Source organism: Phyllobates terribilis, unplaced genomic scaffold (genome assembly GCF_046119375.1).
Source record: "Phyllobates terribilis strain yellow unplaced genomic scaffold, ASM4611937v1 Scaffold_63__1_contigs__length_7903474, whole genome shotgun sequence".
Classification (NCBI taxonomy): domain Eukaryota; kingdom Metazoa; phylum Chordata; class Amphibia; order Anura; family Dendrobatidae; genus Phyllobates; species Phyllobates terribilis.
In genome coordinates this window covers 4329731-4399385 of record NW_027362823.1, presented here as the reverse complement: position 1 = coordinate 4399385, position 69655 = coordinate 4329731, and positions in this window count along the sequence as shown.

Here is a 69655-nt window from a genome sequence, read left to right as displayed (position 1 = left end):
AGCAGTTGTCTTTGGTGTATGGCATTGTCTGTTAAGCAGTTTTCTTTGGTGTATGGCATTGTCTGTTAAGCAGCTGTCTTTGGTGTATGGCATTGCCTTTTAAGCAGTTGTCTTTGGTGTTTGGCATTGTCTGTTATGCAGTTGTCTTTGGTGTATGGCATTGCCTGTTAAGCAGTTGTCTTTGGTGTATGGCATTGTCTGTTAAGCAGCTATCTTTGGAGTATGGCATTGTCTGTTAAGCAGTTGTCTTTGGTGTATGGCATTGCCTGTTAAGCAGTTGTCTTTGGTGTATGGCATTGCCTGTTAAGCAGTTGTCTTTGGTGTATGGCATTGTCTGTTAAGCAATTCTCTTTGGTGTAAGGAATTGCCTGTTAAGCAGTTGTCTTTGGTGTATGGCATTGTCTGTTAAGCAGTTGTCTTTGGCGTATGGCGTTGTCTGTTAAGCAGTTTTCTTTGGTGTATGGCATTGCCCGTTAAGCAGTTGTCTTTGGTGTATGGCTTTTGTCTGTTAAGCTGTTGTCTTTGGTGTATGGCATTGTCTGTTAAGCAGTTGTCTTTGGTGTATGGCATTGCCTGTTAAGCAGTTGTCTTTGGTGTATGGCATTGCCTTTTAAGCAGTTGTCTTTGGTGTATGGCATTGTCTGTTAAGCAGTTCTCTTTGGTGTAAGGAATTGCCTGTTAAGCAGTTGTCTTTGGTGTATGGCTTTGTCTGTTAAGTAGTTGTCTTTCTTGTATGGCATTGTCTGTTAAGCAGTTGTCTTTGGTGTATGGCATTGCCTGTTAAGCAGTTGTCTTTGGTGTATGGCAGGGTCTGTTAAGCAGTTGTCTTTGGTGTATGTCATTGCCCGTTAAGCAGTTGTCTTTGGTGTATGGCATTGTCTGTTAAGCAGTTGTGTTTGGTGTATGGCATTGTCTGTTAAGTAGTTGTCTTTGGTGTATGGCATTGCCTGTTAAGCAGTTGTCTTTGGTGTATGGCATTGTCTGTTAAGCAGTTGTCTTTGGTGTATGGCATTGCCTTTTAAGCAGTTGTCTTTGGTGTATGGCATTGTCTGTTAAAAAGTTGTCCTTGGTGTATGGCATTGTCTGTTATGCAGTTGTCTTTGGTGCATGGCATTGTCTGTTAAGCAGTTGTCTTTAGTGTATGGCATTGCCTGTTAAGCAGTTGTCTTTAGTGTATGGCATTGACTGTTAAGCAGTTGTCTTTGGTGTATGGCATTGCCTGTTAAGCAGTTGTCTTTGGTGTATGGCGTTGTCTGTTAAGCAGTTGTCTTTGGTGTATGGCATTGCCTGTTAAGCAGTTGTCTTTTGTGTATGGCATTGTCTGTTAAGCAGTTGTCCTTGGTGTGTGGCATTGCCTGTTAAGCAGTTGTCTTTGGTGTATGGCATTGCCTGTTAAGCAGTTGTCTTTGGTGTATGGCAGTGTCTGTTAAGCAGTTGTCCTTGGTGTATGGCATTGCCTGTTAAGCAGTTGTCTTTGGTGTATGGCATTGCCTTTTAAGCAGTTGTCTTTGGTGTATGGCATTGTCTGTTAAGCAGTTCTCTTTGGTGTAAGGAATTGCCTGTTAAGCAGTTGTCTTTGGTGTATGGCTTTGTCTGTTAAGTAGTTGTCTTTCTTGTATGGCATTGTCTGTTAAGCAGTTGTCTTTGGTGTATGGCATTGCCTGTTAAGCAGTTGTCTTTGGTGTATGGCAGGGTCTGTTAAGCAGTTGTCTTTGGTGTATGTCATTGCCCGTTAAGCAGTTGTCTTTGGTGTATGGCATTGTCTGTTAAGCAGTTGTGTTTGGTGTATGGCATTGTCTGTTAAGTAGTTGTCTTTGGTGTATGGCATTGCCTGTTAAGCAGTTGTCTTTGGTGTATGGCATTGTCTGTTAAGCAGTTGTCTTTGGTGTATGGCATTGCCTTTTAAGCAGTTGTCTTTGGTGTATGGCATTGTCTGTTAAAAAGTTGTCCTTGGTGTATGGCATTGTCTGTTATGCAGTTGTCTTTGGTGCATGGCATTGTCTGTTAAGCAGTTGTCTTTAGTGTATGGCATTGCCTGTTAAGCAGTTGTCTTTAGTGTATGGCATTGACTGTTAAGCAGTTGTCTTTGGTGTATGGCATTGCCTGTTAAGCAGTTGTCTTTGGTGTATGGCGTTGTCTGTTAAGCAGTTGTCTTTGGTGTATGGCATTGCCTGTTAAGCAGTTGTCTTTTGTGTATGGCATTGTCTGTTAAGCAGTTGTCCTTGGTGTGTGGCATTGCCTGTTAAGCAGTTGTCTTTGGTGTATGGCATTGCCTGTTAAGCAGTTGTCTTTGGTGTATGGCAGTGTCTGTTAAGCAGTTGTCCTTGGTGTGTGGCATTGCCTGTTAAGCAGTTGTCTTTGGTGTATGGCATTGTCTGTTAAGCAGTTGTCTTTGGTATATGGCATTGTCTGTTAAGCAGTTGTCTTTGGTGTATGGCATTGTCTGTTAAGCAGTTGTCTTTGGTGTATGGCATTGCCTGTTAAGCAGTTGTCTTTGGTGTATGGCATTGCCTGTTAAGCAGTTGTCTGTGGTGTATGGCATTGCCTGTTAAGCAGTTGTCTTTGGTGTATGGCTTTGTCTGTTAAGCAGTTTTCTTTGGTGTATGGAATTGTCTGCTAAGCAGTTGTCTTTGGTGTATGGCATTGCCTGTTAAGCAGACGTCTTTGGTGTATGGCATTGCCTGTTAAGCAATTGTCTTTGGTGTATGGCATTGTCTGTTAAGCAGTTGTCTTTGGTGTATGGCATTGCCTGTTAAGCAGTTGTCTTTGGTGTATGGCATTGCCTGTTAAGCAGTTGTCTTTGGTGTATGGCATTGCCTGTTAAGCAGTTGTCTTTAGTGTATGGCATTGCCTGTTAAGCAGTAGTCTTTGCTGTATGGTATTGTCTGTTAAGCAGTTGTCTTTGGCTTATGGCAGTGTCTGTTAAGCAGTTGTCTTTGGTGTTTGGCATTGTCTGTTAAGCAGTTTTCTTTGGTGTATGGCATTGCCTGTTAAGCAGTTGTCTTTGGTGTATGGCATTGTCTGTTAAGCAGTTGTCTTTAGTGTATGGAATTGTCTGTTAAGCAGTTGTCTTTGGTGTATGGCATTGTCTGTTAAGCAGTTGTCTTTGGTGTATGGCATTGCCTGTTAAGCAGTTATCTTTGGTGTAAGGCTTTGCCTGTTAAGAAGTTGTCTTTGGTGTATGGCATTGCCTGTTAAGCATTTGTCTTTGGTGTATGGCATTGCCTGTTAAGCAGTTGTCTTTGGTGTATGGCTTTGTCTGTTAAGCAGTTGTCTTTGGTGTATGGCTTTGTCATTTAAGCAGTTGTCTTTGGTGTATGGCATTGCCTGTTAAGCAGTTGTCTTTGGTGTATGCCATTGACTGTTAAGCAGTTGTCTTTGGTGTATGGCATTGCCTGATAAGCAGTTGTCTTTGGTGTATGGCATTTTCTGTTAAACAGTTGTCTTTGGTGTATGGCATTGTCTGTTAAGCAGTTGTCTTTGGTGTATGGCATTTTCTGTTAAACAGTTGTCTTTGGTGTATGGCAGTGTCTGTTAAGCAGTAGTCTTTGGTGTATGGCATTGCCTGTTAAGCAGTTGTCTTTGGTGTATGGCATTGCCTGTTAAGCAGTTGTCTTTGGTGTATGGCATTTTCTGTTAAGCAGTTGTCTTTGGTGTATGGCGTTGTCTGTTATGCAGTTGTCTTTGGTGTACGGCATTGTCTGTTAAGCAGTTGTCTTTGGTGTATGGCATTGCCTGTTAAGCAGTTGTCTTTTGTGTATGGCATTGTCTGTTAAGCAGTTGTCCTTGGTGTGTGGCATTGCCTGTTAAGCAGTTGTCTTTGGTGTATGGCATTGCCTGTTAAGCAGTTCTCTTTGGTGTATGGCATTGTCTGTTAAGCAGTTGTCTTTGGTGTATGGCATTGCCTGTTAAGCAGTTGTCTTTGGTGTATGGCATTGCCTGTTAAGCAGTTGTCTGTGGTGTATGGCATTGCCTGTTAAGCAGTTGTCTTTGGTGTATGGCTTTGTCTGTTAAGCAGTTTTCTTTGGTGTATGGAATTGTCTGCTAAGCAGTTGTCTTTGGTGTATGGCATTGCCTGTTAAGCAGATGTCTTTGGTGTATGGCATTGCCTGTTAAGCAGTTGTCTTTGGTGTATGGCATTGTCTGTTAAGCAGTTGTCTTTGGTGTATGGCATTGCCTGTTAAGCAGTTGTCTTTGGTGTATGGCATTGCCTGTTAAGCAGTTGTCTTTGGTGTATGGCATTGTCTGTTAAGCAGTTGTCTTTGGTGTATGGAATTGTCTGTTAAGCAGTTGTCTTTGGTGTATGGCATTGCCTGTTAAGCAGTTGTCTTTAGTGTATGGCATTGCCTGTTATGCAGTAGTCTTTGCTGTATGGTATTGTCTGTTAAGCAGTTGTCTTTGGCTTATGGCAGTGTCTGTTAAACAGTTGTCTTTGGTGTTTGGCATTGTCTGTTAAGCAGTTTTCTTTGGTGTATGTCATTGCCTGTTAAGCAGTTGTCTTTGGTGTATGGCATTGTCTGTTAAGCAGTTGTCTTTAGTGTATGGAATTGTCTGTTAAGCAGTTGTCTTTGGTGTATGGAATTGTCTGTTAATCAGTTGTCTTTGGTGTATGGCATTGCCTGTTAAGCAGTTGTCTTTAGTGTATGGCATTGTCTGTTATGCAGTAGTCTTTGCTGTATGGTATTGTCTGTTAAGCAGATGTCTTTGGCTTATGGCAGTGTCTGTTAAGCAGTTGTCTTTGGTGTTTGGCATTGTCTGTTAAGCAGTTGTCTTTGGTGTATGGCATTGCTTGTTAAGCAGTTGTCTTTGGTGTATGGCCTTGTCTGTTAAGCAGTTGTCTTTGGTGTATGACATTGCCTGTTAAGCAGTTGTCTTTGGTGTATGGCATTGCCTGTTAAGCAGTTGTCTTTGGTGTATAGCATTGTCTGTTAAGCAGTTGTCTTTGGTGTATGGCATTGTCTGTTAAGCAGTTGTCTTTGGTGTATGGCATTGCCTGTTAAGCAGTTGTCTTTGGTGTATGGCATTGTCTGTTAAGCAGTTGTCTTTGGTGTATGGAATTGTCTGTTAAGCAGTTGTCCTTGGTGTATGGAATTGTCTGTTAAGCAGTTGTCTTTGGTGTATGGCATTGTCTGTTAAGCAGTTGTCTTTGGTGTATGGCATTGTCTGTTAAGCAGTTGTCTTTGGTGTATGGAATTGTCTGTTAAGCAGTTGTCCTTGGAGTATGGAATTGTCTGTTAAGCAGTTGTCTTTGGTGTATGGCATTGTCTGTTAAGCAGTTGTCTTTGCTGTATGGCATTGTCTGTTAAGCAGCTGTCTTTGGTGTATGGAATTGTCTGTTAAGCAGTTGTCTTTGGTGTATGGAATTGTCTGTTAAGCAGTTGTCTTTGGTGTATGGCATTGTCTGTTAAGCAGTTGTCTTTGCTGTATGGCATTGTCTGTTAAGCAGTTGTCATTGGTGTATGGCATTGTCTGTTATGCAGTTGTCTTTGGTGTATGGCATTGTCTGTTAAGCAGTTGTCTTTGGTGTATGGCATTGTTTGTTAAGCAGTTGTCTTTGCTGTATGGCATTGTCTGTTAAGCAGTTATCTTTGGTGTATGGCATTGTCTGTTAAGCAGTTGTCTTTGGTGTATGGAATTGTCTGTTAAGCAGTTGTCTTTGGTGTATGGAATTGTCTGTTAAGCAGTTGTCTTTGGTGTATGGCATTGCCTGTTAAGCAGTTGTCTTTGGTGTATGGCATTGTCTGTTAAGCAGCTGTCTTTGGCTTATGGCACTGTCTGTTAAGCAGTTGTCTTTGGTGTTTGGCATTGTCTGTTAAGCAGTTGTCTTTAGTGTATGGAATTGTCAGTTAAGCAGTTGTCTTTGGTGTATGGCATTGCCTGTTAAGCAGTTGTCTTTAGTGTATGGCATTGTCTGTTATGCAATAGTCTTTGCTGTATGGTATTGTCTGTTAAGCAGATGTCTTTGGCTTATGGCAGTGTCTGTTAAGCAGTTGTCTTTGGTGTTTGGCATTGTCTGTTAAGCAGTTGTCTTTGGTGTATGGCATTGCTTGTTAAGCAGTTGTCTTTGGTGTATGGCCTTGTCTGTTAAGCAGTTGTCTTTGGTGTATGACATTGCCTGTTAAGCAGTTGTCTTTGGTGTATGGCATTGCCTGTTAAGCAGTTGTCTTTGGTGTATGGCATTGTCTGTTAAGCAGTTGTCTTTGGTGTATGGCATTGTCTGTTAAGCAGTTGTCTTTGGTGTATGGTATTGCCTGTTAAGCAGTTGTCTTTGGTGTATGGCATTGTCTGTTAAGCAGTTGTCTTTGTTGTATGGAATTGTCTGTTAAGCAGTTGACTTTGGTGTATGGCATTGCCTGTTAAGCAGTTGTCTTTGGTGTATGGCAGTGTCTGTTAAGCAGTTGTCTTTGGTGTATGGAATTGTCTGTTAAGCAGTTGTCTTTGGTGTATGGCATTGTCTGTTAAGCAGTTGTCTTTGCTGAATGGTATTGTCTGTTAAGCAGCTGTCTTTGGCTTATGGCACTGTCTGTTAAGCAGTTGTCTTTGGTGTTTGGCTTTGTCTGTTAAGCAGTTTTCTTTGGTGTATGGCATTGTCTGTTAAGCACTTGTCTTTGCTGTATGGTATTGTCTGTTAAGCAGCTGTCTTTGGTGTATGGCAGTGTCTGTTAAGCAGTTGTCTTTGATGTATGGCAGTGTCTGTTAAGCAGTTGTCCTTGGTGTATGGCATTGTCTGTTAAGCAGTTGTCTTTGGTGTATGGCGTTGTCTGTTAAGCAGTTTTCTTTGGTGTATGGCATTGCCTTTTAAGCAGTTGTATTTGGTGTATGGCAGTGTCTATTAGGCAGCTGTCTATGGTGTATGGCATTGCCTGTTAAGCAGTTGTCTTTGGTGTATGGCATTGTCTGTTAAGCAGTTGTCTTTGGTGTATCTCATTGTCTGTTATGCAGTTGTCTTTGGTGTATGGCATTGTCTGTTAAGCAGTTGTCTTTGGTGTATGGCATTGTCTGTTATGCAGTTGTGTTTAGTGTATGGCATTGCCTGTTAAGCAGTTGTCTTTGGTGTATGGCATTCTCTTTTAAGCAGTTGTCTTTTGTGTATTGCATTGTCTGTTAAGCAGTTTTCTTTGGTGTATGGCATTGCCTGTTAAGCAGTTGTCTTTTGTGTATTGCATTGTCTGTTAAGCAGTTTTCTTTGGTGTATGGCATTGTCTGTTAAGCAGTTTTCTTTGGGGTACGGCTTTGTCTGTTAAGCAGTTGTGTTTGCTGTATGGCATTGTCTGTTAAGCAGTTGTCTTTGGTGTATGGCATTTTCTGTTAAGCAGTTGTCTTTGGTGTATGGCATTGTCTGTTAAGCAGTTGTCTTTGGTGTATGGCATTGTCTGTTAAGCAGTTTTCTTTGGTGTATGGCATTGCCTGTTAAGCAGTTGCCTTTTGTGTATGGCATTCTCTGTTAAGCAGTTGTCTTTGGTGTATGGCAGTGTCTGTTAAGCAGTTTTCTTTGGTGTATGGCACTGCCTGTTAAGCAGTTGTCTTTGGTGTATGGCATTCTCTGTTAAGCAGTTGTCTTTGGTGTATGGCATTGTCTGTTAAGCAGTTGTCTTTGGTGTATGGCATTGTCTGTTAAGCAGTTTTCTTTGGTGTATGGCATTGTCTGTTAAGCAGTTGTCTTTGGTGTATGGCATTGCCTTTTAATCCGTTGTCTTTGGTGTATGGCAGTGTCTATTAGGCAGTTGTCTTTGGTGTATGGCATTGCCTGTTAAGCAGTTGTCTTTGGTGTATGGCATTGTCTGTTAAGCAGTTGTCTTTGGTGTATGGCATTGCCTGTTAAGCAGTTGTCTTTGGTGTATGGCGTTGTCTGTTAAGCAGTTGTCTTTGGTGTATGGCATTGCCTGTTAAGCAGTTGTCTTTGGTGTATGGCGTTGTCTGTTAAGCAGTTGTCTTTGGTGTATGCCATTGACTGTTAAGCAGTTGTCTTTGGTGTATGGCATTGCCTGATAAGCAGTTGTCTTTGGTGTATGACATTTTCTGTTAAACAGTTGTCTTTGGTGTATGGCATTGTCTGTTAAGCAGTAGTCTTTGGTGTATGGCATTTTCTGTTAAACAGTTGTCTTTGGTGTATGGCATTGTCTGTTAAGCAGTTGTCTTTGGTGTATGGCATTTTCTGTTAAACAGTTGTCTTTGGTGTATGGCATTGTCTGTTAAGCAGTAGTCTTTGGTGTATGGCATTGCCTGTTAAGCAGTTGTCTTTGGTGTATGGCATTGCCTGTTAAGCAGTTGTCTTTGGTGTATGGCATTGTCTGTTAAGCAGTTGTCTTTGGTGTATGGCAGTGTCTGTTAAGCAGTTGTCTTTGGTGTATGGCATTGTCTGTTAAGCAGTTGTCTTTGGTGTATGGCAGGGTCTGTTAAGCAGTTGTCTTTGGTGTATGGCATTGTCTGTTAAGCAGTTGTCTTTTTGTATGGCACTGTCTGTTAAGCAGTTGTCTTTGGTGTATGGCATTGTCTGTTAAGCAGTTGTCTTTGGTGTATGGCAGTGTCTGTTAAGCAGTTGTCTTTGGTGTATGGAATTGCCTGTTAAGCAGTTGTCTTTGGTGTATGGCATTGTCTGTTAAGCAGTTGTCTTTGGTGTATGACATTGTTAAGCAGTTGTCTTCGGTGTATTTCAGTGTCTGATAAGCAGTTGTCTTTGGTGTATGGCATTGTCTGTTAAGCAGTTTTCTTTGGTGTATGGCATTGTCTGTTAAGCAGCTGTCTTTGGTGTATGGCATTGCCTTTTAAGCAGTTGTCTTTGGTGTTTGGCATTGTCTGTTATGCAGTTGTCTTTAGTGTATGGCATTGCCTGTTAAGCAGTTGTCTTTGGTGTATGGCATTGTCTGTTAAGCAGCTATCTTTGGAGTATGGCATTGTCTGTTAAGCAGTTGTCTTTGGTGTATGGCATTGCCTGTTAAGCAGTTGTCTTTGGTGTATGGCATTGCCTGTTAAGCAGTTGTCTTTGGTGTATGGCATTGTCTGTTAAGCAATTCTCTTTGGTGTAAGGAATTGCCTGTTAAGCAGTTGTCTTTGGTGTATGGCATTGTCTGTTAAGCAGTTGTCTTTGGCGTATGGCGTTGTCTGTTAAGCAGTTTTCTTTGGTGTATGGCATTGCCCGTTAAGCAGTTGTCTTTGGTGTATGGCTTTTGTCTGTTAAGCTGTTGTCTTTGGTGTATGGCATTGTCTGTTAAGCAGTTGTCTTTGGTGTATGGCATTGCCTGTTAAGCAGTTGTCTTTGGTGTATGGCATTGCCTTTTAAGCAGTTGTCTTTGGTGTATGGCATTGTCTGTTAAGCAGTTCTCTTTGGTGTAAGGAATTGCCTGTTAAGCAGTTGTCTTTGGTGTATGGCTTTGTCTGTTAAGTAGTTGTCTTTCTTGTATGGCATTGTCTGTTAAGCAGTTGTCTTTGGTGTATGGCATTGCCTGTTAAGCAGTTGTCTTTGGTGTATGGCAGGGTCTGTTAAGCAGTTGTCTTTGGTGTATGTCATTGCCCGTTAAGCAGTTGTCTTTGGTGTATGGCATTGTCTGTTAAGCAGTTGTGTTTGGTGTATGGCATTGTCTGTTAAGTAGTTGTCTTTGGTGTATGGCATTGCCTGTTAAGCAGTTGTCTTTGGTGTATGGCATTGTCTGTTAAGCAGTTGTCTTTGGTGTATGGCATTGCCTTTTAAGCAGTTGTCTTTGGTGTATGGCATTGTCTGTTAAAAAGTTGTCCTTGGTGTATGGCATTGTCTGTTATGCAGTTGTCTTTGGTGCATGGCATTGTCTGTTAAGCAGTTGTCTTTAGTGTATGGCATTGCCTGTTAAGCAGTTGTCTTTAGTGTATGGCATTGACTGTTAAGCAGTTGTCTTTGGTGTATGGCATTGCCTGTTAAGCAGTTGTCTTTGGTGTATGGCGTTGTCTGTTAAGCAGTTGTCTTTGGTGTATGGCATTGCCTGTTAAGCAGTTGTCTTTGGTATATGGCTTTTTCTGTTAAGCAGTTGTCTTGGGTGTATAGCATTGCCTGTTAAGCCATTGTCTTTGGTGTATGGCATTGTCTGTTAAGCAGTTGTCTTTGGTGTAAGGCGTTGTCTGTTAAGCAGTTGTCTTTGGTGTATGGCATTGTCTGTTAAGCAGTTGTCTTTGGTGTATGGCATTGCCTGTTAAGCAGTTATCTTTGGTGTAAGGCATTGCCTGTTAAGAAGTTGTCTTTGGTGTATGGCATTGCCTGTTAAGCATTTGTCTTTGGTGTATGGCATTGCCTGTTAAGCAGTTTTCTTTGGTGTATGGCATTGTCTGTTAAGCAGTTGTCTTTGGTGTATGGCATTGCTTGTTAAGCAGTTGTCTTTGGTGTATGGCATTGTCTGTTAAACAGTTGTCTTTAGTGTATGGCATTGTCTGTTAAGCAGTTGTCTTTGGTGTATGGCATTGTCTGTTAAGCAGTTGTCTTTAGTGTATGGCATTGTCTGTTAAGCAGTAGTCTTTGGTGTATGGCATTTTCTGTTAAACAGTTGTCTTTGGTGTATGGCATTGTCTGTTAAGCAGTTGTCTTTGGTGTATGGCATTTTCTGTTAAACAGTTGTCTTTGGTGTATGGCATTGTCTGTTAAGCAGTAGTCTTTGGTGTATGGCATTGCCTGTTAAGCAGTTGTCTTTGGTGTATGGCATTGTCTGTTAAGCAGTTGTCTTTGGTGTATGGCATTGTCTGTTATCAGTTGTCTTTGGTGTATGGCATTGCTTGTTAAGCAGTTGTCTTTGGTGTATGGCATTGTCTGTTAAGCAGTTGTCTTTAGTTTATGGCATTGTCTGTTAAGCAGTTGTCTTTGGTGTATGGCATTGTCTGTTAAGCAGTAGTCTTTGGTGTATGGCATTTTCTGTTAAACAGTTGTCTTTGGTGTATGGCATTGTCTGTTAAGCAGTTGTCTTTGGTGTATGGCATTTTCTGTTAAGCAGTTGTCTTTGGTGTATGGCATTGCCTGTTAAGCAGTTGTCTTTGGTGTATGGCATTGTCTGTTAAGCAGTAGTCTTTGGTGTATGGCATTGCCTGTTAAGCAGTTGTCTTTGGTGTATGGCATTGTCTGTTAAGCAGTTGTCTTTCTTGTATGGCATTGTCTGTTAAGCAGTTGTCTTTGGTGTATGGCATTGCCTGTTAAGCAGTTGTCTTTGGTGTATGGCAGGGTCTGTTAAGCAGTTGTCTTTGGTGTATGTCATTGCCTGTTAAGCAGTTGTCTTTGGTGTATAGTATTGTCTGTTAAGCAGTTGTGTTTGGTGTATGGCATTGTCTGTTAAGTAGTTGTCTTTGGTGTATGGCATTGCCTGTTAAGCAGTTGTCTTTGGTGTATGGCATTGTCTGTTAAGCAGTTGTCTTTGGTGTATGGCATTGCCTTTTAAGCAGTTGTATTTGGTGTATGGCATTGTCTGTTAAAAAGTTGTCCTTCGTGTATGGCATTGTCTGTTATGCAGTTGTCTTTGGTGCATGGCATTGTCTGTTAAGCAGTTGTCTTTGGTGTATGGCATTGCCTGCTAAGCAGTTGTCTTTGGTGTATGGCATTGCCTGTTAAGCAGTTGTCTTTGGTGTATGGCAGGGTCTGTTAAGCAGTTGTCTTTGGTGTATGTCATTGCCTGTTAAGCAGTTGTCTTTGGTGTATGGTATTGTCTGTTAAGCAGTTGTGTTTGGTGTATGGCATTGTCTGTTAAGTAGTTGTCTTTGGTGTATGGCATTGCCTGTTAAGCAGTTGTCTTTGGTGTATGGCATTGTCTGTTAAGCAGTTGTCTTTGGTGTATGGCATTGCCTTTTAAGCAGTTGTCTTTGGTGTATGGCATTGTCTGTTAAAAAGTTGTCCTTCGTGTATGGCATTGTCTGTTATGCAGTTGTCTTTGGTGCATGGCATTGTCTGTTAAGCAGTTGTCTTTAGTGTATGGCATTGCCTGTTAAGCAGTTGTCTTTAGTGTATGGCATTGACTGTTAAGCATTTGTCTTTTGTGTATGGCATTGCCTGTTAAGCAGTTGTCTTTGGTGTATGGAATTGTCTGTTAAGCAGTTGTCTTTGGTGTATGGCATTGTCTGTTAAGCAGTTGTCTTTGCTGTATGGTATTGTCTGTTAAGCAGCTGTCTTTGGCTTATGGCACTGTCTGTTAAGCAGTTGTCTTTGGTGTTTGGCATTGTCTGTTAAGCAGTTTTCTTTGGTGTATGGCATTGCCTGTTAAGCAGTTGTCTTTGGTGTATGGCATTGTCTGTTAAGCAGTTGTCTTTAGTGTATGGAATTTTCAGTTAAGCAGTTGTCTTTGGTGTATGGCATTGCCTGTTAAGCAGTTGTCTGTAGTGTATGGCATTGTCTGTTATGCAATAGTCTTTGCTGTATGGTATTGTCTGTTAAGCAGATGTCTTTGGCTTATGGCAGTGTCTGTTAAGCAGTTGTCTTTGGTGTATGACATTGCCTGTTAAGCAGTTGTCTTTGGTGTATGGCATTGCCTGTTAAGCAGTTGTCTTTGGTGTATGGCATTGTCTGTTAAGCAGTTGTCTTTGGTGTATGGCATTGTCTGTTAAGCAGTTGTCTTTGGTGTATGGCATTGCCTGTTAAGCAGTTGTCTTTGGTGTATGGCATTGTCTGTTAAGCAGTTGTCTTTGTTGTATGGAATTGTCTGTTAAGCAGTTGTCTTTGGTGTATGGCATTGCCTGTTAATCAGTTGTCTTTGGTGTATGACATTGTCTGTTAAGCAGTTGTCTTTGGTGTATGGAATTGTCTGTTAAGCAGTTGTCTTTGGTGTATGGAATCGTCTGTTAAGTAGTTGTCTTTGGTGTATGGCATTGTCTGTTAAGCAGTTGTCTGTGGTGTATGGCATTGTCTGTTAAGCAGTTGTCTTTGGTGTATGGCATTGTCTGTTAAGCAGTTGTCTTTGGTGTATGGCATTGTCTGTTAAGCAGTTGTCTTTGCTGAATGGTATTGTCTGTTAAGCAGCTGTCTTTGGCTTATGGCACTGTCTGTTAAGCAGTTGTCTTTGGTGTTTGGCTTTGTCTGTTAAGCAGTTTTCTTTGGTGTATGGCATTGTCTGTTAAGCACTTGTCTTTGCTGTATGGTATTGTCTGTTAAGCAGCTGTCTTTGGTGTATGGCATTGTCTGTTAAGCAGTTGTCTTTGATGTATGGCAGTGTCTGTTAAGCAGTTGTCCTTGGTGTATGGCATTGTCTGTTAAGCAGTTGTCTTTGGTGTATGGCGTTGTCTGTTAAGCAGTTTTCTTTGGTGTATGGCATTGCCTTTTAAGCAGTTGTATTTGGTGTATGGCAGTGTCTATTAGGCAGCTGTCTATGGTGTATGGCATTGCCTGTTAAGCAGTTGTCTTTGGTGTATGGCATTGTCTGTTAAGCAGTTGTCTTTGGTGTATCTCATTGTCTGTTATGCAGTTGTCTTTGGTGTATGGCATTGTCTGTTAAGCAGTTGTCTTTGGTGTATGGCATTGTCTGTTATGCAGTTGTGTTTAGTGTATGGCATTGCCTGTTAAGCAGTTGTCTTTGGTGTATGGCATTCTCTTTTAAGCAGTTGTCTTTTGTGTATTGCATTGTCTGTTAAGCAGTTTTCTTTGGTGTATGGCATTGCCTGTTAAGCAGTTGTCTTTTGTGTATTGCATTGTCTGTTAAGCAGTTTTCTTTGGTGTATGGCATTGTCTGTTAAGCAGTTTTCTTTGGTGTACGGCTTTGTCTGTTAAGCAGTTGTGTTTGCTGTATGGCATTGTCTGTTAAGCAGTTGTCTTTGGTGTATGGCATTTTCTGTTAAGCAGTTGTCTTTGGTGTATGGCATTGTCTGTTAAGCAGTTGTCTTTGGTGTATGGCATTGTCTGTTAAGCAGTTTTCTTTGGTGTATGGCATTGCCTGTTAAGCAGTTGCCTTTGGTGTATGGCATTCTCTGTTAAGCAGTTGTCTTTGGTGTATGGCAGTGTCTGTTAAGCAGTTTTCTTTGGTGTATGGCACTGCCTGTTAAGCAGTTGTCTTTGGTGTATGGCATTCTCTGTTAAGCAGTTGTCTTTGGTGTATGGCATTGTCTGTTAAGCAGTTGTCTTTAGTGTATGGCAGTGTCTGTTAAGAAGTTGTCTTTGGTGTATGGCATTGTCTGTTAAGCAGTTTTCTTTGGTGTATGGCATTGTCTGTTAAGCAGTTGTCTTTGGTGTATGGCATTGCCTTTTAATCCGTTGTCTTTGGTGTATGGCAGTGTCTATTAGGCAGTTGTCTTTGGTGTATGGCATTGCCTGTTAAGCAGTTGTCTTTGGTGTATGGCATTGTCTGTTAAGCAGTTGTCTTTGGTGTATGGCATTGCCTGTTAAGCAGTTGTCTTTGGTGTATGGCGTTGTCTGTTAAGCAGTTGTCTTTGGTGTATGGCATTGCCTGTTAAGCAGTTGTCTTTGGTGTATGGCGTTGTCTGTTAAGCAGTTGTCTTTGGTATATGCCATTGACTGTTAAGCAGTTGTCTTTGGTGTATGGCATTGCCTGATAAGCAGTTGTCTTTGGTGTATGGCATTTTCTGTTAAACAGTTGTCTTTGGTGTATGGCATTGTCTGTTAAGCAGTAGTCTTTGGTGTATGGCATTTTCTGTTAAACAGTTGTCTTTGGTGTATGGCATTGTCTGTTAAGCAGTTGTCTTTGGTGTATGGCATTTTCTGTTAAACAGTTGTCTTTGGTGTATGGCATTGTCTGTTAAGCAGTAGTCTTTGGTGTATGGCATTGCCTGTTAAGCAGTTGTCTTTGGTGTATGGCATTGCCTGTTAAGCAGTTGTCTTTGGTGTATGGCATTGTCTGTTAAGCAGTTGTCTTTGGTGTATGGCAGTGTCTGTTAAGCAGTTGTCTTTGGTGTATGGCAGGGTCTGTTAAGCAGTTGTCTTTGGTGTATGGCATTGTCTGTTAAGCAGTTGTCTTTTTGTATGGCACTGTCTGTTAAGCAGTTGTCTTTGGTGTATGGCATTGTCTGTTAAGCAGTTGTCTTTGGTGTATGGCAGTGTCTGTTAAGCAGTTGTCTTTGGTGTATGGAATTGCCTGTTAAGCAGTTGTCTTTGGTGTATGGCATTGTCTGTTAAGCAGTTGTCTTTGGTGTATGACATTGTTAAGCAGTTGTCTTCGGTGTATTTCAGTGTCTGATAAGCAGTTGTCTTTGGTGTATGGCATTGTCTGTTAAGCAGTTTTCTTTGGTGTATGGCATTGTCTGTTAAGCAGCTGTCTTTGGTGTATGGCATTGCCTTTTAAGCAGTTGTCTTTGGTGTTTGGCATTGTCTGTTATGCAGTTGTCTTTAGTGTATGGCATTGCCTGTTAAGCAGTTGTCTTTGGTGTATGGCATTGTCTGTTAAGCAGCTATCTTTGGAGTATGGCATTGTCTGTTAAGCAGTTGTCTTTGGTGTATGGCATTGCCTGTTAAGCAGTTGTCTTTGGTGTATGGCATTGCCTGTTAAGCAGTTGTCTTTGGTGTATGGCATTGTCTGTTAAGCAATTCTCTTTGGTGTAAGGAATTGCCTGTTAAGCAGTTGTCTTTGGTGTATGGCATTGTCTGTTAAGCAGTTGTCTTTGGTGTATGGCGTTGTCTGTTAAGCAGTTTTCTTTGGTGTATGGCATTGCCCGTTAAGCAGTTGTCTTTGGTGTATGGCTTTTGTCTGTTAAGCTGTTGTCTTTGGTGTATGGCATTGTCTGTTAAGCAGTTGTCTTTGGTGTATGGCATTGCCTGTTAAGCAGTTGTCTTTGGTGTATGGCATTGCCTTTTAAGCAGTTGTCTTTGGTGTATGGCATTGTCTGTTAAGCAGTTCTCTTTGGTGTAAGGAATTGCCTGTTAAGCAGTTGTCTTTGGTGTATGGCTTTGTCTGTTAAGTAGTTGTCTTTCTTGTATGGCATTGTCTGTTAAGCAGTTGTCTTTGGTGTATGGCATTGCCTGTTAAGCAGTTGTCTTTGGTGTATGGCAGGGTCTGTTAAGCAGTTGTCTTTGGTGTATGTCATTGCCCGTTAAGCAGTTGTCTTTGGTGTATGGCATTGTCTGTTAAGCAGTTGTGTTTGGTGTATGGCATTGTCTGTTAAGTAGTTGTCTTTGGTGTATGGCATTGCCTGTTAAGCAGTTGTCTTTGGTGTATGGCATTGTCTGTTAAGCAGTTGTCTTTGGTGTATGGCATTGCCTTTTAAGCAGTTGTCTTTGGTGTATGGCATTGTCTGTTAAAAAGTTGTCCTTGGTGTATGGCATTGTCTGTTATGCAGTTGTCTTTGGTGCATGGCATTGTCTGTTAAGCAGTTGTCTTTAGTGTATGGCATTGCCTGTTAAGCAGTTGTCTTTAGTGTATGGCATTGACTGTTAAGCAGTTGTCTTTGGTGTATGGCATTGCCTGTTAAGCAGTTGTCTTTGGTGTATGGCGTTGTCTGTTAAGCAGTTGTCTTTGGTGTATGGCATTGCCTGTTAAGCAGTTGTCTTTGGTATATGGCTTTTTCTGTTAAGCAGTTGTCTTGGGTGTATAGCATTGCCTGTTAAGCCATTGTCTTTGGTGTATGGCATTGTCTGTTAAGCAGTTGTCTTTGGTGTAAGGCGTTGTCTGTTAAGCAGTTGTCTTTGGTGTATGGCATTGTCTGTTAAGCAGTTGTCTTTGGTGTATGGCATTGCCTGTTAAGCAGTTATCTTTGGTGTAAGGCATTGCCTGTTAAGAAGTTGTCTTTGGTGTATGGCATTGCCTGTTAAGCATTTGTCTTTGGTGTATGGCATTGCCTGTTAAGCAGTTTTCTTTGGTGTATGGCATTGTCTGTTAAGCAGTTGTCTTTGGTGTATGGCATTGCTTGTTAAGCAGTTGTCTTTGGTGTATGGCATTGTCTGTTAAGCAGTTGTCTTTAGTGTATGGCATTGTCTGTTAAGCAGTTGTCTTTGGTGTATGGCATTGTCTGTTAAGCAGTTGTCTTTAGTGTATGGCATTGTCTGTTAAGCAGTAGTCTTTGGTGTATGGCATTTTCTGTTAAACAGTTGTCTTTGGTGTATGGCATTGTCTGTTAAGCAGTTGTCTTTGGTGTATGGCATTTTCTGTTAAACAGTTGTCTTTGGTGTATGGCATTGTCTGTTAAGCAGTAGTCTTTGGTGTATGGCATTGCCTGTTAAGCAGTTGTCTTTGGTGTATGGCATTGTCTGTTAAGCAGTTGTCTTTGGTGTATGGCATTGTCTGTTAAGCAGTTGTCTTTGGTGTATGGCATTGCTTGTTAAGCAGTTGTCTTTGGTGTATGGCATTGTCTGTTAAGCAGTTGTCTTTAGTTTATGGCATTGTCTGTTAAGCAGTTGTCTTTGGTGTATGGCATTGTCTGTTAAGCAGTAGTCTTTGGTGTATGGCATTTTCTGTTAAACAGTTGTCTTTGGTGTATGGCATTGTCTGTTAAGCAGTTGTCTTTGGTGTATGGCATTTTCTGTTAAGCAGTTGTCTTTGGTGTATGGCATTGCCTGTTAAGCAGTTGTCTTTGGTGTATGGCATTGTCTGTTAAGCAGTAGTCTTTGGTGTATGGCATTGCCTGTTAAGCAGTTGTCTTTGGTGTATGGCATTGTCTGTTAAGCAGTTGTCTTTCTTGTATGGCATTGTCTGTTAAGCAGTTGTCTTTGGTGTATGGCATTGCCTGTTAAGCAGTTGTCTTTGGTGTATGGCAGGGTCGGTTAAGCAGTTGTCTTTGGTGTATGTCATTGCCTGTTAAGCAGTTGTCATTGGTGTATAGTATTGTCTGTTAAGCAGTTGTGTTTGGTGTATGGCATTGTCTGTTAAGTAGTTGTCTTTGGTGTATGGCATTGCCTGTTAAGCAGTTGTCTTTGGTGTATGGCATTGTCTGTTAAGCAGTTGTCTTTGGTGTATGGCATTGCCTTTTAAGCAGTTGTCTTTGGTGTATGGCATTGTCTGTTAAAAAGTTGTCCTTCGTGTATGGCATTGTCTGTTATGCAGTTGTCTTTGGTGTATGGCATTGTCTGTTAAGCAGTTGTCTTTGGTGTATGGCATTGCCTGCTAAGCAGTTGTCTTTGGTGTATGGCATTGCCTGTTAAGCAGTTGTCTTTGGTGTATGGCAGGGTCTGTTAAGCAGTTGTCTTTGGTGTATGTCATTGCCTGTTAAGCAGTTGTCTTTGGTGTATGGTATTGTCTGTTAAGCAGTTGTGTTTGGTGTATGGCATTGTCTGTTAAGTAGTTGTCTTTGGTGTATGGCATTGCCTGTTAAGCAGTTGTCTTTGGTGTATGGCATTGTCTGTTAAGCAGTTGTCTTTGGTGTATGGCATTGCCTTTTAAGCAGTTGTCTTTGGTGTATGGCATTGTCTGTTAAAAAGTTGTCCTTCGTGTATGGCATTGTCTGTTATGCAGTTGTCTTTGGTGCATGGCATTGTCTGTTAAGCAGTTGTCTTTAGTGTATGGCATTGCCTGTTAAGCAGTTGTCTTTAGTGTATGGCATTGACTGTTAAGCAGTTGTCTTTTGTGTATGGCATTGCCTGTTAAGCAGTTGTCTTTGGTGTATGGAATTGTCTGTTAAGCAGTTGTCTTTGGTGTATGGCATTGTCTGTTAAGCAGTTGTCTTTGCTGTATGGTATTGTCTGTTAAGCAGCTGTCTTTGGCTTATGGCACTGTCTGTTAAGCAGTTGTCTTTGGTGTTTGGCATTGTCTGTTAAGCAGTTTTCTTTGGTGTATGGCATTGCCTGTTAAGCAGTTGTCTTTGGTGTATGGCATTGTCTGTTAAGCAGTTGTCTTTAGTGTATGGAATTGTCAGTTAAGCAGTTGTCTTTGGTGTATGGCATTGCCTGTTAAGCAGTTGTCTGTAGTGTATGGCATTGTCTGTTATGCAATAGTCTTTGCTGTATGGTATTGTCTGTTAAGCAGTTGTCTTTGGCTTATGGCAGTGTCTGTTAAGCAGTTGTCTTTGGTGTATGACATTGCCTGTTAAGCAGTTGTCTTTGGTGTATGGCATTGCCTGTTAAGCAGTTGTCTTTGGTGTATGGCATTGTCTGTTAAGCAGTTGTCTTTGGTGTATGGCATTGTCTGTTAAGCAGTTGTCTTTGGTGTATGGCATTGCCTGTTAAGCAGTTGTCTTTGGTGTATGGCATTGTCTGTTAAGCAGTTGTCTTTGTTGTATGGAATTGTCTGTTAAGCAGTTGTCTTTGGTGTATGGCATTGCCTGTTAATCAGTTGTCTTTGGTGTATGACATTGTCTGTTAAGCAGTTGTCTTTGGTGTATGGAATTGTCTGTTAAGCAGTTGTCTTTGGTGTATGGAATCGTCTGTTAAGTAGTTGTCTTTGGTGTATGGCATTGTCTGTTAAGCAGTTGTCTGTGGTGTATGGCATTGTCTGTTAAGCAGTTGTCTTTGGTGTATGGCATTGTCTGTTAAGCAGTTGTCTTTGGTGTATGGCATTGTCTGTTAAGCAGTTGTCTGTGGTGTATGGCATTGTCTGTTAAGCAGTTGTCTTTGGTGTATGGCATTGTCTGTTAAGCAGTTGTCTTTGGTGTATGGCATTGTCTGTTAAGCAGTTGTCTTTGGTGTATGGAATTGTCTGTTAAGCAGTTGTCTTTGGTGTATGGAATCGTCTGTTAAGCAGTTGTCTTTGGTGTATGGCATTGTCTGTTAAGCAGTTGTCTTTGGTGTATGACATTGCCTGTTAAGCAGTTGTCTTTGGTGTATGGAATTGTCTGTTAAGCAGTTGTCTTTGCTGTATGGTATTGTCTGTTAAGCAGCTGTCTTTGGCTTATGGCATTGTCTGTTAAGCAGTTGTCTTTGGTGTTTGGCTTTGTCTGTTAAGCAGTTTTCTTTGGTGTATGGCATTGTCTGTTAAGCAGTTTTCTTTGGTGTATGGCATTGCCTTTTAAGCAGTTGTATTTGGTGTATGGCAGTGTCTATTAGGCAGCTGTCTATGGTGTATGGCATTGTCTGTTATGCAGTTGTGTTTAGTGTATGGCATTGCCTGTTAAGCAGTTGTCTTTGTTGTATGGCTTTGCCTGTTAAGCAGTTGTCTTTTGTGTATTGCATTATCTGTTAAGCAGTTTTCTTTGGTGTATGGCATTGTCTGTTAAGCAGTTTTCTTTGGTGTATGGCATTGTCTGTTAAGCAGTTGTCTTTGGTGTATGGCATTGTCTGTTAAGCAGTTGTCTTTGGTGTATGGCAGTGTCTGTTAAGCAGTTGTCTTTGGTGTATGGCATTGTCTGTTAAACAGTAGTCTTTGATGTATGGCAGTGTCTGTTAAGCAGTTGTCTTTGGTGTCTGGTAGTGTCTGCTAAGCAGCTGTCTTTGGTGTATGGCATTGCCTGTTAAGCAGTTGTCTTTGGTGTATGGCATTGTCTGTAAAGCAGTTGTCTTTGGTGTATGCCGTTGTCTGTTATGCAGTTGTCTTTGGTGTATGGCATTGCCTGTTAAGCAGTTGTCTTTGGTGTATGGCATTGTCTGTTAAACAGTTGTCTTTGGTGTATGGCATTGTCTGCTAAGCAGCTGTCTTTGGTGTATGGCATTGCCTGTTAAGCAGTTGTCTTTGGTGTATGGCATTGTCTGTTAAGCAGTTGTCTTTGGTGTATGGCATTGCCTGTTAAGCAGTTGTCTTTGGTGTATGGCATTGCCTGTTAAGCAGTTGTCTTTGGTGTATGGCATTGTCTGTTAAGCAGTTGTCTTTGGTGTATGGAATTATCTGCTAAGCAGTTGTCTTTGGTGTATGGCATTGCCTGTTAAGCAGTTGTCTTTGGTGTATGTAATTGTCTGTTAAGCAGTTGTCTTTAGTGTATGGCAGTGTCTGTTAAGCAGTTGTCTTTGGTGTATGGCAGTGTCTGTTAAGCAGTTGTCTTTGGTGTATGGCAATGTCTGTTAAGCAGTTTTCTTTGGTGTATGGCATTGCCTGTTAAGCAGTTGTCTTTGGTGTATGGCATTGTGTGTTAAGCAGTTGTCTTTAGTGTATGGAATTGTCTGTTAAGCAGTTGTCTTTGGTGTATGGCATTGCCTGTTAAGCAGTTGTCTTTAGTGTATGGCATTGTCTGTTATGCAGTAGTCTTTGCTGTATGGTATTGTCTGTTAAGCAGATGTCTTTGGCTTATGGCAGTGTCTGTTAAGCAGTTGTCTTTGGTGTTTGGCATTGTCTGTTAAGCAGTTGTCTTTGGTGTATGGCATTGCTTGTTAAGCAGTTGTCTTTGGTGTATGGCCTTGTCTGTTAAGCAGTTGTCTTTGGTGTATGACATTGCCTGTTAAACAGTTGTCTTTGGTGTATGGCATTGCCTGTTAAGCAGTTGTCTTTGGTGTATGGCATTGTCTGTTAAGCAGTTGTCTTTGTTGTATGGAATTGTCTGTCAAGCAGTTGTCTTTGGTGTATGGCATTGCCTGTTAATCAGTTGTCTTTGGTGTATGACATTGTCTGTTAAGCCGTTGTCTTTGGTGTATGGAATTGTCTGTTAAGCCGTTGTCTTTGGTGTATGACATTGTCTGTTAAGCCGTTGTCTTTGGTGTATGGCATTGCCTGTTAATCAGTTGTCTTTGGTGTATGGCATTGTCTGTTAAGCAGTTGTCTGTAGGGTATGGCATTGTCTGTTAAGCAGTTGTCTTTGGTGTATGGCATTGTCTGTTAAGCAGTTGTCTTTGGTGTATGGCATTGTCTGTTAAGCATTTGTCTGTGGTGTATGGCATTGTCTGTTAAGCAGTTGTCTTTGGTGTATGGCATTGTCTGTTAAGCAGTTGTCTGTGGTGTATGGCATTGTCTGTTAAGCAGTTGTCTTTGGTGTATGGCATTGTCTGTTAAGCAGTTGTCTTTGGTGTATGGCATTGTGTGTTAAGCAGTTGTCTTTGGTGTATGGCATTGTCTGTTAAGCAGTTGTCTTTGGTGTATGGCATTGTCTGTTAAGCAGTTGTCTGTGGTGTATGGCATTGTCTGTTAAGCAGTTGTCTTTGGTGTATGGCATTGTCTGTTAAGCAGTTGTGTTTGGTGTATGACATTGCCTGTTAAGCAGTTGTCTTTGGTGTATGGAATTGTCTGTTAAGCAGTTGTCTTTGCTGTATGGTATTGTCTGTTAAGCAGCTGTCTTTGGCTTATGGCATTGTCTGTTAAGCAGTTGTCTTTGGTGTATGGCATTGTCTGTTAAGCAGTTGTCTTTGGTGTATGGCATTGTCTGTTAAGCAGTTGTCTTTGGTGTATGACATTGCCTGTTAAGCAGTTGTCTTTGGTGTATGGAATTGCCTGTTAAGCAGTTGTCTTTGCTGTATGGTATTGTCTGTTAAGCAGCTGTCTTTGGCTTATGGCATTGTCTGTTAAGCAGTTGTCTTTGGTGTATGGCATTGTCTGTTAAGCAGTTGTCTTTGGTGTTTGGCTTTGTCTGTTAAGCAGTTTTCTTTGGTGTATGGCATTGCCTTTTAAGCAGTTGTATTTGGTGTATGGCAGTGTCTATTAGGCAGCTGTCTATGGTGTATGGCATTGTCTGTTATGCAGTTGTGTTTAGTGTATGGCATTGCCTGTTAAGCAGTTGTCTTTGTTGTATGGCTTTGCCTGTTAACCAGTTGTCTTTGGTGTATGGCATTCTCTTTTAAGCAGTTGTCTTTGGTGTATGGCATTGTCTGTTAAGCAGTTGTCTTTTGTGTATTGCATTGTCTGTTAAGCAATTTTCTTTGGTGTATGGCATTGTCTGTTAAGCAGTTTTCTTTGGTGTACGGCTTTGTCTGTTAAGCAGTTGTCTTTGCTGTATGGCATTGTTTGTTAAGCAGTTGTCTTTGGTGTATGGCATTGTCTGTTAAGCAGTAGTCTTTGGTGTATGGCATTTTCTGTTAAACAGTTGTCTTTGGTGTATGGCATTGTCTGTTAAGCAGTTGTCTTTGGTGTATGGCATTTTCTGTTAAGCAGTTGTCTTTGGTGTATGGCATTGCCTGTTAAGCAGTTGTCTTTGGTGTATGGCATTGTCTGTTAAGCAGTAGTCTTTGGTGTATGGCATTGCCTGTTAAGCAGTTGTCTTTGGTGTATGGCATTGTCTGTTAAGCAGTTGTCTTTCTTGTATGGCATTGTCTGTTAAGCAGTTGTCTTTGGTGTATGGCATTGCCTGTTAAGCAGTTGTCTTTGGTGTATGGCAGGGTCGGTTAAGCAGTTGTCTTTGGTGTATGTCATTGCCTGTTAAGCAGTTGTCATTGGTGTATAGTATTGTCTGTTAAGCAGTTGTGTTTGGTGTATGGCATTGTCTGTTAAGTAGTTGTCTTTGGTGTATGGCATTGCCTGTTAAGCAGTTGTCTTTGGTGTATGGCATTGTCTGTTAAGCAGTTGTCTTTGGTGTATGGCATTGCCTTTTAAGCAGTTGTCTTTGGTGTATGGCATTGTCTGTTAAAAAGTTGTCCTTCGTGTATGGCATTGTCTGTTATGCAGTTGTCTTTGGTGTATGGCATTGTCTGTTAAGCAGTTGTCTTTGGTGTATGGCATTGCCTGCTAAGCAGTTGTCTTTGGTGTATGGCATTGCCTGTTAAGCAGTTGTCTTTGGTGTATGGCAGGGTCTGTTAAGCAGTTGTCTTTGGTGTATGTCATTGCCTGTTAAGCAGTTGTCTTTGGTGTATGGTATTGTCTGTTAAGCAGTTGTGTTTGGTGTATGGCATTGTCTGTTAAGTAGTTGTCTTTGGTGTATGGCATTGCCTGTTAAGCAGTTGTCTTTGGTGTATGGCATTGTCTGTTAAGCAGTTGTCTTTGGTGTATGGCATTGCCTTTTAAGCAGTTGTCTTTGGTGTATGGCATTGTCTGTTAAAAAGTTGTCCTTCGTGTATGGCATTGTCTGTTATGCAGTTGTCTTTGGTGCATGGCATTGTCTGTTAAGCAGTTGTCTTTAGTGTATGGCATTGCCTGTTAAGCAGTTGTCTTTAGTGTATGGCATTGACTGTTAAGCAGTTGTCTTTTGTGTATGGCATTGCCTGTTAAGCAGTTGTCTTTGGTGTATGGAATTGTCTGTTAAGCAGTTGTCTTTGGTGTATGGCATTGTCTGTTAAGCAGTTGTCTTTGCTGTATGGTATTGTCTGTTAAGCAGCTGTCTTTGGCTTATGGCACTGTCTGTTAAGCAGTTGTCTTTGGTGTTTGGCATTGTCTGTTAAGCAGTTTTCTTTGGTGTATGGCATTGCCTGTTAAGCAGTTGTCTTTGGTGTATGGCATTGTCTGTTAAGCAGTTGTCTTTAGTGTATGGAATTGTCAGTTAAGCAGTTGTCTTTGGTGTATGGCATTGCCTGTTAAGCAGTTGTCTGTAGTGTATGGCATTGTCTGTTATGCAATAGTCTTTGCTGTATGGTATTGTCTGTTAAGCAGTTGTCTTTGGCTTATGGCAGTGTCTGTTAAGCAGTTGTCTTTGGTGTATGACATTGCCTGTTAAGCAGTTGTCTTTGGTGTATGGCATTGCCTGTTAAGCAGTTGTCTTTGGTGTATGGCATTGTCTGTTAAGCAGTTGTCTTTGGTGTATGGCATTGTCTGTTAAGCAGTTGTCTTTGGTGTATGGCATTGCCTGTTAAGCAGTTGTCTTTGGTGTATGGCATTGTCTGTTAAGCAGTTGTCTTTGTTGTATGGAATTGTCTGTTAAGCAGTTGTCTTTGGTGTATGGCATTGCCTGTTAATCAGTTGTCTTTGGTGTATGACATTGTCTGTTAAGCAGTTGTCTTTGGTGTATGGAATTGTCTGTTAAGCAGTTGTCTTTGGTGTATGGAATCGTCTGTTAAGTAGTTGTCTTTGGTGTATGGCATTGTCTGTTAAGCAGTTGTCTGTGGTGTATGGCATTGTCTGTTAAGCAGTTGTCTTTGGTGTATGGCATTGTCTGTTAAGCAGTTGTCTTTGGTGTATGGCATTGTCTGTTAAGCAGTTGTCTGTGGTGTATGGCATTGTCTGTTAAGCAGTTGTCTTTGGTGTATGGCATTGTCTGTTAAGCAGTTGTCTTTGGTGTATGGCATTGTCTGTTAAGCAGTTGTCTTTGGTGTATGGAATTGTCTGTTAAGCAGTTGTCTTTGGTGTATGGAATCGTCTGTTAAGCAGTTGTCTTTGGTGTATGGCATTGTCTGTTAAGCAGTTGTCTTTGGTGTATGACATTGCCTGTTAAGCAGTTGTCTTTGGTGTATGGAATTGTCTGTTAAGCAGTTGTCTTTGCTGTATGGTATTGTCTGTTAAGCAGCTGTCTTTGGCTTATGGCATTGTCTGTTAAGCAGTTGTCTTTGGTGTTTGGCTTTGTCTGTTAAGCAGTTTTCTTTGGTGTATGGCATTGTCTGTTAAGCAGTTTTCTTTGGTGTATGGCATTGCCTTTTAAGCAGTTGTATTTGGTGTATGGCAGTGTCTATTAGGCAGCTGTCTATGGTGTATGGCATTGTCTGTTATGCAGTTGTGTTTAGTGTATGGCATTGCCTGTTAAGCAGTTGTCTTTGTTGTATGGCTTTGCCTGTTAAGCAGTTGTCTTTTGTGTATTGCATTATCTGTTAAGCAGTTTTCTTTGGTGTATGGCATTGTCTGTTAAGCAGTTTTCTTTGGTGTACGGCTTTGTCTGTTAAGCAGTTGTCTTTGCTGTATGGCATTGTCTGTAAAGCAGTTGTCTTTGGTGTATGCCGTTGTCTGTTATGCAGTTGTCTTTGGTGTATGGCATTGCCTGTTAAGCAGTTGTCTTTGGTGTATGGCATTGTCTGTTAAACAGTTGTCTTTGGTGTATGGCATTGTCTGCTAAGCAGCTGTCTTTGGTGTATGGCATTGCCTGTTAAGCAGTTGTCTTTGGTGTATGGCATTGTCTGTTAAGCAGTTGTCTTTGGTGTATGGCATTGCCTGTTAAGCAGTTGTCTTTGGTGTATGGCATTGCCTGTTAAGCAGTTGTCTTTGGTGTATGGCATTGTCTGTTAAGCAGTTGTCTTTGGTGTATGGAATTATCTGCTAAGCAGTTGTCTTTGGTGTATGGCATTGCCTGTTAAGCAGTTGTCTTTGGTGTATGTAATTGTCTGTTAAGCAGTTGTCTTTAGTGTATGGCAGTGTCTGTTAAGCAGTTGTCTTTGGTGTATGGCAGTGTCTGTTAAGCAGTTGTCTTTGGTGTATGGCAATGTCTGTTAAGCAGTTTTCTTTGGTGTATGGCATTGCCTGTTAAGCAGTTGTCTTTGGTGTATGGCATTGTGTGTTAAGCAGTTGTCTTTAGTGTATGGAATTGTCTGTTAAGCAGTTGTCTTTGGTGTATGGCATTGCCTGTTAAGCAGTTGTCTTTAGTGTATGGCATTGTCTGTTATGCAGTAGTCTTTGCTGTATGGTATTGTCTGTTAAGCAGATGTCTTTGGCTTATGGCAGTGTCTGTTAAGCAGTTGTCTTTGGTGTTTGGCATTGTCTGTTAAGCAGTTGTCTTTGGTGTATGGCATTGCTTGTTAAGCAGTTGTCTTTGGTGTATGGCCTTGTCTGTTAAGCAGTTGTCTTTGGTGTATGACATTGCCTGTTAAGCAGTTGTCTTTGGTGTATGGCATTGCCTGTTAAGCAGTTGTCTTTGGTGTATGGCATTGTCTGTTAAGCAGTTGTCTTTGTTGTATGGAATTGTCTGTCAAGCAGTTGTCTTTGGTGTATGGCATTGCCTGTTAATCAGTTGTCTTTGGTGTATGACATTGTCTGTTAAGCCGTTGTCTTTGGTGTATGGAATTGTCTGTTAAGCCGTTGTCTTTGGTGTATGACATTGTCTGTTAAGCCGTTGTCTTTGGTGTATGGCATTGCCTGTTAATCAGTTGTCTTTGGTGTATGGCATTGTCTGTTAAGCAGTTGTCTGTAGGGTATGGCATTGTCTGTTAAGCAGTTGTCTTTGGTGTATGGCATTGTCTGTTAAGCAGTTGTCTTTGGTGTATGGCATTGTCTGTTAAGCATTTGTCTGTGGTGTATGGCATTGTCTGTTAAGCAGTTGTCTTTGGTGTATGGCATTGTCTGTTAAGCAGTTGTCTGTGGTGTATGGCATTGTCTGTTAAGCAGTTGTCTTTGGTGTATGGCATTGTCTGTTAAGCAGTTGTCTTTGGTGTATGGCATTGTGTGTTAAGCAGTTGTCTTTGGTGTATGGCATTGTCTGTTAAGCAGTTGTCTTTGGTGTATGGCATTGTCTGTTAAGCAGTTGTCTGTGGTGTATGGCATTGTCTGTTAAGCAGTTGTCTTTGGTGTATGGCATTGTCTGTTAAGCAGTTGTGTTTGGTGTATGACATTGCCTGTTAAGCAGTTGTCTTTGGTGTATGGAATTGTCTGTTAAGCAGTTGTCTTTGCTGTATGGTATTGTCTGTTAAGCAGCTGTCTTTGGCTTATGGCATTGTCTGTTAAGCAGTTGTCTTTGGTGTATGGCATTGTCTGTTAAGCAGTTGTCTTTGGTGTATGGCATTGTCTGTTAAGCAGTTGTCTTTGGTGTATGACATTGCCTGTTAAGCAGTTGTCTTTGGTGTATGGAATTGCCTGTTAAGCAGTTGTCTTTGCTGTATGGTATTGTCTGTTAAGCAGCTGTCTTTGGCTTATGGCATTGTCTGTTAAGCAGTTGTCTTTGGTGTATGGCATTGTCTGTTAAGCAGTTGTCTTTGGTGTTTGGCTTTGTCTGTTAAGCAGTTTTCTTTGGTGTATGGCATTGCCTTTTAAGCAGTTGTATTTGGTGTATGGCAGTGTCTATTAGGCAGCTGTCTATGGTGTATGGCATTGTCTGTTATGCAGTTGTGTTTAGTGTATGGCATTGCCTGTTAAGCAGTTGTCTTTGTTGTATGGCTTTGCCTGTTAACCAGTTGTCTTTGGTGTATGGCATTCTCTTTTAAGCAGTTGTCTTTGGTGTATGGCATTGTCTGTTAAGCAGTTGTCTTTTGTGTATTGCATTGTCTGTTAAGCAATTTTCTTTGGTGTATGGCATTGTCTGTTAAGCAGTTTTCTTTGGTGTACGGCTTTGTCTGTTAAGCAGTTGTCTTTGCTGTATGGCATTGTTTGTTAAGCAGTTGTCTTTGGTGTATGGCATTGTCTGTTAAGCAGTTGTCTTTGGTGTATGGCAGTGTCTGTTAAGCAGTTGTCTTTGGTGTATGGCATTGCCTGTTAAGCAGTTGTCTTTGGTGTATGGCATTGTCTGTAAAGCAGTTGTCTTTGGTGTACGGCGTTGTCTGTTATGCAGTTGTCTTTGGTGTACGGCATTGTCTGTTAAGCAGTTGTCTTTGGTGTATGGCATTGCCTGTTAAGCAGTTGTCTTTGGTGTATGGCATTGCCTGTTAAGCAGTTGTCTTTGGTGTATGGCATTGCCTGTTAAGCAGTTGTCTTTGGTGTATGGCATTGCCTGTTAAGCAGTTGTCTTTGGTGTATGGCATTGTCTGTTAAGCAGTTGTCTTTGGTGTATGGCATTGCCTGTTAAGCAGTTGTCTTTGGTGTATGGCATTGCCTGTTAAGCAGTTGTCTTTGGTGTATGGCATTGTCTGTTAAGCAGTTGTCTTTGGTGTATGGAATTGTCTGCTATGCAGTTGTCTTTGGTGTATGGCATTGCCTGTTAAGCAGTTGTCTTTGGTGTATGTAATTGTCTGTTAAGCAGTTGTCTTTGGTGTATGGCATTGTCTGTTAAGCAGTTGTCTTTGGTGTATGTAATTGTCTGTTAAGCAGTTGTCTTTGGTGTATGGCATTGTCTGTTAAGCATTTGCCTTTCGTGTATGGCATTGCCTGTAAAGCAGTTGTCTTTGGTGTATGGCGTTGTCTGTTTAGCAGTTGTCTTTGGTGTATGGCATTGCCTGTTAAGCAGTTGTCTTTGGTGTATGGCATTGTCTTTTAAGCAGTTGTCTTTGGTGTATGGCATTGTCTGTTAAGCAGTTGTCTTTGGTGTATGGCATTGTCTTTTAAGCAGTTGTCTTTGGTGTATGGCATTGTCTGTTAAGCAGCTGTCTTTGGTGCATGGCAGTGTCTGTTAAGCAGTTGTCTTTGGTGTATGGCATTGCCTGTTAAGCAGTTTTCTATGGTGTATGGCATTGCCTTTTAAGCAGTTGTCTTTGGTGTATGGCAGTGTCTGTTAAGCAGTTGTCTTTGGTGTAAGGCATTGCCTGTTAAGCAGTTGTCTTTCGTGTATGGCATTGCCTGTTAAGCAGTTGTCTTTGGTGTATGGCATTGACTGTTAAGCAGTTGTCTTTGGTGTATGGCAGTGTCTGTTAAGCAGTTGTCTTTGGTGTATGGCATTGTCTGTTAAGCAGTTGTCTTTGCTGTATGGCATTGTCTGTTAAGCAGTTGTCTTTGGTGTATGGCACTGCCTGTTAAGCAGCTGTCTTTAGTGTATGGCAGTGTCTCTTAAGCAGTTGTCTTTGGTGTATGGCAGTGTCTGTTAAGCAGTTGTCTTTGGTGTATGGCATTGTCTGTTAAGGAGTTGTCTTTGGTGTATGGCAGTGTCTGTTAAGCAGTTGTGTTTGGTGTATGGCATTGTCTGTTAAGCAGTTGTCTTTGGTGTATGGCATTGTCTGTTTAGCAGTTGTCTTTGGTGTGTGGCATTGTCTGCTAAGCAGTTGTCTTTGGTGTGTGGCATTGTTTGTTAAGCAGTTGTCTTTAGTGTATGGCATTGTCCGTTAAGCAGTTGTCTTTAGTGTATGGCATTGCCTGTTAAGCAGTTGTCTTTGGTGTATGGCATTGTCTGTTAAGCAGTTGTCTTCGGTGTGTGGCATTGTCTGCTAAGCAGTTGTCTTTGGTGTGTGGCATTGTCTGTTAAGCAGTTGTCTTTAGTGTTTGGCATTGTCTTTTAAGCAGTTGTCTTTGGTGTATGGCATTGTCTGTTAAGCAGTTGTCTTTAGTGTATGGCATTGTCTGTTAAGCAGTTGTCTTTGGTGCATGGCAATGTCTGTTAAGCAGTTGTCTTTGGTGTATGGCATTGTATGTTAAGCAGTTGTCTTTGGTGCATGGCATTGCCTGTTAAGCAGTTGTCTTTGGTGCATGGCATTGCCTGTTAAGCAGTTGTCTTTGGTGTATGGCAGTGTCTGTTAAGCAGTTGTCTTTGGTGTATGGCATTGTATGTTAAGCAGTTGTCTTTAGTGTATGGCTTTGCCTGTTAAGCAGTTGTCTTTGGTGTATGGCAGTCTCTGTTAAGCAGTTGTCTTTGGTGTAAGGCATTGTATGTTCAGCAGTTGTCTTTGGTGTACGGCATTGTCTGTTAAGCAGTTGTCTTTGGTGTATGGCATTGTCTGTTAAGCAGTTGTCTTTGGTGTATGGCATTGTCTGTTAAGCAGTTTTCTTTAGTGTATGGCATTGCCTGTTAAGCAGTTGTCTTTGGTGTATGGCGTTGTCTGTTAAGCAGTTGTCTTTTGTGTATGACATTGTCTGTTAAGCAGTTGCCTTTGGTGTATGGCATTGCCTGTTAAATAGTTGTCTTTGGTGTATGGCATTGCCTGATAAGCAGTTGTTTTTGGTGATTGGCATTGTCTGTTAAGCAGTTTTCTTTGGTGTATGGCATTGCCTGATAAGCAGTTGTCTTTGGTGTATGGCAGTGTCTGTTAAGCAGTTGTCTTTGGTGTATGGCATTGCCTGTTAAGCAGTTGTCTTTGGTGTATGACATTGTCTGTTAAGCAGTTGTCTTTGGTGCATGGCATTGCTTGTTGAGCAGTTGTCTTTGGTGTATGGCGTTGCCTGATAAGCAGTTGTCTTTGGTGTATGACAGTGTCTGTTAAGCAGTTGTCTCTGGTGTATGGCATTGTCTGTTAAGCAGTTGTCTTTGGTGTATGGCATTGTATGTTAAGCAGTTGTCTTTGGTGTATGGCATTGTATGTTAAGCAGTTGTCTTTGGTGTATGGCGTTGTCTGTTAAGCTGTTGTCTTTGGTGTATGGCGTTGTCTGTTAAGCAGTTGTCTTTGGTGTATGGCATTGCCTGTTAAGCAGTTGTCTTTGGTGTATGGCATTGCCTGTTAAGCAGTTGTCTTAGGTGTATGGCATTGCCTGTTAAGCAGTTGTTTTTAGTGTATGGCATTGTCTGTTAAGCAGTTGTCTTGGTGCATGGCAGTGTCTGTTAAGCAGTTGTCGTTGGTGTATGGCATTGCCTGTTAAGCAGTTGTCTTTGGTGTATGGCAGTGTCTGTTAAGCAGTTGTCGTTGGTGTATGGCATTGTCTGTTAAGCAGTTGTCTTTGGCTTATGGCAGTGTCTGTTAAGCAGTTGTCTTTGGTGTATGGCATTGTCTGTTAAGCAGTTGTCTTTGGTGTATGGCATTGTCTGTTAAGCAGTTGTCTTTGGCTTATGGCAGTGTCTGTTAAACAGTTGTCTTTGGTGTTTGGCATCGTCTGTTAAGCAGTTTTCTTTGGTGTATGGCATTGTCTGTTAAGCAGTTTTCTTTGGTGTATGGCATTGCCTTTTAAGCAGTTGTCTTTGGCTTATGGCAGTGTCTGTTAAGCAGTTGTCTTTGGTGTTTGGCATCGCTGTTAAGCAGTTTTCTTTGGTGTATGGCATTGTCTGTTAAGCAGTTTTCTTTGGTGTATGGCATTGCCTTTTAAGCAGTTGTATTTGGTGTATGGCAGTGTCTTTTATGCAGTTGTGTTTAGTGTATGGCATTGCCTGTTAATCAGTTGTCTTTGTTGTATGGGGTTGCCTGTTAAGCAGTTGTCTTTGGTATATGGCTTTGCCTGTTAAACAGTTTTCTTTGTTGTATGGCGTTCTCTTTTAAGCAGTTGTCTTTGGTGTATGGCATTGTCTGTTAAGCAGTTGTCTTTGGTGTATGGCATTGTCTGTTAAGCAGCTGTCTTTGGTGTATGGCATTGTCTGTTAAGCAGTTGTCTTTGATGTATGGCATTGTCTGTTAAGCAGTTGTCTTTGGTGCATGGCATTGCCTGTTAAGCAGTTGACTTTGGTGTATGGCATTGTCTGTTAAGCAGTTGTCCTTAGTGTATGGCATTGTCTGTTAAGCAGTTGTCTTTGGTGTATGGCATTGTCTGTTAAGCAGTTGTCTTTGGCTTATGGCAGTGTCTGTTAAGCAGTTGTCTTTGGTGTTTGGCATCGTCTGTTAAGCAGTTTTCTTTGGTGTATGGCATTGTCTGTTAAGCAGTTTTCTTTGGTGTATGGCATTGCCTTTTAAGCAGTTGTATTTGGTGTATGGCAGTGTCTTTTATGCAGTTGTGTTTAATGTATGGCATTGCCTGTTAATCAGTTGTCTTTGTTGTATGGGGTTGCCTGTTAAGCAGTTGTCTTTGGTATATGGCTTTGCCTGTTAAACAGTTTTCTTTGTTGTATGGCGTTCTCTTTTAAGCAGTTGTCTTTGGTGTATGGCATTGCCTGTTAAGCAGTTGTCTTTGGTGTATGGCTTTGTCTGTTAAGCAGTTGTCTTTGGTGTATTGCATTGTCTGTTAAGCAGTTGTCTTTGGTGTAAGGCATTGTATGTTCAGCAGTTGTCTTTGGTGTACGGCATTGTCTGTTAAGCAGTTGTCTTTGGTGTATGGCATTGTCTGTTAAGCAGTTGTCTTTGGTGTATGGCATTGCCTGTTAAGCAGTTGTCTTTGGTGTATGGCATTGTCTGTTAAGCAGTTTTCTTTAGTGTATGGCATTGCCTGTTAAGCAGTTGTCTTTGGTGTATGGCGTTGTCTGTTAAGCAGTTGTCTTTTGTGTATGACATTGTCTGTTAAGCAGTTGCCTTTGGTGTATGGCATTGCCTGTTAAATAGTTGTCTTTGGTGTATGGCATTGCCTGATAAGCAGTTGTTTTTGGTGATTGGCATTGTCTGTTAAGCAGTTTTCTTTGGTGTATGGCATTGCCTGATAAGCAGTTGTCTTTGGTGTATGGCATTGTATGTTAAGCACTTGTCTTTGGTGCATGGCATTGCCTGTTAAGCAGTTGTCTTTGGTGCATGGCATTGCCTGTTAAGCAGTTGTCTTTGGTGTATGGCAGTGTCTGTTAAGCAGTTGTCTTTGGTGTATGGCATTGTATGTTAAGCAGTTGTCTTTAGTGTATGGCTTTGCCTGTTAAGCAGTTGTCTTTGGTGTATGGCAGTGTCTGTTAAGCAGTTGTCTTTGGTGTAAGGCATTGTATGTTCAGCAGTTGTCTTTAGTGTTTGGCATTGTCTTTTAAGCAGTTGTCTTTGGTGTATGGCATTGTCTGTTAAGCAGTTGTCTTTGGTGTATGGCATTGTCTTTTAAGCAGTTGTCTTTGGTGTATGGCATTGTCTGTTAAGCAGCTGTCTTTGGTGCATGGCAGTGTCTGTTAAGCAGTTGTCTTTGGTGTATGGCATTGCCTGTTAAGCAGTTTTCTATGGTGTATGGCATTGCCTTTTAAGCAGTTGTCTTTGGTGTATGGCAGTGTCTGTTAAGCAGTTGTCTTTGGTGTAAGGCATTGCCTGTTAAGCAGTTGTCTTTGGTGTATGGCATTGCCTGTTAAGCAGTTGTCTTTGGTGTATGGCATTGACTGTTAAGCAGTTGTCTTTGGTGTATGGCAGTGTCTGTTAAGCAGTTGTCTTTGGTGTATGGCATTGTCTGTTAAGCAGTTGTCTTTGGTGTATGGCATTGTCTGTTAAGCAGTTGTCTTTGGTGTATGGCACTGCCTGTTAAGCAGCTGTCTTTAGTGTATGGCATTGTCTGTTAAGCAGTTGTCTTTAGTGTATGGCAGTGTCTCTTAAGCAGTTGTCTTTGGTGTATGGCAGTGTCTGTTAAGCAGTTGTCTTTGGTGTATGGCATTGTCTGTTAAGGAGTTGTCTTTGGTGTATGGCAGTGTCTGTTAAGCAGTTGTCTTTGGTGTATGGCATTGTCTGTTAAGCAGTTGTCTTTGGTGTATGGCATTGTCTGTTTAGCAGTTGTCTTTGGTGTGTGGCATTGTCTGCTAAGCAGTTGTCTTTGGTGTGTGGCATTGTTTGTTAAGCAGTTGTCTTTAGTGTATGGCATTGTCCGTTAAGCAGTTGTCTTTAGTGTATGGCATTGCCTGTTAAGCAGTTGTCTTTGGTGTATGGCATTGTCTGTTAAGCAGTTGTCTTCGGTGTGTGGCATTGTCTGCTAAGCAGTTGTCTTTGGTGTGTGGCATTGTCTGTTAAGCAGTTGTCTTTAGTGTTTGGCATTGTCTTTTAAGCAGTTGTCTTTGGTGTATGGCATTGTCTGTTAAGCAGTTGTCTTTAGTGTATGGCATTGTCTGTTAAGCAGTTGTCTTTGGTGCATGGCAATGTCTGTTAAGCAGTTGTCTTTGGTGTATGGCATTGTATGTTAAGCAGTTGTCTTTGGTGCATGGCATTGCCTGTTAAGCAGTTGTCTTTGGTGCATGGCATTGCCTGTTAAGCAGTTGTCTTTGGTGTATGGCAGTGTCTGTTAAGCAGTTGTCTTTGGTGTATGGCATTGTATGTTAAGCAGTTGTCTTTAGTGTATGGCTTTGCCTGTTAAGCAGTTGTCTTTGGTGTATGGCAGTCTCTGTTAAGCAGTTGTCTTTGGTGTAAGGCATTGTATGTTCAGCAGTTGTCTTTGGTGTACGGCATTGTCTGTTAAGCAGTTGTCTTTGGTGTATGGCATTGCCTGTTAAGCAGTTGTCTTTGGTGTATGGCATTGTCTGTTAAGCAGTTTTCTTTAGTGTATGGCATTGCCTGTTAAGCAGTTGTCTTTGGTGTATGGCGTTGTCTGTTAAGCAGTTGTCTTTTGTGTATGACATTGTCTGTTAAGCAGTTGCCTTTGGTGTATGGCATTGCCTGTTAAATAGTTGTCTTTGGTGTATGGCATTGCCTGATAAGCAGTTGTTTTTGGTGATTGGCATTGTCTGTTAAGCAGTTTTCTTTGGTGTATGGCATTGCCTGATAAGCAGTTGTCTTTGGTGTATGGCAGTGTCTGTTAAGCAGTTGTCTTTGGTGTATGGCATTGCCTGTTAAGCAGTTGTCTTTGGTGTATGACATTGTCTGTTAAGCAGTTGTCTTTGGTGCATGGCATTGCTTGTTGAGCAGTTGTCTTTGGTGTATGGCGTTGCCTGATAAGCAGTTGTCTTTGGTGTATGACAGTGTCTGTTAAGCAGTTGTCTCTGGTGTATGGCATTGTCTGTTAAGCAGTTGTCTTTGGTGTATGGCATTGTCTGTTAAGCAGTTGTCTTTGGTGTATGGCATTGTCTGTTAAGCAGTTGTCTTTGGTGTATGGCGTTGTCTGTTAAGCTGTTGTCTTTGGTGTATGGCGTTGTCTGTTAAGCAGTTGTCTTTGGTGTATGGCATTGCCTGTTAAGCAGTTGTCTTTGGTGTATGGCATTGCCTGTTAAGCAGTTGTCTTAGGTGTATGGCATTGCCTGTTAAGCAGTTGTTTTTAGTGTATGGCATTGTCTGTTAAGCAGTTGTCTTGGTGCATGGCAGTGTCTGTTAAGCAGTTGTCGTTGGTGTATGGCATTGCCTGTTAAGCAGTTGTCTTTGGTGTATGGCATTGTCTGTTATGCAGTTGTCTTTGGCTTATGGCAGTGTCTGTTAAGCAGTTGTCTTTGGTGTATGGCATTGTCTGTTAAGCAGTTGTCTTTGGTGTATGGCATTGTCTGTTAAGCAGTTGTCTTTGGCTTATGGCAGTGTCTGTTAAGCAGTTGTCTTTGGTGTATGGCATTGTCTGTTAAGCAGTTTTCTTTGGTGTATGGCATTGCCTTTTAAGCAGTTGTCTTTGGCTTATGGCAGTGTCTGTTAAGCAGTTGTCTTTGGTGTTTGGCATCGCTGTTAAGCAGTTTTCTTTGGTGTATGGCATTGTCTGTTAAGCAGTTTTCTTTGGTGTATGGCATTGCCTTTTAAGCAGTTGTATTTGGTGTATGGCAGTGTCTTTTATGCAGTTGTGTTTAGTGTATGGCATTGCCTGTTAATCAGTTGTCTTTGTTGTATGGGGTTGCCTGTTAAGCAGTTGTCTTTGGTATATGGCTTTGCCTGTTAAACAGTTTTCTTTGTTGTATGGCGTTCTCTTTTAAGCAGTTGTCTTTGGTGTATGGCATTGTCTGTTAAGCAGTTGTCTTTGGTGTATGGCATTGTCTGTTAAGCAGCTGTCTTTGGTGTATGGCATTGTCTGTTAAGCAGTTGTCTTTGATGTATGGCATTGTCTGTTAAGCAGTTGTCTTTGGTGCATGGCATTGCCTGTTAAGCAGTTGACTTTGGTGTATGGCATTGTCTGTTAAGCAGTTGTCCTTAGTGTATGGCATTGTCTGTTAAGCAGTTGTCTTTGGTGTATGGCATTGTCTGTTAAGCAGTTGTCTTTGGCTTATGGCAGTGTCTGTTAAGCAGTTGTCTTTGGTGTTTGGCATCGTCTGTTAAGCAGTTTTCTTTGGTGTATGGCATTGTCTGTTAAGCAGTTTTCTTTGGTGTATGGCATTGCCTTTTAAGCAGTTGTATTTGGTGTATGGCAGTGTCTTTTATGCAGTTGTGTTTAGTGTATGGCATTGCCTGTTAATCAGTTGTCTTTGTTGTATGGGGTTGCCTGTTAAGCAGTTGTCTTTGGTATATGGCTTTGCCTGTTAAACAGTTTTCTTTGTTGTATGGCGTTCTCTTTTAAGCAGTTGTCTTTGGTGTATGGCATTGCCTGTTAAGCAGTTGTCTTTGGTGTATGGCTTTGTCTGTTAAGCAGTTGTCTTTGGTGTATTGCATTGTCTGTTAAGCAGTTGTCTTTGGTGTAAGTCATTGTATGTTCAGCAGTTGTCTTTGGTGTACGGCATTGTCTGTTAAGCAGTTGTCTTTGGTGTATGGCATTGCCTGTTAAGCAGTTGTCTTTGGTGTATGGCATTGTCTGTTAAGCAGTTTTCTTTAGTGTATGGCATTGCCTGTTAAGCAGTTGTCTTTGGTGTATGGCGTTGTCTGTTAAGCAGTTGTCTTTTGTGTATGACATTGTCTGTTAAGCAGTTGCCTTTGGTGTATGGCATTGCCTGTTAAATAGTTGTCTTTGGTGTATGGCATTGCCTGATAAGCAGTTGTTTTTGGTGATTGGCATTGTCTGTTAAGCAGTTTTCTTTGGTGTATGGCATTGCCTGATAAGCAGTTGTCTTTGGTGTATGGCAGTGTCTGTTAAGCAGTTGTCTTTGGTGTATGGCATTGCCTGTTAAGCAGTTGTCTTTGGTGTATGACATTGTCTGTTAAGCAGTTGTCTTTGGTGCATGGCATTGCTTGTTGAGCAGTTGTCCTTGGTGTATGGCGTTGCCTGATAAGCAGTTGTCTTTGGTGTATGACAGTGTCTGTTAAGCAGTTGTCTCTGGTGTATGGCATTGTCTGTTAAGCAGTTGTCTTTACTGTATGGCATTGCCTGTTAAGAAGTTGTCTTTGGTGTATGGCGTTGTCTGTTAAGCAGTTGTCTTTGGTGTATGGCTTTGCCTGTTAAGCAGTTGTCTTTGGTGTATGGCATTGCCTGTTAAGCAGTTGTCTTTGGTGTATGGCATTGCCTGTTAAGCAGTTGTCTTTGGTGTATGGCATTGTCTTTTAAGCAGTTGTCTTTGGTGTATGGCATTGTCTGTTAAGCAGTTGTCTTTGGTGTATGGCATTGTCTTTTAAGCAGTTGTCTTTGGTGTATGGCATTGTCTGTTAAGCAGTTGTCTTTGGTGTATGGCATTGCCTGTTAAGCAGTTGTCTTTGGTGTATGGCATTGCCTGTTAAGCAGTTTTCTATGGTGTATGGCATTGCCTTTTAAGCAGTTGTCTTTGGTGTATGACAGTGTCTGTTAAGCAGTTGTCATTGGTGTAAGGCATTGCCTGTTAAGCAGTTGTCTTTGGTGTATGGCATTGCCTGTTAAGCAGTTGTCTTTGGTGTATGGCATTGACTGTTAAGCAGTTGTCTTTGGTGTATGGCAGTGTCTGTTAAGCAGTTGTCTTTGGTGTATGGCATTGTCTGTTAAGCAGTTGTCTTTGGTGTATGGCATTGTCTGTTAAGCAGTTGTCTTTGGTGTGTGGCATTGTCTGCTAAGCAGTTGTCTTTGGTGTGTGGCATTGTTTGTTAAGCAGTTGTCTTTAGTGTATGGCATTGTCTGTTAAGCAGTTGTCTTTAGTGTATGGCATTGCCTGTTAAGCAGTTGTCTTTGGTGTATGGCATTGTCTGTTAAGCAGTTGTCTTTGGTGTGTGGCATTGTCTGCTAAGCAGTTGTCTTTGGTGTGTGGCATTGTCTGTTAAGCAGTTGTCTTTAGTGTTTGGCATTGTCTTTTAAGCAGTTGTCTTTGGTGTATGGCATTGTCTGTTAAGCAGTTGTCTTTAGTGTATGGCATTGTCTGTTAAGCAGTTGTCTTTGGTGCATGGCAATGTCTGTTAAGCAGTTGTCTTTGGTGTATGGCATTGTATGTTAAGCAGTTGTCTTTGGTGCATGGCATTGCCTGTTAAGCAGTTGTCTTTGGTGCATGGCATTGCCTGTTAAGCAGTTGTCTTTGGTGTATGGCAGTGTCTGTTAAGCAGTTGTCTTTGGTGTATGGCATTGTATGTTAAGCAGTTGTCTTTAGTGTATGGCTTTGCCTGTTAAGCAGTTGTCTTTGGTGTATGGCAGTGTCTGTTAAGCAGTTGTCTTTGGTGTAAGGCATTGTATGTTCAGCAGTTGTCTTTAGTGTTTGGCATTGTCTTTTAAGCAGTTGTCTTTGGTGTATGGCATTGTCTGTTAAGCAGTTGTCTTTGGTGTATGGCATTGTCTTTTAAGCAGTTGTCTTTGGTGTATGGCATTGTCTGTTAAGCAGCTGTCTTTGGTGCATGGCAGTGTCTGTTAAGCAGTTGTCTTTGGTGTATGGCATTGCCTGTTAAGCAGTTTTCTATGGTGTATGGCATTGCCTTTTAAGCAGTTGTCTTTGGTGTATGGCAGTGTCTGTTAAGCAGTTGTCTTTGGTGTAAGGCATTGCCTGTTAAGCAGTTGTCTTTGGTGTATGGCATTGCCTGTTAAGCAGTTGTCTTTGGTGTATGGCATTGACTGTTAAGCAGTTGTCTTTGGTGTATGGCAGTGTCTGTTAAGCAGTTGTCTTTGGTGTATGGCATTGTCTGTTAAGCAGTTGTCTTTGGTGTATGGCATTGTCTGTTAAGCAGTTGTCTTTGGTGTATGGCACTGCCTGTTAAGCAGCTGTCTTTAGTGTATGGCATTGTCTGTTAAGCAGTTGTCTTTAGTGTATGGCAGTGTCTCTTAAGCAGTTGTCTTTGGTGTATGGCAGTGTCTGTTAAGCAGTTGTCTTTGGTGTATGGCATTGTCTGTTAAGGAGTTGTCTTTGGTGTATGGCAGTGTCTGTTAAGCAGTTGTCTTTGGTGTATGGCATTGTCTGTTAAGCAGTTGTCTTTGGTGTATGGCATTGTCTGTTTAGCAGTTGTCTTTGGTGTGTGGCATTGTCTGCTAAGCAGTTGTCTTTGGTGTGTGGCATTGTTTGTTAAGCAGTTGTCTTTAGTGTATGGCATTGTCCGTTAAGCAGTTGTCTTTAGTGTATGGCATTGCCTGTTAAGCAGTTGTCTTTGGTGTATGGCATTGTCTGTTAAGCAGTTGTCTTCGGTGTGTGGCATTGTCTGCTAAGCAGTTGTCTTTGGTGTGTGGCATTGTCTGTTAAGCAGTTGTCTTTAGTGTTTGGCATTGTCTTTTAAGCAGTTGTCTTTGGTGTATGGCATTGTCTGTTAAGCAGTTGTCTTTAGTGTATGGCATTGTCTGTTAAGCAGTTGTCTTTGGTGCATGGCAATGTCTGTTAAGCAGTTGTCTTTGGTGTATGGCATTGTATGTTAAGCAGTTGTCTTTGGTGCATGGCATTGCCTGTTAAGCAGTTGTCTTTGGTGCATGGCATTGCCTGTTAAGCAGTTGTCTTTGGTGTATGGCAGTGTCTGTTAAGCAGTTGTCTTTGGTGTATGGCATTGTATGTTAAGCAGTTGTCTTTAGTGTATGGCTTTGCCTGTTAAGCAGTTGTCTTTGGTGTATGGCAGTCTCTGTTAAGCAGTTGTCTTTGGTGTAAGGCATTGTATGTTCAGCAGTTGTCTTTGGTGTACGGCATTGTCTGTTAAGCAGTTGTCTTTGGTGTATGGCATTGCCTGTTAAGCAGTTGTCTTTGGTGTATGGCATTGTCTGTTAAGCAGTTTTCTTTAGTGTATGGCATTGCCTGTTAAGCAGTTGTCTTTGGTGTATGGCGTTGTCTGTTAAGCAGTTGTCTTTTGTGTATGACATTGTCTGTTAAGCAGTTGCCTTTGGTGTATGGCATTGCCTGTTAAATAGTTGTCTTTGGTGTATGGCATTGCCTGATAAGCAGTTGTTTTTGGTGATTGGCATTGTCTGTTAAGCAGTTTTCTTTGGTGTATGGCATTGCCTGATAAGCAGTTGTCTTTGGTGTATGGCAGTGTCTGTTAAGCAGTTGTCTTTGGTGTATGGCATTGCCTGTTAAGCAGTTGTCTTTGGTGTATGACATTGTCTGTTAAGCAGTTGTCTTTGGTGCATGGCATTGCTTGTTGAGCAGTTGTCTTTGGTGTATGGCGTTGCCTGATAAGCAGTTGTCTTTGGTGTATGACAGTGTCTGTTAAGCAGTTGTCTCTGGTGTATGGCATTGTCTGTTAAGCAGTTGTCTTTGGTGTATGGCATTGTCTGTTAAGCAGTTGTCTTTGGTGTATGGCATTGTCTGTTAAGCAGTTGTCTTTGGTGTATGGCGTTGTCTGTTAAGCTGTTGTCTTTGGTGTATGGCGTTGTCTGTTAAGCAGTTGTCTTTGGTGTATGGCATTGCCTGTTAAGCAGTTGTCTTTGGTGTATGGCATTGCCTGTTAAGCAGTTGTCTTAGGTGTATGGCATTGCCTGTTAAGCAGTTGTTTTTAGTGTATGGCATTGTCTGTTAAGCAGTTGTCTTGGTGCATGGCAGTGTCTGTTAAGCAGTTGTCGTTGGTGTATGGCATTGCCTGTTAAGCAGTTGTCTTTGGTGTATGGCATTGTCTGTTATGCAGTTGTCTTTGGCTTATGGCAGTGTCTGTTAAGCAGTTGTCTTTGGTGTATGGCATTGTCTGTTAAGCAGTTGTCTTTGGTGTATGGCATTGTCTGTTAAGCAGTTGTCTTTGGCTTATGGCAGTGTCTGTTAAGCAGTTGTCTTTGGTGTATGGCATTGTCTGTTAAGCAGTTTTCTTTGGTGTATGGCATTGCCTTTTAAGCAGTTGTCTTTGGCTTATGGCAGTGTCTGTTAAGCAGTTGTCTTTGGTGTTTGGCATCGCTGTTAAGCAGTTTTCTTTGGTGTATGGCATTGTCTGTTAAGCAGTTTTCTTTGGTGTATGGCATTGCCTTTTAAGCAGTTGTATTTGGTGTATGGCAGTGTCTTTTATGCAGTTGTGTTTAGTGTATGGCATTGCCTGTTAATCAGTTGTCTTTGTTGTATGGGGTTGCCTGTTAAGCAGTTGTCTTTGGTATATGGCTTTGCCTGTTAAACAGTTTTCTTTGTTGTATGGCGTTCTCTTTTAAGCAGTTGTCTTTGGTGTATGGCATTGTCTGTTAAGCAGTTGTCTTTGGTGTATGGCATTGTCTGTTAAGCAGCTGTCTTTGGTGTATGGCATTGTCTGTTAAGCAGTTGTCTTTGATGTATGGCATTGTCTGTTAAGCAGTTGTCTTTGGTGCATGGCATTGCCTGTTAAGCAGTTGACTTTGGTGTATGACATTGTCTGTTAAGCAGTTGTCCTTAGTGTATGGCATTGTCTGTTAAGCAGTTGTCTTTGGTGTATGGCATTGTCTGTTAAGCAGTTGTCTTTGGCTTATGGCAGTGTCTGTTAAGCAGTTGTCTTTGGTGCATGGCAATGTCTGTTAAGCAGTTGTCTTTGGTGTATGGCATTGTATGTTAAGCAGTTGTCTTTGGTGCATGGCATTGCCTGTTAAGCAGTTGTCTTTGGTGCATGGCATTGCCTGTTAAGCAGTTGTCTTTGGTGTATGGCAGTGTCTGTTAAGCAGTTGTCTTTGGTGTGTGGCATTGTCTGCTAAGCAGTTGTCTTTGGTGTGTGGCATTGTCTGTTAAGCAGTTGTCTTTAGTGTTTGGCATTGTCTTTTAAGCAGTTGTCTTTGGTGTATGGCATTGTCTGTTAAGCAGTTGTCTTTAGTGTATGGCATTGTCTGTTAAGCAGTTGTCTTTGGTGCATGGCAATGTCTGTTAAGCAGTTGTCTTTGGTGTATGGCATTGTATGTTAAGCAGTTGTCTTTGGTGCATGGCATTGCCTGTTAAGCAGTTGTCTTTGGTGCATGGCATTGCCTGTTAAGCAGTTGTCTTTGGTGTATGGCAGTGTCTGTTAAGCAGTTGTCTTTGGTGTATGGCATTGTATGTTAAGCAGTTGTCTTTAGTGTATGGCTTTGCCTGTTAAGCAGTTGTCTTTGGTGTATGGCAGTGTCTGTTAAGCAGTTGTCTTTGGTGTAAGGCATTGTATGTTCAGCAGTTGTCTTTAGTGTTTGGCATTGTCTTTTAAGCAGTTGTCTTTGGTGTATGGCATTGTCTGTTAAGCAGTTGTCTTTGGTGTATGGCATTGTCTTTTAAGCAGTTGTCTTTGGTGTATGGCATTGTCTGTTAAGCAGCTGTCTTTGGTGCATGGCAGTGTCTGTTAAGCAGTTGTCTTTGGTGTATGGCATTGCCTGTTAAGCAGTTTTCTATGGTGTATGGCATTGCCTTTTAAGCAGTTGTCTTTGGTGTATGGCAGTGTCTGTTAAGCAGTTGTCTTTGGTGTAAGGCATTGCCTGTTAAGCAGTTGTCTTTGGTGTATGGCATTGCCTGTTAAGCAGTTGTCTTTGGTGTATGGCATTGACTGTTAAGCAGTTGTCTTTGGTGTATGGCAGTGTCTGTTAAGCAGTTGTCTTTGGTGTATGGCATTGTCTGTTAAGCAGTTGTCTTTGGTGTATGGCATTGTCTGTTAAGCAGTTGTCTTTGGTGTATGGCACTGCCTGTTAAGCAGCTGTCTTTAGTGTATGGCATTGTCTGTTAAGCAGTTGTCTTTAGTGTATGGCAGTGTCTCTTAAGCAGTTGTCTTTGGTGTATGGCAGTGTCTGTTAAGCAGTTGTCTTTGGTGTATGGCATTGTCTGTTAAGGAGTTGTCTTTGGTGTATGGCAGTGTCTGTTAAGCAGTTGTCTTTGGTGTATGGCATTGTCTGTTAAGCAGTTGTCTTTGGTGTATGGCATTGTCTGTTTAGCAGTTGTCTTTGGTGTGTGGCATTGTCTGCTAAGCAGTTGTCTTTGGTGTGTGGCATTGTTTGTTAAGCAGTTGTCTTTAGTGTATGGCATTGTCCGTTAAGCAGTTGTCTTTAGTGTATGGCATTGCCTGTTAAGCAGTTGTCTTTGGTGTATGGCATTGTCTGTTAAGCAGTTGTCTTCGGTGTGTGGCATTGTCTGCTAAGCAGTTGTCTTTGGTGTGTGGCATTGTCTGTTAAGCAGTTGTCTTTAGTGTTTGGCATTGTCTTTTAAGCAGTTGTCTTTGGTGTATGGCATTGTCTGTTAAGCAGTTGTCTTTAGTGTATGGCATTGTCTGTTAAGCAGTTGTCTTTGGTGCATGGCAATGTCTGTTAAGCAGTTGTCTTTGGTGTATGGCATTGTATGTTAAGCAGTTGTCTTTGGTGCATGGCATTGCCTGTTAAGCAGTTGTCTTTGGTGCATGGCATTGCCTGTTAAGCAGTTGTCTTTGGTGTATGGCAGTGTCTGTTAAGCAGTTGTCTTTGGTGTATGGCATTGTATGTTAAGCAGTTGTCTTTAGTGTATGGCTTTGCCTGTTAAGCAGTTGTCTTTGGTGTATGGCAGTCTCTGTTAAGCAGTTGTCTTTGGTGTAAGGCATTGTATGTTCAGCAGTTGTCTTTGGTGTACGGCATTGTCTGTTAAGCAGTTGTCTTTGGTGTATGGCATTGCCTGTTAAGCAGTTGTCTTTGGTGTATGGCATTGTCTGTTAAGCAGTTTTCTTTAGTGTATGGCATTGCCTGTTAAGCAGTTGTCTTTGGTGTATGGCGTTGTCTGTTAAGCAGTTGTCTTTTGTGTATGACATTGTCTGTTAAGCAGTTGCCTTTGGTGTATGGCATTGCCTGTTAAATAGTTGTCTTTGGTGTATGGCATTGCCTGATAAGCAGTTGTTTTTGGTGATTGGCATTGTCTGTTAAGCAGTTTTCTTTGGTGTATGGCATTGCCTGATAAGCAGTTGTCTTTGGTGTATGGCAGTGTCTGTTAAGCAGTTGTCTTTGGTGTATGGCATTGCCTGTTAAGCAGTTGTCTTTGGTGTATGACATTGTCTGTTAAGCAGTTGTCTTTGGTGCATGGCATTGCTTGTTGAGCAGTTGTCTTTGGTGTATGGCGTTGCCTGATAAGCAGTTGTCTTTGGTGTATGACAGTGTCTGTTAAGCAGTTGTCTCTGGTGTATGGCATTGTCTGTTAAGCAGTTGTCTTTGGTGTATGGCATTGTCTGTTAAGCAGTTGTCTTTGGTGTATGGCATTGTCTGTTAAGCAGTTGTCTTTGGTGTATGGCGTTGTCTGTTAAGCTGTTGTCTTTGGTGTATGGCGTTGTCTGTTAAGCAGTTGTCTTTGGTGTATGGCATTGCCTGTTAAGCAGTTGTCTTTGGTGTATGGCATTGCCTGTTAAGCAGTTGTCTTAGGTGTATGGCATTGCCTGTTAAGCAGTTGTTTTTAGTGTATGGCATTGTCTGTTAAGCAGTTGTCTTGGTGCATGGCAGTGTCTGTTAAGCAGTTGTCGTTGGTGTATGGCATTGCCTGTTAAGCAGTTGTCTTTGGTGTATGGCATTGTCTGTTATGCAGTTGTCTTTGGCTTATGGCAGTGTCTGTTAAGCAGTTGTCTTTGGTGTATGGCATTGTCTGTTAAGCAGTTGTCTTTGGTGTATGGCATTGTCTGTTAAGCAGTTGTCTTTGGCTTATGGCAGTGTCTGTTAAGCAGTTGTCTTTGGTGTATGGCATTGTCTGTTAAGCAGTTTTCTTTGGTGTATGGCATTGCCTTTTAAGCAGTTGTCTTTGGCTTATGGCAGTGTCTGTTAAGCAGTTGTCTTTGGTGTTTGGCATCGCTGTTAAGCAGTTTTCTTTGGTGTATGGCATTGTCTGTTAAGCAGTTTTCTTTGGTGTATGGCATTGCCTTTTAAGCAGTTGTATTTGGTGTATGGCAGTGTCTTTTATGCAGTTGTGTTTAGTGTATGGCATTGCCTGTTAATCAGTTGTCTTTGTTGTATGGGGTTGCCTGTTAAGCAGTTGTCTTTGGTATATGGCTTTGCCTGTTAAACAGTTTTCTTTGTTGTATGGCGTTCTCTTTTAAGCAGTTGTCTTTGGTGTATGGCATTGTCTGTTAAGCAGTTGTCTTTGGTGTATGGCATTGTCTGTTAAGCAGCTGTCTTTGGTGTATGGCATTGTCTGTTAAGCAGTTGTCTTTGATGTATGGCATTGTCTGTTAAGCAGTTGTCTTTGGTGCATGGCATTGCCTGTTAAGCAGTTGACTTTGGTGTATGACATTGTCTGTTAAGCAGTTGTCCTTAGTGTATGGCATTGTCTGTTAAGCAGTTGTCTTTGGTGTATGGCATTGTCTGTTAAGCAGTTGTCTTTGGCTTATGGCAGTGTCTGTTAAGCAGTTGTCTTTGGTGTTTGGCATCGTCTGTTAAGCAGTTTTCTTTGGTGTATGGCATTGTCTGTTAAGCAGTTTTCTTTGGTGTATGGCATTGCCTTTTAAGCAGTTGTATTTGGTGTATGGCAGTGTCTTTTATGCAGTTGTGTTTAGTGTATGGCATTGCCTGTTAATCAGTTGTCTTTGTTGTATGGGGTTGCCTGTTAAGCAGTTGTCTTTGGTATATGGCTTTGCCTGTTAAACAGTTTTCTTTGTTGTATGGCGTTCTCTTTTAAGCAGTTGTCTTTGGTGTATGGCATTGCCTGTTAAGCAGTTGTCTTTGGTGTATGGCTTTGTCTGTTAAGCAGTTGTCTTTGGTGTATTGCATTGTCTGTTAAGCAGTTGTCTTTGGTGTAAGGCATTGTATGTTCAGCAGTTGTCTTTGGTGTACGGCATTGTCTGTTAAGCAGTTGTCTTTGGTGTATGGCATTGCCTGTTAAGCAGTTGTCTTTGGTGTATGGCATTGTCTGTTAAGCAGTTTTCTTTAGTGTATGGCATTGCCTGTTAAGCAGTTGTCTTTGGTGTATGGCGTTGTCTGTTAAGCAGTTGTCTTTTGTGTATGACATTGTCTGTTAAGCAGTTGCCTTTGGTGTATGGCATTGCCTGTTAAATAGTTGTCTTTGGTGTATGGCATTGCCTGATAAGCAGTTGTTTTTGGTGATTGGCATTGTCTGTTAAGCAGTTTTCTTTGGTGTATGGCATTGTCTGTTAAGCAGTTGTCTTTGGTGTATGACATTGCCTGTTAAGCAGTTGTCTTTGGTGTATGGCAGTGTCTGTTAAGCAGTTGTCTTTGGTGTATGGCATTGCCTGTTAAGCAGTTGTCTTTGGTGTATGACATTGTCTGTTAAGCAGTTGTCTTTGGTGCATGGCATTGCTTGTTGAGCAGTTGTCTTTGGTGTATGGCGTTGCCTGATAAGCAGTTGTCTTTGGTGTATGACAGTGTCTGTTAAGCAGTTGTCTCTGGTGTATGGCATTGTCTGTTAAGCAGTTGTCTGTACTGTATGGCATTGCCTGTTAAGAAGTTGTCTTTGGTGTATGGCGTTGTCTGTTAAGCAGTTGTCTTTGGTGTATGGCTTTGCCTGTTAAGCAGTTGTCTTTGGTGTATGGCATTGCCTGTTAAGCAGTTGTCTTTGGTGTATGGCATTGCCTGTTAAGCAGTTGTCTTTGGTGTATGGCATTGTCTTTTAAGCAGTTGTCTTTGGTGTATGGCATTGTCTGTTAAGCAGTTGTCTTTGGTGTATGGCATTGTCTTTTAAGCAGTTGTCTTTGGTGTATGGCATTGTCTGTTAAGCAGCTGTCTTTGGTGCATGGCAGTGTCTGTTAAGCAGTTGTCTTTGGTGTATGGCATTGCCTGTTAAGCAGTTTTCTATGGTGTATGGCATTGCCTTTTAAGCAGTTGTCTTTGGTGTATGGCAGTGTCTGTTAAGCAGTTGTCTTTGGTGTAAGGCATTGCCTGTTAAGCAGTTGTCTTTGGTGTATGGCATTGCCTGTTAAGCAGTTGTCTTTGGTGTATGGCATTGACTGTTAAGCAGTTGTCTTTGGTGTATGGCAGTGTCTGTTAAGCAGTTGTCTTTGGTGTATGGCATTGTCTGTTAAGCAGTTGTCTTTGGTGTATGGCATTGTCTGTTAAGCAGTTGTCTTTGGTGTGTGGCATTGTCTGCTAAGCAGTTGTCTTTGGTGTGTGGCATTGTTTGTTAAGCAGTTGTCTTTAGTGTATGGCATTGTCTGTTAAGCAGTTGTCTTTAGTGTATGGCATTGCCTGTTAAGCAGTTGTCTTTGGTGTATGGCATTGTCTGTTAAGCAGTTGTCTTTGGTGTGTGGCATTGTCTGCTAAGCAGTTGTCTTTGGTGTGTGGCATTGTCTGTTAAGCAGTTGTCTTTAGTGTTTGGCATTGTCTTTTAAGCAGTTGTCTTTGGTGTATGGCATTGTCTGTTAAGCAGTTGTCTTTAGTGTATGGCATTGTCTGTTAAGCAGTTGTCTTTGGTGCATGGCAATGTCTGTTAAGCAGTTGTCTTTGGTGTATGGCATTGTATGTTAAGCAGTTGTCTTTGGTGCATGGCATTGCCTGTTAAGCAGTTGTCTTTGGTGCATGGCATTGCCTGTTAAGCAGTTGTCTTTGGTGTATGGCAGTGTCTGTTAAGCAGTTGTCTTTGGTGTATGGCATTGTATGTTAAGCAGTTGTCCTTAGTGTATGGCTTTGCCTGTTAAGCAGTTGTCTTTGGTGTATGGCAGTGTCTGTTAAGCAGTTGTCTTTGGTGTAAGGCATTGTATGTTCAGCAGTTGTCTTTGGTGTATGGCATTGTCTGTTAAGCAGTTGTCTTTGGTGTATGGCACTGTCTGTTAAGCAGTTGTCTTTGGTGTATGGCACTGTCTGTTCAGCAGTTGTCTTTGGTGTATGGCATTGTCTGTTAAGCAGTTGTCTTTGGTGTATGGCACTGTCTGTTAAGCAGTTGTCTTTGGTGTATGGCATTGCCTGTTAAGCAGTTGTCTTTGGTGTATGGCATTGTCTGTTAAGCAGTTGTCTTTGGTGTATGGCATTGCCTGTTAAGCAGTTGTCTTTGGTGTATGGCATTGTCTGTTAAGCAGTTTTCTTTAGTGTATGGCATTGCCTGTTAAGCAGTTGTCTTTGGTGTATGGCGTTGTCTGTTAAGCAGTTGTCTTTTGTGTATGACATTGTCTGTTAAGCAGTTGCCTTTGGTGTATGGCATTGCCTGTTAAATAGTTGTCTTTGGTGTATGGCATTGCCTGATAAGCAGTTGTTTTTGGTGATTGGCATTGTCTGTTAAGCAGTTTTCTTTGGTGTATGGCATTGCCTGATAAGCAGTTGTCTTTGGTGTATGGCAGTGTCTGTTAAGCAGTTGTCTTTGGTGTATGGCTTTGCCTGTCAAGCAGTTGTCTTTGGTGTATGGCTTTGTCTGTTAAGCAGTTGTCTTTGGTGTATATCCACAGAGGACCGGACGCCGGAGTCTGAGGCTGTGTGGATTGCATATCCAACAGCAGATACTGCAAGGCAGGAGATTGCAGGTCTCCTGGCCCGACAGAAGCCCGGAGGCTCAGCCACACGAAAAGACCCGTACCGCCACAGAGGAGCGAGGAATACACAAGGTCCGAGTCGCCAGCCATACGGGTGAGCGCAGGCCTACAACTTCACCTGGCCAGGAGGACTCTAGGATTCTTCCCAGATCAGGCCCTCATCACTAGCCGGTACTCCCGTTGGGGCCCATATAATTGCCAGCAGTAAAGACCCTGGGACTGCACTGCAAAGACTCCGTGTTGTCATTACTGATACCTTGCACTACCACCACCATCATCCATACACGCTGCCCTGAAGCTCCACTCTTCCTGTGGGGAGTTACATCACCTTGCTGCACATACCACCAGCTTCAGCGGACTGCCCCGCAGCAGCGGTTCCCAATAACCGCATTCCACAGGTGGTGTAGTCGGACTATACATAACAGATATACATAAACTACCCTTAGATTGACCACCTGGGTCACGGACCGGGTCACCGCCACGGTGACTACAATCCCCAGCATCTACAGGCCCGGTTCCGGGTACCCCATGGCCCAGGGGGCGTGTCAACTTTGGCGTAGTCGGCAGGATCTCATGCCCACTACCACCGGGTACTGCGCGCCTTCACAGACTGTGTCGAATACCGTGGTGACGATTTCCCGCCATTTGTTGCCGTTTTCCCGCCATTGTCCGCCATTTTCGAGTCGCCGCGCGAGAAGAAGAGGGGCGTGATCGCTGGAAACACACGAAGTCTAAAGCCCTGCCCCACACACGGACGCAGCGCCAGGTCCCGGAAGGAGCCACAGTGAACGCTGACGTCAGACGCATGCGACGCCAGGTCCTCGACAGAGACCATCGCCTGCGGAACTGCGGCCTATGGAAGAAAAGAGAAGGAAGGTAGGCCACGGTTCACTAGGGGGTAGGAAGACGCCCGATATGGAGGGAACTTCAACCACCGGCGCGGCCGCTGCCACGGTAATGCCATTATCCATGCCATATATACCGGGGGCGGCGTGGTTGCCCCAGTACTCAGGAGAGTCGCACACCCTGAGTGACTTCAAGGAGAGACCAAGCAGTTTATTTAAAGTATACCCCCTGTCCAAGGAGCAGAAAGTGAGCATCCTCGTAGGCCAGTTGATTGGTGCAGCCCAGAGAGAAGTAAAATCCTGGTCAGCAAGAGAAAAAGGGACTATAAAAGAGATACTGGCCCACCAAAAGGACACTTTTGACACCCGTACTACGGCAGAGATAAAGATGAAGCTTTATGGGTGCAAACAACGGTCGCAGGACAGTGTACGGGACTATGCTTTAAACCTGCAGGAGGCGCTGAGGGCCATCAAACAGGTAGACCCTGACAGTGTGCGTGATGAAAACAGGCTGTTAACTGAGCAATTTATTGAGGGTTTACTGTCCACCGTCCACCGCACCCAGCTGCGCATAATGGCTCTGCAAAACCCTGACTTGGACTTTGCTCAATTTAAAGACAGGGCCATCCGGGTGCTACAGGAACCAGCACAAGGGGGCGCTACAGCTCACCGGCGCCCGGCTATCACCTACCACCAGGAGGTGGCACCCTTTTCCCCTGAGCCTGTAGGAGCTGATGCACAGACTCTGGACAATGCCCCGTCTACAGACCTGCACCATCAGGTCCAAGAGTTAACTAAAAGTGTAGCTACGCTAACCAAAATTGTGCAGGCCTTGCAGGTGTATCCCAAAGGAAAGATCCAGCTGGCTTCCAGTCCGGAGGACGTCCCTTGGCGCCGAGAGAAGAGAATTCCACCATCCAGAGAGAGGAACAGCGACCTCTACGACCAGGACAGACAACCCATCTCCCGCCGCTGCAACCAGCCAGGACATTATGCAAGGTACTGTCATTTAAACAAGCAAAATCTGGGGCAGAGGGCCAACCCCCAGGTGTAAGACCACCAGGCCCATCAAGCTGGCTAGACAAATATGTGGGTGGACGACCAGTCCTACCTATCGTGCTGAACGGCTTTCCAATGAGCGTGTTGCTGGACACTGGGTCCCAGGTGACCACCATCCCCTACATTCTTTTCAAATGGTTCTGGCCTGATTCGGACATTACCCTCCGTCCAGACGAACATTTGAGTATTTATGCTAGTAATGGTCTACCCGTACCTCAGGTGGGGTACAAAGAAGTGACCATAAAGGTTGGCAAAGTCAAACTGCCAGCACAAGGACTGATTATTGTCGACATTGATCGCCGAGAAAGTCATCCCATGATAACCTTAGGCACTAATGTCATTGAAAATTGTCTTGCAGAAATAATTGTCTTGTTACAGCAGGTTGCGGAGACCGCCAGTTCCAGCCAGCAGCGGGTTCTACAAAGAGAGATCAGAGCCCTGATGAAAAGACAACAGGTAGAACTGTCTGGTGGTGAAATTGGCAGTGTCAGGATGAGTGATCCATTCCCTATTGCCATGCCCCCAAGAAGTGAAATGCTGATATGGTGCCGGGCAGCAATAGGTCTCCGGGGTAGAGATTACCAGGCCCTGGTAGAGCCCGTCTACTCTGACAGTAGGTCCACCATTTTGACAGCCAGGGGGGTGGTTGATGTCCGCCATGGGAGAGTGCCAGTCCGCATCCTGAACATTGGGGAAAAAGAAGTTCACTTGCCCTGGTATGCCACCCTAGCCAAGCTAATTACCGTCAAGCAAAATGCTATAAAACAGTGGAACCCTTACCTCCATCCAACCAGGCAGAGGGTAATGGTTCCGAGGGACAGATGGAGGACTGGTGTCAGAAGCTGCATGTGGGCACTGACTCCACCCCTCAACACCAAAAACAAGGAGTATACCGGGTGGTGCAAGAGTATGAAAGGGTCTTCAGTAAACACCCACTCGACTTTGGGCAGGTAAAGGGGGTTCAACACCATATCCCCACGGGAGACAATCCACCCATTAAAGAAAGGTACTGGACTGTACCGCCAGCACACTACCAAAATGCCAAAGGGATGTTGCGAGAGATGAAGGAGGCTGGGGTAATAAGAGACAGTTGTAGCCCCTGGGCAGCTCCATTAGTTCTTGTAAAGAAAAAGGATGGCACAATGAGAATGTGTGTAGAGTAGAGGCAAATTAACCGCATAACACATAAAGATGCATACCCGCTACCCAGGATAGAGGAGTCACTAGCTGCGTTAAAATATGCTAATTATTTCTCTACTTTGGATCTTACTAGTGGGTATAGGCAGGTTCCTGTAGCAGAGGCGGATAAGGAGAAGACCGCATTCACCACCCCGATGGGCCTCAGCGAGTTCACCTACATGCCATTCGGGCTCTGCAACGCCCCAGGAACCTTCCAGCGGTTGATGGAGTGGGGTCTAGGGCATAAGAATTTCGAGACAGTCCTGCTGTACCTGGATGATGTCATAGTATACTCCAAGACATATGAGGATCATCTGAAGCACCTGGCGGAAGTGTTTGAAGCCCTGGCTGGCTTTGGCCTGAAGGTGAAGCCGTCTAAATGCCACCTGCTGAAGCCCAAAGTACAGTACTTAGGACATGTGGTAAGCGCTGACGGTGTAGCACCAGACCCCGATAAGATCACCGTAATCAAGGACTGGCCGAGACCTTCCACCATCAAAGAAGTGCGGCAGTTCCTCGGGTTGGTAGGCTACTACCGAAGGTTTATACCAGGCTTCACCAAGATGGCGGCACCCATGCAGGACTAGTAGCGAACCTGTCGTACCCACAGTAAGCCAAAGGATCCATGCGGAGCTGCCCAACCTACCAGAGACACCTCCAAACACCTGTAGTGTGGTGAACATTGAACCCACCACACCAGGGGTAAATACAGGGGACCAAGGTAGAACACAGATAGACAGTGTGTTACATAGATCTACCAGAAGCACCATAGGTCAAATCCCTGCTCGCTGGAGGATTTAGATGTAACCCATAACTGTAGTATTGCAAATGTTGAAATGTTTTATATGTGTGTACTGATTATGTTTTTCCAGTTACCCGACAGGGTTCAAAGACTTTCAGGTTATGGACAGTGAGTAACCAAAAACTTGCCCTGTAAATAGTTGCACCTATAAAGTGCCCCCCTTGCAACAGACCGCGGAACAAAAATCTGTCTGGAGTGGTCCCACTTGTGGTCCAACTGGACTGCCTAAGCCTTGCAGCCACGCCCAAAGTCAACTTTGGGGTTTGTTTTGGACAGGTCCCCCATTCTACAACTGTACCTTGTTTGGGTGAAATGGACACCTGGTTACGGATGATACCGTGACCTATAAGGACTGTAATGCCTGTAAATATGTTCATGTATTGTTATTTCTATTGTTTATTGTTATCTGTTATATTTTTGCAAAATATGCTCATTCCCAGAGTATTGAAATTTACTAGGGGGGAATGTGGCACCCCAGAGGGTCTGGTTGCCACAGTGGTAGTAATACCATGTCTGGGAGCAAAGCAGGAGTTTCCTGGGCAGGAACACATTACATGCAATACCTCCTGCCCCAGACCAGATTGGGGAGGATCCTGCCCTTTATAACTGGATCTGGAGGCGGGGTTAGGGAGTCTGAGTCTAGAGTTCAGTGTGTGGAGTCAAGTAGGACACGAAGGAGTAAAGAGCCAGGGACTGGAGTTGGAGTTAGCTCGTCCTGGATAGTATCCACAGAGGACTGGACGCCGGAGTCCGAGGCTGTGGGCATTGCATACCCAGCAGCAGATACCGCAGGGCAGGAGATTGCAGGTTTCCTGGCCCAACAGAAGCCCGGAGGCTCAGCCACACGAAAGGACCCGTACCGCCACAGAGGAGAGAGGAATACACAAGGCCCGAGTTGCCAGCCATACGGGTGAGTGCAGCACGTTACACTCAGGGACGTGGGCTACAACACGACTATAAGCGGGATAGCCCAAAAAGTATAGTCAGAACGGCAGGCCTACAACTTCACCTGGCCAGGAGGACTCTAGGATTGTTCCCAGACTGATCAGGCCCTCATCACTAGCCGGTACTCCCGTTGGGGCCCATATAATTGCCAACAGTAAAGACCCAGGGACTGCACTGCAAAGACTCCGTGTTGTCATTACTGATACCTTGCACTACCACCACCATCATCATCAATACACGCTGCCCTGAAGCTCCACTCTTCCTGTGGGGAGTTACATCACCTTGCTGCACATACCACCAGCTTCAGCGGACTGCTTCGCAGTGGCGGTTCCCAATAACCGCATTCCACAGGTGGCTTAGTCGGACTATACATAACAGATATACATAAACTACCCTTAGATTGACCACCTGGGTCACGAACCGGGTCACCGCCACGGTGACTACAACCCCCAGCATCTACAGGCTCCGGGTACCCCACGGCCCAGGGGGCGCATCACCGGCTGTTCATCTATAGAGAGAAGCTGTGCCAGAGGTACGTCAACCCTGAAACCCTTGAGATGGTATGGCAGATCGTAGTGCCCAAGACAGACATCCAGATGGTGTTGGAAGCCTACCATGATCAGGAGAGGCACTTTGGCTGGAAGAAGCTAGAAACCCTGCTGAAGTGTTGGTTTTATTGGGTAGGAATGCGCAGTTCCATTGAGAGGTGGTGCTGGAATTGTGTACCCTGTAGCCTCAGAAGAAATGACTACAGCAGCCAGAAGGCACCCCTGCAACCCATCAAGACAACTCGACCTTTGGAGATCGTGGCCATGGATCATGTCAAGCTGTCACCCAGCAGGTCAGGATATTCCTATGCCCTGACCATGGTGGATCACTACTCTCGGTTCCTGGTGGTCGCCCCCGTCAAGGATCTAACGGCAGAAACTGCGGCGAAGACGTTTCAGGCGTACTTCTGCAGGCCCCATGGAAACCCGGAGCAGGTGCTGACGGATCAAGGCCCAGCCTTCGCGGCTGAATTGTTCAAGGAGTTCTGCCATCTGTACGGGTGTAAAAAGATCCAGACCACACCGTACCACCCCCAAACCAACGGTCTCTGTGAAAAGATGAATAACATCGTCATCGACCTGCTGAAGACCTTACCACTAGAGGAGAGAAATCAGTGGCCAGACGTACTACTTGACCTGGTAGATCTGTACAACCACATACCTGTGAGTTCCACCAATTGTACTCCAGCATATCTCATGCGAGCCAGACCCAGGAAGTTGCCCATGGACCTGGAGCTAGGTGTAGTGGAACCAGAAGCAGATATGTCCACTGAGGACTGGGACACGACAAGACAGGAGCAGTACAGAAGAGTACAGGCCTGTGTCGAAGACAGTCTCACTCATGTGAGGGACAAGCAGGAAGCAAACTACAATAAAAGTGCGCCCGCAGAACCCTTCACACCAGGAGAAGTGGTGTTAAAAAGAAAAAGGAGAAACCACAAACTTGATGACCAGTGGGAGAGAGAACCCTACACTGTGTTAAATTCAAGATTTGGTAACAGGAAAACCTGTCTAATTACTAAGAACGGAGGAAGAACGACTGCAATGCTATCTAGAGACCATCTGAAGTTATGTCCAGACCTCCTAAAGCCCCAAGAAGAAGTGCCTCTCACCGTACTGGAGGAGCCTAAAGAAGCAGTACTCCATACTGACTTAGGAGATTTCCCGGCAGATTGGCCTCAACTAGGAGGAGCAGTAATAATACCTGTGATCCACTTCTTTCAACAGGCAGAAGACCCTCCACAGCAAGTAGAGCCTGTAAGTGCTTCAGAAGAGCCTGCTCAAGAAGAATCCCCGGTTGGAGCAGAGCAAGAAGGCCCAGCCAATGGTATACTTGCCAGTCCCTTGGAGAGGTTAAGGCAACCCTGCAGTTCCCCAGCACTTAGAACTGACAGAATGGGAGGTAGTGCAAATACTAGTGCCTCATGCATCCCAGTACCACGTAGGTCGACACGTAGCACACGAGGTCAGACCCCTGTCAGATACAGAGAGTAAAGAAGGAACCTCTGAGTGTAAATAGTGCCCCTGGGGTATTATGTTGTGTATTTTCATGTATGTATTTTTTAACTTGTGTTTTGCTTTATAATGGACAATTTAAGTGAAATGGACACTTTTCCTTGTTCTCTTTAGTTACCCGTAAGGGTACATACAGAACTTAGTGGCTGAGGAGTATGTGCAGCCCAAAAACTGATTCTTGTAAATAATTGCACTCCCTGGAGTGCCCCTTTATGTGACCTCAGAAGAAAAACCTGTCTGGAGAGACACTAACGGAGGTCCAACTCAGGATCGCCATGCCCTGCAGCCACCCCAGGGCCTACGGTGAGGGTTTGGGACAGGTCCCTCAAGCTATCAAATACTATGCCCTGTGAGATGGACATCCTGTCAGGGAACCTCACCAAAAGAGACTTGAATTCTGAGGTTGCTTATTGTACATATGTCTATTTATTATTTATAATGTTTATTAGGTAACGTTCAAGCAAGTGCCTCCCATAAAGGGAAGATTGTTATTATTGTTGTTATAAAAAGTACTTCAGTCCGGGAGTACTGAGCTTTGCTAGGGGGGAATGTGGCGCCCTGCTGTGCATTGGTGCCACAGATCCTAGAGGGGTGCATGAACAGATTCCTCCACAAGAGGCCCTCATAGCATACACACACCTTCACCTTCCACCTCAGACCACCAGAGGGAGCCGTTAGGGATATAAAAAGGGAAGGTGGAGCTAGGCAGTCAGTCTGGAGAACAGTTTCCTCCGGGACAGAGCTAGTTCCAGTCTGTGAGGATCCAGTCTGTAGAAGGAAGCCTGTTGAGAGGAGCTCCTGCAGTAGCCATCCTGCAGTGGAGCATAGTCCAGACTCATTGAGCTCAGGTAGTGAGCCCAAGGCGTGCCGACGCCATAAGAGCGGTGAAGAGTAGCGAGGCCTACTGCCAGTGTGAAGCCTAGTGAGGGCCCCGAGCAGGCCGAAGGCAAGTGGAGTAAGCGAGCTACATAGGGGGCAGAGGAGCTTAACCAGCTCACCCCACAAGCATTTACCGGACACCGGGTCCGTGTCTGCAAGGATCTCTAGGACCAGCAGAAACAACTGGGATCCCTGGCGAACTACATGTCCCAGGAATACCAAAAACTGACCGTAATACCAGGGTCAGGAGTCACTGAGGCCCAAGAAACCAGGGAGTGTGAACTCCAACAGAAGGCCCTATCACCAGGTCAGCAGGTGCAAGACAGAGACCAAGTTAGGCCTAGCTTCAGGCAGGTCATAAACTTACTAGGAAAAGGCAAGAAACAGGAGGCCCCACACCCGCTCACTGGGGAGAGTCCTGAAATGCACCCTTCACCCTACAGTACCCCGGATCGTGCCTGAAAACACCACAAGTAAAGGTACTGAAGTGAACTGTCGTGTGTGTGCCTATTCTTCCTTTGACCCGGCTGGGTCCCCTCTGTCCTGCATCCCTTCCCCTACGCTGCCCTGAGGCCCCGCTTCACCTGTGGGGAGCAGAACCAACTAAGCTGCCCGACCACCGGCCTCAGAGGACTGTAGCAGCGCTGGTGAGTCTCACCAGACACCACAGGTGGCGTCACGGACTTTCCCCTTTTCCCATACACCTTTCCCCCAATTCCTTGCTTTTTTTAAGAGTGACCCCAGGGTACGGCCCCGGGAGCCGGCCACCACGGCATCCCCCAAAACTAACAGCAAGGCCCGGGCGCCGAGTCCCCATCCCTTGGGGGCGCCACAAATGTTCATCACAATTTTCAGATTTATATTTTTAAAATAATTAGAAAACCATGTGTCATTTCCTTTACACTTCATAAATACTTGCTATTTTATGTTGGTATATCACATATAATCCCAATCAAATACATTTAAGTTTGTGGTTGAAATATGAAAAAATGTGGAAAGGTTTGACTAGCCCAGGGGATGGGGATGAGTCGGTACCCGGGCCTTTGCCTCGCCTTGGTGATGTCGCGGTGGTCGGCTCCCGGGCCCGTACCCCGGGGTCACTCTTTAAAAGGGTGGATATTTGTTTATTTTATAAAAGTTTGTGACGCCACCTGTGGTTTCTGGTGAGAATCACCAGTGCTGCGGCAGCCCACTGACGCCGGTGATAAGGCAGCTCGATGGTATAGCTCCCCACAGGTGGAGCTTGGCCTCAGGGCAGCGTACGGAGAGGGGGATGCAGGACAGGCGAGACCCAGCCGGGTCAGAGCAAGAATGGGGACGGACGCGATAGTCACTTCAGTACCTTTTACTGATGGAAAATCAGGCACATCCCGGAGCACTGTAGGGTGAAGGGTGCATATCAGGATCCTCCCCAATGAGCAGGTGTAGGGCCTCCTGTTTCTTGCCTCTGAGTAGTAAGTTTTTGACCTGCCTGGAGCTAGGCCTAACTTGGTCTCTGCCCTGCGCTGGCTGACCTTGTGGTTGGACCTTTTCTCGGGGTACACACTCTTCAGCTTGCGGGGCCTATGAGTCTCCTGGCTCTGTTACGTATCAGCACTTTAGCGATCCTGGGACTTGTAGGTCTCCAGGGATTCCAGTTATACCTTACTGGGTCGTAGAGATCCCGGTAAGCTTCGGACCCGGTGTCCGGTAAATTATTCGGAGTGAGCTAGGTAAGCTCCTCTGCCCCCTATGTACTAACTCTCCACTAGAGATGAGCGTTGTTCTACTCGAACTGTTCGCCAATCTCAAATTCGAGCTGTTTTGGGCGGTGTTCGAGCCGTTCGGCGAACACGAACAATTTGAGAAAAATTCGGCTGTTCGAGGTTATGTTCGATAACTGTTCGTGCACCAAAATCATAACTGGATTTTTTCTCAGTAATGATGAAAATTAATGTTAATACGCAGTTTGAGTGCACAGCGGGGTGGGGGGAGGGGCAGGGGATGGATCTCTGCAGGAACAATGAAGATCTTCATTTTTTTTTTCTCTTTCCCGCATTTACAGTGGGGAGGTGCAATCTGTCAGCCTATCAGCAGCGCACACATGGAGCGAAGTGCTTTTTTTCACACAAGCAAGGGCATGTGTCATTGGCAGTGTATGTCACATGTCCTTGCCCTATAAGACCAAGCCATTTTCCCCGTCGCCACCATTTTCTCACTGCTGCAGCTGCGTGTTAGACGGCACCGCTGTTACTGTGTGCGCTATACCTTGTTAATTTCAAGCCAATTTTCGCACAAATCTACAGATAGCTTGGGAGTAGGGAATAGTTGTGATTGCAGTCCTTTTAAGCACTAGGTTACAGCATTTCCTACGACTTTTATCAGGCAGGTCTGTGCTCATAAATAGATAGATTGTGGGAGTAAAGACTAATTGTATATAGTTACATAGTTAGTAAAGCCGAATAAAGACTTGCGTCCATCAAGTTCGACCTGTTAGTTCAATAATTGGAGTCCTTTTTAGGACTAGGTTACATCAGTTCCTATCAGTTTTTGCCAGGCAGGTCTGTGCCAGTGCTGTGCAAGTTTTTTTCACAGCATTTGGCTGAATCTAGCAAAGCTAATCCTTTTTGGCCTATTGCAGAGTGTGTTAGTCAGTGGAGTAGCTTATCTGTGTTGCAAGATATACCACCTGTGTATAGAATACCAATTTTTTTACTGCACCTAGTGAAGTAAAATCTTTTGGGCATAGCATCATTCTATTAGTCCATCTATACTGACCTCCATCAGGTTGCAAATTGAATATAATTTTTTTCTGCATCTAGCTCTGAAAAAATATTGGGCTTCTAGCTGTGTGTGGGACTTGTTGTATTAGTCCATCTATACTGACCTCCAACAGGTTGCAAACTGAATATATTTTTTTCTGCATCTACCTCTGAAAAAATATTGGGCTTCTAGCTGTGTGTGGGACTTGTTCTATTAATCCATCTATACAGACCTCCATCAGGTTGCAAACTGAATATATTTTTTTCTGCATCTACCTCTGAAAAAATATTGGGCTTCTAGCTGTGTGTGGGACTTGTTCTATTAATCCATCTATACAGACCTCCATCAGGTTGCAAACTGAATATATTTTTTTCTGCATCTACCTCTGAAAAAATATTGGGCTTCTGTAGCGCCGGCGTCCCTGCCCTCTGCTAGGCAGGGACGCTGTTCCCCTCACCTCTCTGCTCCGTGCCCGGCGTCCTCCTCCCGCTCTGCTGGCAGCGCGCGCTCCTTCCCGGCCACTGTGCTTAGGGCGCGCGCGCGCGCTCTCCCTCCCTCTTAAAGGGGCCGCGCGCGCCGTCCTAAGGAGTCCCCGGCCAATGGCCGGAGGACTTCACCATATATAAGGCACCTCCTCCAAAATGGAGGTGCCCGAGCAATGTTGTTGCACTGTTCACTACTCTGCTTCAGCCCTCAGGTCCCGTTGCCAGTTACCTGCCAGATTCCTGCCTGATTATCTGCTACCTGCCTGCTAGTCTGAGGTCCGACGGTCTGCCTTACTACTCCTGTCAGTCTGTCTAAGGACCAGCCTGCCCGCTCACCTGGGAGCGCACATCAGCTACCTGCCTGCTTGCCTGAGGTCCGACGGTCTGCCTTCCAACTCCTGTCAGTCTGTCTATGGACCAGCTTGCCCGCTCACCTGGGAGCACACATCTGCTACCTGTCTGCTAGCCTACCTGGAGGCTCCGCCGTCACGTGCTGTGACCACCTGCCTGTCCAGTGACTCCTGCCCGCTCACCTGGGAGCGCTCATCTGCTGCCTGTCTGCTAGCCTACCTGGAGGCTCTGCCGTCACGTGCTGTGACCACCCGCCTGTCCAGAGACTTCTGCCCGCTCACCTGGGAGCGCTCATCTGCCGCCTGTCTGTTGGTCTTCCTGGAGGCTCCGCCGTCACATGCTGTGACCACCCGTTCATCCAGAGACTCTCGCCTGCTCACCTGGGAGCTCACGTCTATCATCAGCCGCCACAGGTCGTACCAACCCCTTACCTAGAGACTGCCCCGGTCACTTGCCGTGACCATCTGCCCGTTCTTTCAGAGACTGCCCCGGTCACTTGCCGTGACCATCTGCCCGTTCATTCAGAGACTGCCCCGGTCACTTGCCGTGACCATCAGCCCGTTCATCCAGAGACTCCCCCGGTCACTTGCCGTGACCTCCAGCCCGTTCACTCAGAGACTGTCCCGGTCACCTGCTGTGACTTCCTGCCCGTCTTCCCTGGTCGCCACCCGCTCCCTTACACGGACCGCCCCCTTGTATAGTAGCTCAGAGGTTCCGCCTCCCAGACCCGTTACAGTTTGCTCGGGCCATGGAACCCGGTGGCACCCAAGCTCCCTCGCTCTCGGACCTGTGTCATGAACTGTCCCGTCAAAGGTCCCAACAGGAGTCCATCCTGGGTCACCTGCGGAATGTCAATACTCGCCTGGACACTCTGACTGCTCCACCAGCAACCTCCGCCAGTGCCATGTCTCGCAATCCGGCAGCTCCGCTGCCCACTAATACCATGCTATCTTACCCCGGACCACGGCTTTCTGCACCTCCTCGCTTCGGAGGCGACTCCGCCCAGGCTCGGGGCTTCATAAATCAGTGCACCCTGCACTTTGAACTATTGTCTCACCAGTTTAACTCCGACCGGGCCAAAATTGCATTCATCATGTCCCATCTCACCGGGGAGGCCCTGGCCTGGCTAAATCCTCTATGGGAGAGAGGAGACCCCCTGGTATCCAACTTGCCTGCTTTTCTCACGGCTTTCCGGAAAGTCTTCGACGAACCCAGACGGAAGACCTCATCCGCATCATCACTGCTACGCCTCCGTCAGGGAAGTCTCACCGTGGGCCAATATGCCATACGGTTCCGTACCCTTGCCTCGGAGCTGGCCTGGGATAACGACGCTCTGGTATCCGTCTTCTGGGAGGGTCTGTCCGGCCGTATTAAAGATGAACTTGCCGGTCGGGACATTCCTACCACTCTCGATGACCTAATAACTCTTGCCACCCGGATTGACCTACGGTTCCAGGAGCGTGCCAAAGAGGTCACCCGTGAGAGGGGGTTACCATGTCTAGCTCCTACTTTTCTGAAACCCGTCACTCCCTCCGTCTCTACCCAGGTACACTCTCCTGAGCCTATGCAGGTCGACCAGACCAAGATGCTCAAAACCCGTCAGGACTTACGCCGTGCCGAGGGGAGCTGCTTCTACTGTGGCAGTAAGGAGCACCGGATCCGTGCCTGCCCGGAGAGGTCGGGAAACGCCTGTGTCTAGGTTCGCTCAGAGAGGTCGACCTAGACAAGAATAAATCCTCTCCATCTCTGCTGTTGTCAGTCTCAATCGTCTGCGGGGAGAACCGTTATTTCGAACTAGCCCAACTTGACTCTGGAGCAGCCAGGAATCTTATTTCACAGTCCCTGGTAGAGAAATACCGCATCCCCACCAAACCTCTGGCTGTACCCTTGTCTGTTGCTGCCGTGGATGGGGGTCTCTTACCACGCCCCATTCAACTCATCACCGAATCCATTACTCTGCAGGTGGGAATGCTGCATTCTGAGAGTATCTCCTTTCATGTTCTGCCTGGACTCTCTCACGCCCTCTTGCTAGGCCTACCTTGGCTCCAGAGACATGCACCCGTGCTTGACTGGCAGACCGGAGAAGTCCTTCGCTGGGGACAGGACTGCCATAAGACCTGTCTGGTTCCCGTCCATCCCGTCCGTCCTTCTCCTACCCCAGCTAATCTACCTGGACTTCCGATTCCTTATTGGTCTTATGCTGATGTCTTTAATAAAAAGGAGGCAGAGACACTACCCCCTCATAGACCATACGACTGCCCTATCGACCTGTTACCTGGTACTACTCCTCCACGTGGGCGTATTTATCCATTATCCGCTGCTGAGACCCGGTCGATGTCCGAATATATTGAGGAGAATCTGGCCAGGGGATTCATCCGGAAATCTACCTCCCCGGCGGGAGCAGGCTTCTTTTTCGTCAAAAAGAAGGACGGCTCTCTCCGTCCCTGTATAGACTATAGAGGTCTTAACCAGATCACGGTGAAGAATAAGTACCCCCTTCCGCTCATTCCGGAGTTATTTGATCGTCTGAGGGGGGCTAGAATCTTCACCAAACTGGACCTCCGTGGGGCGTACAACCTGGTTCGTATCCGTCAGGGGGATGAATGGAAGACGGCATTCAACACCCGGGACGGCCACTATGAATATCTGGTAATGCCCTTTGGTCTCTGTAACGCTCCTGCCGTCTTTCAAGAGTTGGTCAATGACATCTTCCGGGACCTTCTCTACTCCTGCGTAGTGGTGTACCTGGACGACATCTTGGTCTTCTCTCCGGATCTCCAGACTCACCGGAGGGACGTTCGTCAGGTCCTGCTCAGGCTCAGGCAGAATCACCTCTTCGCTAAATACGAGAAGTGCCTCTTTGAGCAGACCTCGCTTCCGTTTTTGGGCTACATTATTTCTCAGACCGGCCTACGAATGGATCCAGAGAAACTGTCTGCCATCGAGAAATGGCCTCGACCGGAGGGGTTGAAGGCCATTCAGCGATTCCTGGGCTTCGCCAACTACTACCGCCTCTTCATACCACACTTCTCTTCCCGGACTGCCCCAATTTCCGCGCTCACCCGTAAAGGTACTAATCCCAAAGAGTGGCCTCCCGAAGCAGAGGAGGCCTTTCTTTCCCTAAAACAGGCCTTCTCTTCCGCCCCGGTGCTGCATCGCCCAGATGGCAACAAGAAGTTCTTCCTGGAAGTTGACGCCTTCTCCTCTGGAGCCGGAGCGGTACTTACTCAAAAATCATCTTCCGGGAGAATGGTAACTTGTGGCTTCTTCTCTAAACTCTTCTCCTCCTCAGAGCGCAATTATTCCATAGGAGACCGAGAGTTATTGGCCATCAAACTGGCATTGGAGGAGTGGCGTTACCTGCTCGAGGGGGCTCTTCACCCGGTAATAATTTACACTGACCACAAGAACTTGGCTTACCTCCAGCATGCCCAGAGACTTAACCCGCGCCAAGCCCGGTGGTCCTTGTTTTTTGCTCGCTTTGATTTTGTTCTTCATTTTCGCCCGGCTGACAAAAACGTCAAAGCAGACGCCTTGTCCCGATCCTTTCTGGTGTCTGATCTCGAGGAAGAACCTAAACATATCATCGATCCCGCCAGAGTAATGCAGGTGGCTCCCGTGAGTCTAAATCGTCTTCCTCCCGGTAAGACGTTTGTTTCAGTACCTGATCGGGAGAAGATCCTACACTGGGGCCATTCGTTTAAACTAGCTGGCCACGCCGGTCAGAAAAAGACCCTCCAGCTTATTGCCCGGCACTACTGGTGGCCTACCCTGCACAAGGACGTAATAGACTTTGTTTCTACCTGTGTGTCCTGCGCCCGCAACAAAGTCCCGAGACACCTGCCAGCCGGTCGCCTCCTTCCGCTTCCTGTGCCTGCTGCCCCCTGGCAGCATATTGCTATGGACTTCATAACTGATCTCCCCGTCTCTGCCGGTTGTACGGTCATTTGGGTGGTCGCTGACCGCTTTTCCAAGATGGCTCACTTTATTCCCCTGCCAGGCCTCCCGTCTGCACCCGAGCTGGCTAAAGACTTTATCCGCCACATCTTCCGTCTTCATGGCCTGCCCCTCCACATCGTGTCGGATCGTGGGGTACAGTTCACCTCACGTTTCTGGAGAGCCACTTGTAAACTGCTAGACGTCACCCTGGACTTCTCTTCCGCTTACCACCCACAGTCCAATGGTCAAGTGGAGCGGATCAATCAGAACCTGACCAGTTACCTCCGGCACTTCGTTAATGCCCATCATTCAGACTGGGTGGATCTCCTACCATGGGCCGAGTTCTCTTATAATAATCACCAGAGCGAATCCTCCTCCAAATCCCCCTTTTTTGTAGTCTTCGGTCAGCATCCTCGGATTCCTTTTCCTGTTTCCACCTCTGTGGACAACCCGGCTGCGGAATCTCTCGTTAGCAAATTTTCCTCCATTTGGGAGAGTACCCGATCCGCACTCCTTCAGTCGTCCGAACGGATGAAAAGACACGCTGACAAAAAACGCCTGGATCCTCCACAATTTCGTCCTGGAGATAAAGTCTGGCTCTCATCTAAATATGTCCGACTCAAGATACCTTCTTACAAGTTAGGGCCTCGGTTCATCGGTCCTCTGGAGGTCATCAGTCAGATCAACCCGGTGGCCTATAAATTGAAACTCCCGGCCAACTTACGGATCCCTAACTCCTTCCATGTATCTCTCCTCAAACCTGTGGTTCTTAACTCTTTTTCCAAGTCTACAGGTACGCCTCCTGCTCCGGTTTCTGCTGAGGACGAGTTTGAGGTAGAGAACATTCTTGCCACCAAAAGGGTAAGAGGAAAGACCTGCCGTCACGTGCTGTGACCACCCGCCTGTCCAGAGACTTCTGCCCGCTCACCTGGGAGCGCTCATCTGCCGCCTGTCTGTTGGTCTTCCTGGAGGCTCCGCCGTCACATGCTGTGACCACCCGTTCATCCAGAGACTCTCGCCTGCTCACCTGGGAGCTCACGTCTATCATCAGCCGCCACAGGTCGTACCAACCCCTTACCTAGAGACTGCCCCGGTCACTTGCCGTGACCATCTGCCCGTTCTTTCAGAGACTGCCCCGGTCACTTGCCGTGACCATCTGCCCGTTCATTCAGAGACTGCTCCGGTCACTTGCCGTGACCATCAGCCCGTTCATCCAGAGACTGCCCCGGTCACTTGCCGTGACCTCCAGCCCGTTCACTCAGAGACTGTCCCGGTCACCTGCTGTGACTTCCTGCCCGTCTTCCCTGGTCGCCACCCGCTCCCTTACAAGGACCGCCCCCTTGTATAGTAGCTCAGAGGTTCCGCCTCCCAGACCCGTTACAGCTTCTAGCTGTGTGTGGGACTTGTTGTATTAGTCCATCTATACTGACCTCCATCAGGTTGCAAACTGAATATATTTTTTTCTGCATCTACCTCTGAAAAAATATTGGGCTTCTAGCTGTGTGTGGGACTTGTTCTATTAATCCATCTATACAGACCTCCATCAGGTTGCAAACTGAATATATTTTTTTCTGCATCTACCTCTGAAAAAATATTGGGCTTCTAGCTGTGTGTGGGACTTGTTGTATTAGTCCATCTATACTGACCTCCATCAGGTTGCAAATTAAAAATAATTTTTATCTGCATCTACAGTACCTCTGAAAAAATATTTGGCCTTCTAGCAGTGTGTGGGACTTTCTCTATTAGTCCATCTATACTGACCTCCATCAGGTTGCAAATTAAAAATAATTTTTATCTGCATCTAGCTCTGAAAAAATATTTGGCCTTCTAGCAGTGTGTGGGACTTTCTCTATTAGTCCATCTATACTGACCTCCATCAGGTTGCAAATTAAAAATAATTTTTATCTGCATCTACAGTACCTCTGAAAAAATATTTGGGCTTCTAGCTGTGTGTGGGACTTGTTCTATTAGTCCATCTATACTGACCTCCATCAGGTTGCAAATTGAATATAATTTTTATCTGCATCTAGCTCTGAAAAAATATTTGGCGTTCTAGCAGTGTGTGGGACTTTCTCTATTAGTCCATCTATACTGACCTCCATCAGGTTGCAAATTGAATATAATTTTTATCTGCATCTAGCTCTGAAAAAATATTTGGCCTTCTAGCAGTGTGTGGGACTTTCTCTATCAGTCCATCTATACTGACCTCAATCAGGTTGCAAATTAAAAATAATTTTTATCTGCATCTACCTCTGAAAAAATATTTGGGCTTCTAGCTGTGTGTGGGACTTGTTCTATTAGTCCATCTATACTGACCTCCATCAGGTTGCAAATTGAATATAATTTTTATCTGCATCTAGCTCTGAAAAAATATTTGGCGTTCTAGCAGTGTGTGGGACTTTCTCTATTAGTCCATCTATACTGACCTCCATCAGGTTGCAAATTGAATATAATTTTTATCTGCATCTAGCTCTGAAAAAATATTTGGCCTTCTAGCAGTGTGTGGGACTTTCTCTATCAGTCCATCTATACTGACCTCAATCAGGTTGCAAATTAAAAATAATTTTTATCTGCATCTACCTCTGAAAAAATATTTGGGCTTCTAGCTGTGTGTGGGACTTGTTCTATTACTCCATCTATACTGACCTCCATCAGGTTGCAAACTGAATATATTTTTTTCTGCATCTACCTCTGAAAAAATATTGGGCTTCTAGCTGTGTGTGGGACTTGTTGTATTAGTCCATCTATACTGACCTCCATCAGGTTGCAAATTAAAAATAATTTTCATCTGCATCTACAGTACCTCTGAAAAAATATTTGGGCTTCTAGCTGTGTGTGGGACTTGTTCTATTAGTCCATCTATACTGACCTCCATCAGGTTGCAAATTGAATATAATTTTTATCTGCATCTAGCTCTGAAAAAATATTTGGCCTTCTAGCAGTGTGTGGGACTTTCTCTATTAGTTCATCTATACTGACCTCCATCAGGTTGCAAATTAAAAATAATTTTTATCTGCATCTACCTCTGAAAAAATATTTGGGCTTCTAGCTGTGTGTGGGACTTGTTCTATTAATCCATCTATACAGACCTCCATCAGGTTGCAAACTGAATATAATTTTTTTCTGCATCTAGCTCTGAAAAAATATTTGGCCTTCTAGCAGTGTGTGGGACTTGTTCTATTAGTCCACCTATACTGACCTACATCAGGTTGCACATTCAAAATAATTTTTTGTCTGCATCTAGCTCTGAAAAAATATTTGGCCTTCTAGCAGTGTGTGGGACTTTCTCTATTAGTCCATCTATACTGACCTCCATCAGGTTGCAAACTGAATATATTTTTTTTCTGCATCTACCTCTGAAAAAATATTGGGCTTGTAGCTGTGTGTGGGACTTGTTCTATTAATCCATCTATACAGACCTCCATCAGGTTGCAAACTGAATAAAAAAATTTTCTGCATCTACCTCTGAAAAAATATTTGGGCTTCTAGCTGTGTGTGGGACTTGTTCTATTAGTCCATCTATACTGACCTCCATCAGGTTGCAAATTGAATATAATTTTTTTCTGCATCTAACCCAGCCAATAGTTTTGGCCTAATACCACAGTTTGGCCACTCAGCTCTGCTCGGTTCCCATCCATTGTTTTTTTGTGCAAACAACTCCAGAGTTGTGAATTAGTTAACCACCAAAATGAGTGGAAAAAGGCCTGCTGCTGGTGGAAAGGGGAATAGGCATGTTGGGAAGGGGAAAAAAGGTTTTGTCCGTGGGGTAGGTGTTAAAGCAACAGTAACATCTGCAGAAGAAAGACCATCTTCCAGCCAAACTAAAATGTCTACTTCTTTTAGCGGACAATGTGATAAGATCCCTTTCTTACGGCCACGCCAATCGCTACAAATTCCAGATGAGGCACAAAAACAGCAGGTGCTTCAACGGATATCAAGTGCTCCTTTAAGTGGGCTCTCCTCCACATCAACTTCAACATCACAAATACTCCAGTCCTCAAAGGTGTCACCCCAATCGCACTTGCTTCCTCACAGCTCCCAAATCTCCAGCTGCCCGTCTGAGTATGAGGTAGAACAGATGGTTGAGTCTGCAGAGCTGTTTACTCATACTATAGCCTGGGAATCAGAGATCGACTCCAGCGCTTCTGTGAATCCAGACGAGGAAATGATCTGCACTGATGCCCAGAATCTTTATGAGTCGGATCCAGGACCAGACGCAGAAGGTTCTGACCATAATGTAGACCCTCATTCCCAAACTGTAACTCCTGTTGGTGGAGACAATGAGGAAGACGATGATGAGACTCAAATACCTGATTGGAGCGCCAACTTTAGTTTTTTGTCAGGGCAGGAACAGGTTGGCTCTGAGGACGACGGGTGTGATAACGCACAGGGTGATGATGATGAGGTTGGAGATCCCACTTACTGTCAACCCACAGTCAGCCAAGAGATGAGGTCAGCAGAGGAGGTGGAGGAAGATGCTAGTGACGACGAGGTCAGGTTGCGCCTTCCTGGACAGAGACGTAGTACTGGAAGCACGTCAACAACTGCATCCTCAAACACAACTCTGCCTCTCACCACAAGTCGTGGTGGCTCTTCAGGTCGCATGGGTGCTAAGCCTTGCATAGCCTGGGCATTTTTTCAGATCGATAAAGATGACCCAACTCGTGTTATCTGTAACATTTGTCAGCAAAAGCTAAGTAGAGGCCAAAAAATACATAGTTTGAGTACTTCATGCATGAACCGGCACATGGACATGAAGCATAAGTTGCAGTGGGAAGCTCAGTGTGCTACAATGCGGCCTAGCCGGCCGGGCCAACCACCGTCTGCCATATCTTGTGCATCCGCGGCCTCTTCATCCTCTGTGACTGGGGGGACAGCAGTCACACCTGTTTTGGGGCGCAGACCTGCCACTTCTTTACCCGCAACAGCCAGCGTGATTGGCAGGTCATCATTTTCTTTGGAGGTGGTAACACCAGCTGGTGTTGAGCGCTGTCCGACATCGATAGCACCACCTTTGGATCAAGGCAACCTAACATGTCCGCCTGCATCTTCCTCACAGACCGGCAGTTTGCCGGGGACACCCTTATCAACCCCGTCTAAGCACAATAGCCAGCCCTCGGTCCCTCAGATGTGGACAAGTAAAAGACCATTTCCTCCTAGCCATGAGAAAGCTAAGAGGTTGAATTTCACCATCTGCAAGCTCTTGGCTACAGAAATGCTGCCTTTCCGCCTGGTGGACACAGAGGATTTTCGAGACCTTATGTCCGTCGCAGTGCCCCAGTACCAGATGCCCAGTCGGCACTACTTCTCAAAGAAAGGTGTGCCTGCGCTACACCAGCATGTCGCACACAACATCACCGCTTCTTTGAGAAACTCTGTGTGTGACAGGGTGCATTTCACCACAGACACTTGGACGAGTAGGCATGGACAGGGGCGTTACATGTCGCTGACTGGGCACTGGGTAACTATGGTGACAGCAGGACAAGGGGCTGCTGTCCAAGTCTTGCCGTCCCCACGAGTTGTGCGTCAATCCTCTTTATGTCAAAGTTCCTCCACTGCTTCTGCCTCCTCAACCTCCTCTCGGTCTTCCACCTGCACCCAAAACCTGTCTGGTCATGCCACAAGCTTTCTAACTGCGCAGAAGGGATCCTGCACACCTCCTTACTACTGGCAGTAGGGCTCAACGTCATCAGGCGGTTTTTACATTGAAATGTCTGGGAAATGTGAGTCACACAGCTGAGGAGTTGTGGTCAGCTCTGGAGAACCAATTTCATGAATGGTTGTCTCCACTGGACCTGAAACCAGGGAAGGCCGTGTGCGACAATGCTGCAAACCTGGGTGCGGCCCTTCGCCGGGGCAATGTCACACACGTGCCTTGTACGGCTCACGTGTTGAACCTGGTTGTCCAGCAATTTTTAGCCCACTATCCCAGACTAGATGGCCTTCTGCAGAGGGCACGGTCGCTGTGTGCTCACTTCCGCCGTTCTCAT